We start from the raw sequence: 72089 nt of genomic DNA, 5'->3' as shown, positions 1-72089 counted from the left end.
CTGTGGAAGTGTAAAAAAACAGAGCATCATCATCCTTCTTTCTCTCCCTCACCCGTGCACCATTTTCCCTCTTTCTCTCTTTGGAATTTTGAAGCCAATTTGAAGGGACAAGCTAGGAGAGCAAAGGTGGGAGCTTAGAAACTTAGTTCAACCATAGCAGAGGGTTTAATCCCAAGTTTGAGGTAAGTTTCAGCCATGGAATCTCTGGTTTTACTCTGTTTTTGGTTTAAGTTTTAGTTTGTGATTTCTTGATGGATAGTTGGAATTAATGGAAGCTAGGTTGGTGTTTAACTTGGATATGATGAGGATTTGATATAGATGATGTTTGGGGGTTGGATTGAGTGTTTGAATGAGGTTTGGGACTGGTTTGAAAGTTTGGTTTCGAGGAAAAACGCAGGGGAAGAAAGGTTGTTGTTTGCTGTTTTGCGTAAAGGGACGCGGCATGGCTATGGTGAGCCGCGACCTATGTTGGTTTCTAGGGAGGTTTTGCCTCTGTCTGAGGGTGAGCCGCGGCATGGCTAGGGAGGCCGCGGCCCATAGAGGCATATTTGGCCAGAAATGGGTTTTTGACTTGGGGATACTAGCTTTAGGCCTCGAGGTCGATCCTACTACCTGGTTAAGTGTGGATTGATGTCCCGGAGGCTAGGTATTGGTTTGGGAACCTATGTTGATCATTTTTATTGATGGTATCCTATATTTGGTTATGACTAGGTGACCGCTAAAGGACTAAAAGTTGATCGTTCCCAAGGGTCATTCTTTTAATCATTCTAGCTCGAAGCTGAGGTAAGAAAACTACACCCTGTGTGTATGTGACATGCATGGCTATTCATGATGCATGTTGGTTGACTATTAAATGTGACATGCATGGCGATTATTGGTGCATGTTGGATTGTTAAATATAATGCGTATGATGCACGAGAAATATGTGATTAGGATATGCTTTATATACTGAGTATGATATTGTTCAGAGCTTGAGCCTCTGTGTTCGTGCATGGTCCTAATTGTACTTGCACTAGTTAAGTAAGCATGTTGAACACCTTGTATATGGTTATTGGATATGTGCTATATGTTTGGTGGCATGGCTTACTTGTGTATGGCACTGACTTATTAGTTAGATTCGGCAATGGTGTAGATCCATCTGTGAAGCTGTGATTTATTAGTCAAGTTCACAATGAGTTGAACACTGGTCGTGTTTTACTGACCTAAGAGTCAGAGACGGCATAGCGTCATGAATGTCGAGCCAAATGAATATTAGATCTAATCGATATCAGCGTTGAATGACTCATATGGGGTATTAACGCTGGACCGACCCTAAGGTCAATGAACTTATAAGCGCTTGTCTGGTCTAAGACCAGTTATTCAGAGCCAGGGCATATGGCCCTGGTGACTATTTGTCACATGGCTAAGGAACGCTGTTCCACAGTTATGACTCTAGAGACAGGAGGAAGGTTATGTTGGTGACTAATCACCATGCACCTATCCTGTTAAAGCTAGTGGGGTGCTTAGTTATTTGTTAAGCCCTGGTGATCCTTTCGTCACATGGCTAAAGGGTGTTGTTCCCATATTAGTGACTTGTGATATCTGTTAAGCCCTGGTGATCCTATCATCACATGGCCAAAGGGTGCTGTCCCCATATTTGTGACTTTTTGTGATAGTCACCTATTTGTTTGGACTGTTGGTCCTGAATAGTTAATACAATCACTGTTGATATTATATCATGTTATATTGTGTTTTCTTGCTGGGCTTCGGCTCACGGGTGCTATGTGGTGTAGGTAGAGGCAAAAGAAAGCTGGACCATCCTTAAGTTGGAGAGCTTAGGTGATGACGTGAACATATGCAGCTGCTCGTCCACCACGGCCGAGGTTTAAAGAGGAACTAGGGTTAAACCCTGTTTTGCTGCTTAGAACGGCCTGTTGTAAATATTTTCTTGTAGTAGACTCTAAAATTATAGTTTTGGGATCCCAACATATATATTAAATGTTCTAATGAAACGTTACATCTTAACCAAAAATTTTAATCCCTAAACCGCTAATCATACTTAGTTACACGATTTTGGCCAAATAACTCGATTAGCGAGTTTAGCACTGTTTACAAGGCACACCGTAACGGTCCCTAGAGTTGGGGCGTTACAACTTTGTATCAGAGCGAGCTAAGGTTTATGGTTCCTGAAGACAAGCTGGGCATGTACACTCATCACTGAAGATAGCTTCACTCATGAGATGGTAACTATTTCTGTAGTTATGTGCATAGTTGCTTAAATGGAATGTAAATGCTTTACCTGCACATTGTATTAGGGAGCATGAGATTCTGATAGAGCTTGGCTCTTGACTATATGATTATATGCTCCGTGAATATATATATGATTGTGATCATATGATTGCCTGCTCCATGAATATATAATTGTGATATTTGCATGCTGAGTTGGAGGCATGGTATGAGTAATGGAAGAGTAGGGATTATGAATAATGTATGAATGTCATGAGCATGTTTTTAGCACTACAAGGGGTTAATGATTGTGGTGTGGCAAGATTTATCCCGTGGGGGAAAGCCCTTGATATGCTTATTGTGATTAATGGGTCAAGTTATTGACTGCAGATTTAATCAGCAGGTTTATATTCAAGACAGATAATGAGGCCTAGTGGTGGTTATATAAGGGCTAGGAGTTACAGCCAGGGTATCAGTTCTTCATCTGCACCAATGAATTTTCAGCAGATGTTTACAGATTTGCAATTAAGGTTACAAAGGCAGGAGGAAGAGATCAGGTATTTGAAGCAACAACGGAGTCTGTTGGGGAGCACCTCTTCCTTTGCTATGCCAGGGGTGGCATCAGCTTTAGCTCAGCCTAGGGTTGAGAGTAAATGGGAATTCCTCTGTGGAAGATTCCTGAAGTTTTATCCTCCAGTCTTCGAGGGAGGCCTAGATCCATTCAGAGCTGAGCAATGGATGGGCATGATCAGTTCCATTCTTGATAGTATGGGACTGGTGGGTCACGATAGGGTGATCTGTGCTACATGTGTACTGCGGGATGATTCCCGGACGTGGTGGGAGGTAGTGTCCCAGACACAAGATATAGCTGTGATGGATTGGAAAGAATTCAGGCAGCTGTTCAATGAGAGGTATTATTGTGATGTGGCCAAGACCGTTAAGATGAATGAGCATCTGAGTCTTATTCAGGGTAACTCATCGGTGGCCGAGTATGTTACTAAATTTGATGGGTTAGCCAAGTTTGCCTTTGACATGGTACCCACAGATATAGCCCGGAAGGAAAAGTTTGTTCAGGGGTTGAATCCTGGAATAGCTCAGGAAATTAGAGTTGCCCCAGTGCATGAAGTCTTTACCTATGTTCAAGTGGTAGGGAAGGCTCTTGCTGTTGAGAGCGGGGACATCAGATTGGGCAGCAGAGTGCTGGAGAGCATGGAGCTCAGATAGTGGTACCTCCACTTATTGGAACAAGTAAAAAGGAAAGCTGGAAGACCCGTCCAATATGCACGCGGTGTAAGAGGCGTCATCTTGGAGTATGTTGAGCAAGGGCATGTTTCTCATGTAGGATGTTTGGACATCGTAAGAAGAATTGCCCAAGGCTAAGAGAGCTTGAGCAAAGGAGGATAGACAGCTCGATTCCAACTCGAGTGTTTATTCCAGAGCAGTCAGAGACCGAGACTAGTTCCTCGGGGGTGACAGGTCAGGTTTCTAGTTTTGATTTCTAAGATTATACTGATTGGTTTTGGTGCCATGTTGTCCTTTTGTTTGTTGCATATATGGAAGCATAAGGATGATACAATGATCACATGGTTATGTTGTTGTAAAATCTTTTATTGGCATTTTTGATAATAAAGACAAAATTAATTAAAAGGGTATTTTCGAAATTAATAGTTTCCTCTTTTGTAATATTTTGTGGTGAATTTCGAAAATGGGTAGTTTCTTGTTTTGGTGAAATATGTCTTTCTATATTCAGATTTTTATTTATGTGTTAAATAAAATAAATATATATATATTTTCTTATAAAAGATTATCTTTTTCTTGAAATGGAAATTATTAGTATTTATTTTATTTATTTGATTTGGTTGCCCAGAATTCGTGTACAGCTTGCAATCATAAAGGATATATTGTTTCCTTATTTATTTAAGGAAACTGAGTGGAAAAACTATCCAGGTTCAATGAATCTGTTTGAACGGATTGCCAGTCTGTTTGAACAGATTCTGACTTTCCTGTTTTGGAAGATTTTCCATTTATGGGCTGTTTGATTTCTGACTTGTTTTCCACGACCTTAAGGGATTCTAAACAGTATATAATCATCCTTAGGTCGTTGGTTTTTTATCATCTCTCTTGGGTATTATTTTCCAAATATTTTTCAAGTTTTAGAGAGACTTTTTATTATGTGAAGAACTTGAGTCCAGCAAGTTCTTAGTGGTTTATTACAGTGTACTTCTGTATTGTTTTCCTTTGTGTTAATTGTGCAGGTTGAACACACTTGGACATTGGTCATCAAGCTTCGGGAGAAGTCTTGTTCGTGAGTCACTTTTCGGGAGGAAAAGTGCAAGTGTTATGATTTGAAGGGAGTTCGAGATCTTAGCACTTCAGAAATTTGATTAGAAGTTTAGATTACAACAATTGCGACAAATTCAAGAGGGAGTCTTTATTTGTATAAGTCAATTTGGTTTTGTAATCATTTAGATATTCTTCTAATAAATTTCATTCTCTGGGCGTGGCCTCGTGGACTAGTAACAATCTGCAAAGATTGCTGATACCACGTAAAAATTCGTGTGTTCTTTACTTTATGTTCGTTTTTATCTTCTGGTCACAAACTGTTTAAACATATCTGGTATCTGTTTAAACATTTCTGTAACAGTTTAACAATTAATTATTTAATTTAAATAATTAAGTTGGTAATTATAAAAAATGGAATTTCAGTTGTGATGGAAGGCAATATGGTATTGGCAACTTAAGAGATAAGTTGGGTGATAACTCTACAAAATAGAGTTATTTTACCACTTTTTAGGTGCTAATTGTTGCTTAATTCTTGAGTTTTTAAGTAATTTATTAAGTTTTTAAGTAATTTTGAATTTATTAGTCTTATTTTGATTTTATATATTTTGATGTGTTTTTATAGTTATTTTGTTGTAAATGTTGTAGTTAATTAATTGAATTATTGTGTTTAGTTAGAAGTAAAAAAAAAATTGTATTTTATTGAAACTAAATGTTAAATTAAATTAAATTTTAATTAATATGATTTATTGGATAATTGAAAATATTTAATTTTGATTTAATTTATGTTTATTTTGTTAGGGATTTTGGTGTATTTTTGCTCTTGAAAAGCAATAATAATGAAGAAGGAAAATTGATATTTTTAAGGAAAAGAAATAAAGGAAATGGCATTTTTTTAAAATGCCATGATCAAGCCATGGGCCCAAGCCCAATTTCTCCTTCCCAGCAACTCCCCACGCTTCTCCCCAACGTGACCATGACCACTTCCTTGCCTCACAGCCGCCACGTGTCCAGCTACACTTCCACCTTCACGTGCACTTCCAAGCTGCCATTTCCCAGCTGCTCCACCATTCGGTCCAAAGCAGCCCAGCAGCCCAAATGCCAGACCACGCCCAACCTATTAACCAGGCCACTACCAGCCACTTTTTCCCATTTATTGAGCCCAACAAAATGCCAATGTTCCCTTGTCCCACAATTGCCAAAAATGCCAACTTTTTACCCTACTTTCTACATATCTTACCCTAAAACATCATTATTACACCCTATATTTTACCCCTATTTGCCATATTAGAATTAATTAAATTAATTTAATCAATTTAATTAATTTAAATTGATTATTTTAATCATCATTTTTGGCTATAAATAAGGGATTTGGGGTGTCCATTTTTGGGGGGAGGAGGTTACTATACCATAATTTCTACACATTCAAAACCTCTCAATTTTCTTCATCATCTTCTCCTTTTTGGTTATTTTCTATGTATTTTTAGAGGAAAAATTTGGGGGTTTCTCCTCCAAATTTTCCTATTTATGTTTGTAATTTTTAGTTTGTATTTGCTATTCTAGTTATGTGTTTCTAATCTTTTTAAGATTATTAAGGTGATAATGAAACAATATGTAACTAGATAGTATTTATTTTGTATGTTGATTTCCCATTTTGTGCAACAAAGTCTATGGATTTTTCTTCTTCATATATTTCTTTCATCTTAAATATCTTGTATTTTAGATTGTTAGAACATATTTACACTTTGTTCTTCATTAGTGCATAAACATAATATTCTTTGTGTAAGATGTGTCATTAAATTGTAAACATCCATGCTTAGAACAAAAATATTATGTTTTGCCTTATAAATAATGTTCATTGATTTATTTGTTATTTCATTAGATTGATTTACACTAAATGCTTTGAAATTATAATTTTGAAAAGTGAAGAAAAATCTTATCTTTTTAGAAGTAATTTGTGCTTAAAATTATAAATATATTTGGAAAATGATAGCTTGATTTATTTTAACTATCACTAAAACTTGGGAATCAATGTACTTATAAATATTATTGAACTTATATTTTGTGGATTCTAATCCTTAATAATCTTATTTAACTATCTTGATTTCTACTTTTAATTTATGTTATATATATTGTCTTTAATTTCTATATTATTATCTTTTATTTTATTTTTATTATACAAAAATCTCATCAATCTTTGGAACTAGGTTAGAATTTATTAATTTTGATTTAAAATAGTTTTATTTTCGATTTTAGACAACTCCTTTGGGTTCGATCTCGTGCTTACATGAACACTATATTCCATATACGATTTGTGCGCTTGCGAGTTATAAATATTTAAAACATACCCGTTTTGGGTCCATCATTGGGTTATGGAAATGACTCATCAGTGATTTTGATAAAGCTGGTTATGACGGGCTTTGGTTTGATCCAGGGTTTGGATTGGTTAAGTAATTAAAGAGCAATCTTGAATGGCAAGGAAAGTATAGTAATTCTTGGGCTTGAGAGCGGAAAGCCTTGTGTTAGTCGGTTTGGTACATGGTTCTTAATGTTTATGATACCTATAGTGAGAGCTAGAGTTTTGTGCAGGGAGATACATGGAACTCTTAGCTAGCGTGAGTGAGATCAGGACAGACTAGATTAGTCTGTGGGTTCTGAATGTGTTACCAGGTGGTCTGTCAGGGCTTCTTGTTATAAAAAAGACTAGAATGGTGATTGGATTAGTGCCAGAAATAGAATCAGATGTAAGCACTGTTTTGAGTGGCTCAGCGGAGTTATAGGAATTAAAGGGTTAGTTGCTGAGTAAGATGGAATTCTTTAAGGTTGATCTTGGATTTGGTTAGGACCAGTTGGAGATCAGAGAAAGGAAATTATATAAAGGATTGTGTTGGTATCAGATTAGAGCACTGCGAGTGCTGAATATGTCTTGAGAATTGGTTTAATGGTAAGTGTTTGTGAATCAAATGAGTAGGGCATTCAAAGGTTTATTTGAATGGGATTTGTAATCGTTTTGGACGATGGTATTGTGGTATTTTCTCTGTGGAGATGTGCCAAGGTTGGAGAGTGCCTTAGGGACAGGAGTGTCCATGGGTGGTAAAAATGTTTCAGGTGCCTTGGGAACGTATTTTGGGTCTCTTACGAACCAGGATCAGTTAGTGGATTGTTATGACATCCCAGTAATAGAGAAAAGTGATTGCCTATGCAACATGTTGATTAAAGAATCTGACCAGAACTGGAGTAGAGTTTCTAGTGGGCCAGGTGGCCAGTTTATTGTTTGAGATCATTATCTCAAGGAAGATAAAAATGAAAGATGGTTAAGTGAGCTATAGATGGGAAAAAAATTGAATGGAAAGCTTTAGCTGGACTAGCTAAGAGTTGTACAGTGACAGCTATGAATTTATGGTGGTAAAGAGATCGGATTTGGAATCCGATGGATATCGAGATTAATTGGGGGATTCTAGATGAATCTCATGCTATTCTTTTATTTGCTTCATTCAGGCATCGTGGAAAGGTAACAGGATATGAAAGCTTTATAGTGATGGCCTGAGATGAAGAGAGATGTAATGGGATGCGTGTAAAGTTCTTAACCTGTTAGCAGGTCAAGACAGAGAATCAGGAATCAGCAAGGCCATTACAGCCTTTGGGTGTTTCATAATGGGAATTAGTGAGCACTGTGATGAGTTTCGCGGTGGGATTCCCAGGTTGACGGATCAGCATGAGTTGGCATTGAGTCATTGGGGACTGGTGTTCCAAGTGAGTTTATTTTATCAACAAGGATAAGTAAATAGTACATTTGATCACTATTTAAATCTTTTTACGAAAAGGATAAAGCGCCTTCATGGAACTCAAGGTCTATCTTATTAGATGAAGACTTTATTGTGACTTCCAAGTTTTGGAAGGGTTGGAAGGCCATGAGAATAGAGATAAAATTCAGTACAGATTATTACTCTCAGACTGATGGTAAATCAAAGAGAGAGAGGGTTATTCAATTATTATTGGAGGAACATCTTATAAGATGAATGTGTTAATGTATATCTGAATCCTGAGGTGGTTCAGGGGATTAATGAGATTGCTGGAGATTGAAGCTTGGTTGCTCATTTCTCAAAATAAATGGAAAAGTTTTATTGAATAGAAAAGCAGGAATGTGGAATTCCAGGTAGGAGAATATATCTTCTTTAAAGTATCACCATGGGAAAAGGGTGAGGAATTAAGGCAAGCTAAGCCCTGGTTTATTTTGGCAGTTGGATCTTGATTAGGTCTGGATAGGTTGATGCTGGATCAGTTATATCTTAGCACTGGCAGTTGTATATAGTAAGTTATGTATTTCCATGCAGTGGTCATGGGTTAAAGGAATTTATGAATTGAGTTATGAGAATTTGAAGGTTAAGTATTCCGGTAATGAATAGCCAGTTCAGATTGTGATAGAAGTAATAAGGTTCTGCTGAACAGAATGTACCTTGGGTTAAGGTAATGCTATAGAGATGGTGAGGTCGAGGAAGCGACCCGGATAAATTGAAAATTTGTGTCAATTGTGCGGAATTCTTGTTCCGAGCAGTTTGAGTAAATTTCGAGGATGAAATTTCTGTAAGGAGGGGATAGTTGTAATGCTCCGAATTTCCTAATAAGGGTTAAGACCTTGATTAGGAGGCTGGGAGGGCCATAATTGAGTTACGATGCTATTTAATGAGCATATGCATGTTTATGTGAATTATATTATTATATGATGGTAAATGCATGCATATGGGTGTATTTATGAATATAGGGGTATTTTGGTAATTTGGCCACTATGGGCGTAATTGTGTATTTTGGGTGCATGTTTGTGATTAATTAATATAGCCACATTTTAAGGTGGATTGGTTCGAGCTATTCGGCATGAAACAATCATGAAATGTAAGTGTTCGGTCTAGTCATAACGGGTTTAAGTTCGGGGCTCGGGGTGAGTCTCGGTGTCATTTCGATGATTAGAACATTACCGGGAATTTGAGGGCATTAATTATAATTAACGTGATAAGCGGGAAAGGACGGTTTTACCCTCGGGAGACTTTAGAAGCCTTTATTTGACCTAGGGGCAAAATGGTCTTTTCACCCCTAAGATATATATCAGCCCTTTGAGTTTAGAAGGCTGTGGAAGTGTAAAAAAATAGAGCATCATCATCCTTCTTTCTCTCCCTCACCCGTGCACCATTTTCCCTCTTTCTCTCTTTGGAATTTTGAAGCCAATTTGAAGGGACAAGCTAGGAGATCAAAGGTGGGAGCTTAGAAACTTAGCTCAACCATTGAAGAGGGTTTAATCCCAAGTTTGAGGTAAGTTTCAGCCATGGAATCTCTGGTTTTACTCTGTTTTTGGTTTAAGTTTTAGTTTGTGATTTCTTGATGGATAGTTGGAATTAATGGAAGCTAGGTTGGTGTTTAACTTGGATTTTGATGAGGGTTTGATATAGATAATGTTTGGGGGTTGGATTGAGTGTTTGAATGAGGTTTGGGACTGGTTTGAAAGTTTGGTTTCGAGGAAAAACGCACGGGAAGAAAGGTTGTTGTTTGCTGTTTTGCGTAAAGGGTCGCGGCATGGCTATGGTGAGCAGCGGCCTATGTTGGTTTCTGGGGAGGTTTTGCCTCTGTCTGAGGGTGAGCCGCGACATGGCTAGGGAGGGCTGCAGCCCATAGAGGCATATTTGGCCAGAAATGGGTTTTTGACTTGGGGATACTAGCTTTAGGCCTCGGGGTCGATCCTACTACCCGGTTAAGTGTGGATTGATGTCTCAGATGCTAGATATTGGTTTGGGAACCTATGTTGATCATTTTTATTGATGGTATCCTATATTTGGTTATGACTAGGTGATCGCTAAAAGACTAAAAGTTGATCGTTCCCAAGGGTCATTCTTTTAATCATTCTAGCTCGAATCTGAGGTAAGAAAACTGCACCCTGTGTGTATGTGACATGCATGGCTATTCATGATGCATGTTGGTTGACTATTAAATGTTACATGCATGGCGATTATTGGTGCATGTTGGATTGTTAAATATAATGCATATGATGCACGAGAAATGTGTGATTAGGATATGCTTTATATACTGAGTATGATATCGTTCAGAGCTTGAGCCTCTGTGTTCGTGCATGGTCCTAATTGTACTTATACTAGTTAAGTAAGCATGCTGAACACCTTGTATATGGTTATTGGATATGTGCTATATGTTTGGTGGCATGGCTTACTTGTGTATGGCACTGACTTATTAGTTAGATTCGGCAATGGTGTAGATCCATCTGTGAAGCTGTGATTTATTAGTCAAGTTCACAATGAGTTGAACACTGGTCGTGTTTTACTGACCTAAGAGTCAGAGACGGCATAGCGTCATGAATGCCGAGCCAAATGAATATTAGATCTAATCGATATCAGCGTTGAATGACTCATATGGGGTATTAACGCTAGACCGACCCTAAGGTCGATGAACTTATAAGCGTTTGTCTGGTCTAAGACCAGTTATTCAGAGCCAGGGCATATGGCCCCGGTGACTGTTTGTCACATGGCTAGGGAACGCTGTTCCACAGTTATGACTCTAGAGACAGGAGGAAGGTTATGTTGTTGACTAATCACCATGCACCTATCCTGTTAAAGCTAGTGAGGTGCTCAGTTATTTGTTAAGCCCTGGTGATCCTTTCGTCACATGGCTAAAGGGTGTTGTTCCCATATTAGTGACTTGTGATATCTGTTAAGCCCTGGTGATCCTATCATCACATGGCCAAAGGGTGTTGTCCCCATATTTGTGACTTTTTGTGATAGTCACCTATTTGTTTGGACTGTTGGTCCTGAATAGTTAATACAATCACTGTTGATATTGTATCATGTTATTGTAACGCCCAGGTTACCCCAGAACAGTTACGATGAACAGTGAACCGAAAATTTGACTCGCTACCCGAGTCCTTTGGTTAAAAACGTGATCTAAGTGCTATTATCAAGTTAAGGTGAAAAACCAGTAAAAGGGAAAGGATACATTTCATTAAGTAAATAAACTGCTCATGAGCCTTTCAAAATGTTTACAAGTAGTTCGTAATACAAAAGAGTCGCTATTGTTTCAAATTTACAATCCCCGCCGGCCTAAGCAGCAAAAATAGGGTAAACCCCTAGTCCCTCTGAGAACTCCTTGACCGTGGCGGTCAAGCGGCCCTGTATGTACACAACATCGCCCAAGCTCTCCACTCAGGGTTGGGTGAGCTTCTCTTTCCCTTTACCTGCACCACAAAGCACCCATGAGCCAAGGCCCAGCAAGAAAACACAATAGAGCATGATATAATATCAACAACGATCATAATAACCATTCAGGACTATCAGTCCAAGCAAATAGGTGACAATAGCCAAAAGTCACAATAATGAGCATCGCTCCCTCTAGCCATGTGACGATAGGGTCACCAGGGCTTAACTGATAAGTGATTCTTTCATAAGTTTGATTAGGACAGGTGCATGGTGATTAGTCACCAACATAACCTTCCTCTCGACCCTAGAGTCGAAGCTATGGACAACGTCCCCTAGCCATGTGACAAACGGTCACCAGGGTCATATACCTTGGCTATAGTCATCTGGTCGTAGACCAGGCAAGCGCTTATAAGTTCTTCGACCTTAGGGTCGGTCCCGCATTAATTCCATAGAGCTATTCAATGTGTGATCATCGACTTTAGAGTTGGTCCCTGACTAGTCAGTGTCATAAACAGGTAATCAGCGTTCACTAGCATTTAATATGCAATCCACGTCCACATATATCAACCAACATGCTTCAATATCAAACCATGCATGTCATATACCTATACAGGGTGCAACTGTATTCATACACTGTTTTCTTACCTCTGGTTCGAGTGAGAATTATTATATGACGACCCCTGAGAACGATCGACCTTTAAATTCTTTGACGGTCACCTGGTCATAACCAAAATATAGGATTCATCAATAAAAATGATAACTGAGGGTTCCCAAACCAAGATCTAGCCTCCAGGACATCAAACATAACTCAACTAGGTACTAGGTTCAACCCCGAGGCCTAAGGTTTGAATCCCCAAGCTAAAAACATGTTTTTGGCTACATTTGCCCTGATGGGCCGCGGCTCACCCTCCTGACAGAGCCATTTTCACCTTTAAAGCTAACACAGGCCGCGGCACACCATAGACAGGCCGCGACTCATTTCGCAAACCAGCCAAGAAACCAGCACGCACCAGCCAACTCTCCCCTGCGTTTTCCCTTGGAACCAACCCTTCGAACCAACTCCAAACCTCCTCCAAACACTCAATTTAACCTCTAGACAACACCCATAGCTTACCCTCATCAAATCCCAATCAAACCAACACAAAAACTCCCTTTGATTCCCACTTTCCACATCAAAAACCATGAATTGAAAACTAAAAGGAAAACAGAGTAACACCTGAAACCAGTGACTAAAACTCACCTCAAATTTAGATTTGAACCTCCTTCAATGGTTGAACCAAGTCCACCAACCCAGCCTTTGAGTTTCCTAGCTTAAAACCCCACCTTGAGCTCAAGAACACCAAAGAGAAATATAGAGAAGGGTGATGTACGGGAAGGGAGAAGACAACCCCTGTTTTTGTTCTGTTTAATGTTTATCCTTCTACAACCAACTAAAGGGTAATATTAATCCCCTCAAATGACCAAAATACCCTTAAGCCACCTAAAGCCTCTAAAACCATTTCAAGGGTAAAATTGGTACTTTCCGCTTATCCCGTTAATCATAATTAACGCTTCCCAATTCCCGCTAATCTCAATATCCTCAAACACCAATAATTCATATCCCTTTACCCTAAAATCCCCGGTGATGCTATAATCATTAATATTACCCCGAGACTCACCCCGAGCCCCGAGCTCAAACCTGTTATGACCAAACCGATAAATGATGTTTAAAGATCGTCTCATGTCGAAATACTCGAACCAATCCACATTATAATGTGGTCTCACAATAAATGTCATTAACACGCAAACAAATATTCAATTATACCCTCATCGGGCCAAATTACCAAAATACCCCTGTAAACAAATGCGGACTCACATGCATGCATTTAACATCATATTATAATATAATTCTCATAAACATGCATAAACACATTTAATGGCATAATTAAACAGTTATGGCCCTCTCGGCCTACTAATCCAGCCATTAAACCATAACAGGGAATCCGGGGCATTACAGTTATATTGTGTTTTCTTGCTGGGCTTCGGCTCACGGGTGCTATGTGGTGCTGGTAAAGGCAAAAGAAAGCTGGACCATCCTTGAGTTGGAGAGCTTAGTTGATGACGTGTACATATGCAGCTGCTCGTTCGCCACGGCCGAGGTTTAAAGAGGAACTAGGGTTAAACCCTGTTTTGCCGCTTAGAACGGCCTGTTGTAAATATTTTCTTGTAGTAGACTCTGAAATTATAGTTTTGGGATCCCAACATATATATTAAACGTTCTAATGAAACGTTACATCTTAACCAAAAATTTTAATCCCTAAACCGCTAATCATACTTAGTTACACGATTTTGGCCAAATAACTTGATTAACGAGTTTAGCACTATTTACAAGGCACACCGTAATGGTCCTTGGAGTTGGGGCGTTACAATATATGTGATTATGCGGTATAAATGATTTATATGGTAATATGAATATTTATGCATGTTTATGTGTATTAAATATGCATGTGGGCCCGTTTTTGTAAATTAGGGCATATTTGTAATTTTTGACCCGTTGTGGTGTATTTGTATTATATATGCTTTATGGGTGAGACCACAATGTTATGAAGATACATTTGAGATGGGTGGTCTGAGGCGATCCTAGTGAGCGGGTTAGCAGAAAATGTCACAACGGGGTCAAATACCCAACTTGGGGAGAGCCTAGGGGTATTTCGGGAAACTTAGCATGTAGTCGGGATTTATCGGGTAACATGTAGTTATTTTGTGATTATTTGGTTATGTCGGGATTAATTGAGAATCTATAGTGCTATTTAAGGATTAGCGGTAGATGGGATACAAAGATGATTTTGCCCTTGGGGGCATTAAATAATAGGTTTTGATCAAGGGGCATTTTAGTCTTGTTGTCAAAAGGATGAACTTGGCCTTTGGCACTAGTATTCTATAGAAGCTAAGGGAACCAAGATAAGAACATAGCACCTCAACCTTTCTTCTCTCTCTCTTGTTGCTTTCTCTCCCTTGAATGGGGTTTGAATCACTTTGGAGGAGTTAGAGCTTGTGACTGAGGATTTGTGGCTGCTGTGAGTACCTACAGCTAAGGGATTCGAATTTTTCACTGAGGAATTCAGAGGTAAGATCTATTTTCGTAGCTTTTCTATGGTGTTTTTGAGGAGTTAAGAGTTTGGTTCTTAAGTGGAGAATTGTTGGTTTTAGAGTGTCTTAGAGGCTACAGGTTGTTAATTGTTGTTTATCTGAGTTGCCGGTATTGTTTTGATGATTGAAATAGGTTGAAATGTTGTTTTTAGAGGTTTTGGTTAGGGGGAAACACAGGAAAAGTTCTGGAAATTCTGGGTTTGTGGGGTCGCGTCGAGGCGCTGTTCTTGGAGTGTCGCGACCTGCATGAACTCAGAGGCCTAGGGGGTTTGCTTAACCACCTTAGCACCGCAACGCTGGGTAGTTTGCGCCGCGACGCGTGTCCAAGGAAATGCCTTAGGATTCTCTTTGACTTGTAGAGGCGCTGCGACTCAAATAGAGAATGTTGTCCAAATAGGGATTTTAACTCGGGAACTCAAACCTAAGGGCTTGGGAAGGATTCTGCTAACTGGTTTGGTAGAATTTGAGGTCTCAGAGGCTAGTATGCTGTTTCAAAGCTTTTAATTGGTTTAGGTCTTGATGATTATCGTTATTGCGTTGTGACTAGGTTATACTGCTAAGGCTGGGGCTTAGGGATCGTGCTCGGGATCGCCTTATACTTTCAGCTCGAGACTCGAGGTAAGAAAACTGCACCCTGGTTGTAACTGGGGCTTAAACTCCTGTAATTGGATATGACTGTGGTTATAAATATGATTATCCAGTTAGGCATGCTTGTATATGATGCATCTGATTGTGTGTTGTGCAATATATATGTGACTATATCCATTTTGAAAGCACGACCTAAGGGCGCCAGGGCCGAAAGTGCGGAACACAGCCCGGCCTAAGCGTGCCGGGGTCAGCCATAAGACCAGAGGACTCGATCTAAGGGCATCAGGCCTGAATGTCACTTAAATAAACATAAAATGAAAAATGAAAAAGTCGTCTTATTCAAAACCCCAATTATAACAAGAAGGAGTTGATCCGTATCATCTTGACTTGGTTCTGAATTTCTGTCGATTGCACTTCACTAACTGTATTGAATGTTGAGATTGGGTTATGTGTTTGATTGAGCATATTATTACAGCTAAGCTTATTGCTTATGTCATGTTGCTTATTGAATTTATCGATTTAAGTTTAATGTTTATATATTGTTGCTCATTTATATTTGTTGAGTTTTCTTGCTGAGCCTTGACTCACGGGTGCTATGTGGTGCAGGTAAGGGGAAGGGAATGCTGGACCAACCATGAGTTGGAGAGCTTCAAGGGCGGTGTGTACATATGCGGCCTACTCGACCGTTGCGACCTAGATAGCTTGGGAGGAACTAGGGTTGAATCTCGTTTTGCTGCTTAGGATGGCTAATTTGTATTTTATTTGTCTCTTATGAGTCTGTAACCACTTTTTGTTAGGAAAAAATTGTTTTGCCTCAATGGAAATGATTATAATATTACAACTCTATTCAATAATATAACAAGTAAATATAGATTGATTAAATAAGGTTACAACTCTATAACTGAAAATACAAATAAACTAAAGAAAGGAAGAAGATGATGAAGAAGAAGAGAATAGTGAGAATACAACTCTAAGCAAAAGATTACAAGTAAAATAAAGTGTTTAGACCAAATGAAAAGATTACAACTCTTAAACAAAATATACAAGTAAATAGAACAAGAGAATAAGAAGAAAAGCAATAGAATAAAAAGAAGAACAGAAACACAATCAAACTCTCACTTACACAACCTAAGTGAAGAGGATTGGAGATCACCAACTTGAACAAGGTTTAAAACCTTTGTCCAAAGGCTTATTTCCCCCTAACTCAAGCACTAAGGGATCTCTCTCAGATATTGGAAAAGCTTTATGGAATTATGAAGCCTCAAGGTGTTTCTAGCCAAGTGCTCTAGTGGATAGAAAAGTTGTCTCTTACAAGTGAGCAATAGGCTCTTATTTATAGAGTTTAGAGATACCCTTTGAATTTCAAATTCCACCAACCCCCATGGCTGTTACCAATGTTTAATTGGATTAATATGGAATTAAAAAAGAGATTTGGGAGTTATTTGGGTTTTTTGAGCTGTTCAACAAATATTGAAAAAACTGAAAATTGGTCAGTTTTTGGCTTGTGGCCGCGGCCACTGGTCTCTGTCCCACAGGCCGCGCCCACTGACCAATTTCAGCACAAAAAATTGTGCTGTTTTTCCAAACGGTTCCAAACCCTCCCAAATGATTTTGTAACTCCCAAAACACATTATTGGGGTTTAAATCATATCTCTAACAGCCATATCACATATGGCTTTATGAAATTCATCTCAATATTGTGTAACAACAATTTTACACAATAAAGGGTAATATTTGGAAGTTACAAATTTGTAACACCAAATATGTTACATTATTTGGATATATCTCATATATCTAAATATTGTAACTCTCTATTATATGTTACAATATGTGACACACTTTGTCACATTTATTTAATCTAAAACATTATATTATAATATAATATAATTTTACATTATATTATAAAATAATATAACATTCCCCCACAAGATTAAATAGTTAACTATTGTAACACTTATTTAATCAATCATTATATTTTGAAATATAACATATCCCCCACTTGATTAAATAAGAACTCTCTCTTATAGGAGTCATTGCATTAGTGCATAAAGTAAAGTGTTTTTCAACTTGAACTTTACTATAGTGTAATTATCACAAAATTTGTCGAAAATTAGGTTGCACTAGGCATTGAACCATCTTTTCATGATGACAAATCGGTGATAACACATACACCTTTGCGATGTTCACTTAAGACCTCTATGTCTCGCTTTGCACCGTTAATGGCCATGTGCACTTTCCATTCATGGACGTTCTTGAGAATACTCCCAATTCTCATGAGAGGCGGCACTACCCCTAGGTCCATATAGGTAGAATTCTTACAGTATTTTGTTACCAAAAATACTTGTCTTTACAAGACTGAATTCTATTAAAAAACCTTTCGGTTTTAACCCTCCACTTGGTAACACACAAGTACTCAATATCTCAGATGAGACTTGTTTTTAGTACAACTAATATTCACTTGATTGACTTGTTATTACCTATTGAACATAACACTAGTTGAATAACAAGTGTTAAGATAAGTTACCATCAATCGTGAATCTCTTTAGGGAGTTTAAGTCCCATCCCTCGAGATGATGCAGCCACTAAATACCTCGTTAGTGGCTTAGTGAAAGGATCCGCCAGATTTTCACTTGTTCTCACGTAGGATATTGAGATGACTCCTCTTTGAATCAATTCTCTTACATATCCATGTCTTAGACTAATGTGTCTAGACTTCCCATTATACACTCCGCTGTATGCTCTAGCCAATGTCGCTTGGCTATCACAATGTATCGATATAGTAGATACATTATCTTTGATTAGGGGAATCTCTATCAACAGATCCCTTAACCATTCGGCCTCTTTGCCGGTAGCAGCTAGAGCTCTGAACTCTGCTTCCATAGTGGAATGAGATATACAGGTTTGTTTCTTGGAACCCCAAGAAATTGCACCTCCACCAAGTGTAAATACCCAACCAGTTGCGGACAAGTTGTCCCCAAGATTGGATATCCAACTTGCATCTGTATATCCTTCTAAAATCGAAAGAAATTTGGAGTAGTGAAGGCTTAGTCCTTTGGTTTTCTTAAGATAACCTAGGACTCTTCCAATTGCCTTCCAGTGATCCACACTTGGATTACTTGTAAACCTACTAAGTTTACTTACCGCAAATGCTATATCAGGTCTAGTACACTGGGCAGCGTACATTAGACTCCCTATAGCACTAGCGTACTCCAATTGAGCCATCGCTCTTCCTTCATTCTTCTCTATTTTTACACTATGATCGAATGGAGTATTGGCATCTTTAACCTTGAGATGGTTAAATTTGTTCAATACTTTCTCAACGTAGTGGGCTTGCCCTAGCGCAAAACCCCCACTATGTTTCTTTACCTTGATATCGAGTATGGTATCAACTTTTCCAAGATCTTTCATCTTGAAGGTTGATGATAGAAACCTCTTCGTTTCATCTATCCCTTTCATGCTATTACTTAGAATAAGCATGTCATCCACATATAAGCAAACAATGATCACATATCCCTTACAAGTTTTGGAATACAAACACTTGTCTCCATTGTTATGTCTAAACCCATTAGACATGATGGCTTGATCAAATTTCTCATGCCATTGCTTAGGAGCTTGTTTCAATCCATATAAGGATTTTACAAGTCTACACACTTTATGTTCATATTTTGGTAGGACAAACCCTTCGGGTTGTTCCATATAGACCTCCTCATTGAGGTCACCATTAAGGAATGCCGTTTTGACATCCATTTGATGAACATACAAGTTGTGTATAGAAGCTAGAGCGAACAAAATTCTTATAGAAGTTGTTCTTGCAACAGGCGCATAGGTATCGAAATAATCGATACCCTCTTTTTGCCCAAACCCTTTAGCTACTAATCTAGCTTTAAAGGTTTGGATAGTGCCGTCAGTGTGATATTTTCTCCTAAATACCCACTTACACCCAATTGGATTAGACCCTGGTGGGAGGTCTACCAATTCCCAAGTGTTATTGGAAAGAATGGAATCCATCTCATCATTGATGGCTTATTTCCAAAATGCACTATCTCTCGGTTGCATAGCTTCTCTATAAGTCTTAGGATCATCCTCAACGAGAAGTACAATAGGTATTTTCCTAATGACTTCCTCTCTATTTCCTTCTACCATGTAGAATGAAATTCGTTGAGAATCTATCTCATCCACTACTAGACTTTTATGATTTTTAAGCCTTTGACTTCTTCTAGGTTCAAAGGGTTGCTTTACATCCTTTTGAGAATTCTCCTCTTGAGAATCAACTTTGAATGTAGAAGCTTGAGAATTGTTCTCATATAACATATTCTCCTTTAGAGATGTTGAAGCTTGAGAATTGTTGTCACATAACATGTTCTCAAAGAATTCAACTTCTCTAGATTCAATCACAATATTAGACTCTAAGTCTAATAGCCTATAAGCTTTACTGTTGTTGGCATAACCAACAAAAGCACACTTTATGGCTCTTGAACCTAACTTTGTTCTATTAGGTTCGGTTTTCTTGTAATATGCAAGATGTGGCGTGCTGCCCCTTTGGCACACCCACATGGGGCCATTTTGTAATGAGCATGCCTTGGTGCTTGATCATTAGTCAAGTCTTGCACCAAGCAACCTCAGGGGATAGGGTAGTGGCAGTTTTGTAATATTGCATATGTCTCCCAGACAAAAATCATATATGTTCCTGGGAAGACTTTATTTCCTTAGAAGGCTCCTTAGGGGGGAGGTGACCTGGTGACTTAGGGAAGCACCATGGCCATCAGCAGATAGGGGCCAAAGCTGTGTACTCCCTTGCCCTATTAAGGCTATATATTAATGAAATAACATTTATCCATACTTGCCCCTGTGTGCCTCCTTGTTGTTTATGTGTTGCTTGTTTGTTAGCTTCGTTGGGCCACTGCGTGCCATTTGCCTTGTTGTGTGCTTTGTGTTGTGTGGACGTTCCTAGGAATGACTTGCTTTGTGCTTGCTCATACTTCGTTATTGCCCGTTGCATGTCCGAGATGTGTATGTGGCTAACCGATGAGTTTGTTTGCCTGTAGGTGTGTGCTGTAGGCTGACTTGCTAGCTTGAAGAGTCTGCAAGTGCCGCACGTTCCGTCTAGTTGGAGTATCCAAATAGCCGGCCCGTGACACAAGACACCCCCACACTTTGAAGTACCCTATGTTGGGTTTTCTTCCTTTCCATAACTCATATGGAGATATCTCATTTTTCTTCATCAGTATTCGATTAAGAATGTGACAAGCGGTTAAAAGTGCTTCACTCCATAAGTTGAAGTTCAACTTAGAAAACACCAACATAGAATTTATCATCTCTAGATAAGTCCTATTTTTCCTTTCGGCAACACTATTGTGTTGTGGTGTATAAGGTGCAGTGCACTCATGAATTATACCATTTTCTTCACAAAATGTATTGAATTCTGTTGACGGTGAGAACTCGTCAACTAAGTTGAGTTGGAAAAATTATCAAATCATGATCACTAATCGGAAAGCTGTAAAAATTTGAACAATAACTCAAGAATAATGATAGAATAGTAATGGACAATTCAGTCTTTCATTCACACTTAAGCCTCTGCTACAGTAAAATTTCCAACCCCCTTTCAGGTGGTCTTAGAGTTCATTTTATAGTAAGCTCTGATGGCCTTAGGTACATAGTGGTCCAGGAGACCATGGGGTACATAAGTATTATGTCAGGGGTGTGGCTTCAGAGGTTGTGGTCGTACATCCAGCACAGGAGCTGGTGTCAGGAGAATGCCTCCACTACTTTTCTGTACCCATGTCTGATGAGTGGTGGCAGGCGTAGTGGCGCAGGAGGTAGTGGTGTCGGCTCTGACCTATGGCCGTAGACGTACGGACCATGACTCTTACCCCAGCAGTCTTACTGGCACTGGTATCCGTACTCAATACTAGGTCTTACAAGTATGTCCCATTCGACTCGTACTGGATATCCTAAGCATAGGGGTCTCAAGGTGTAAGGAATGGGACCCTTGGTGTGAGGTGGAGATCTTGGGTCCTTGGCATGAGATGCCTGAAGCCTCCCGAGGTCACTCACGAGTCTGGGCGATAGGCATGTGGCCCTGACAGACGTCTAAGGATGTGTGACGAGACGCCCTCCTTGCGACCCCCTTGATGGCGTGGCTCCCTAGCTGTTCAGGAGGCCCCTTTTCTCTTGTGAGGCCACGCGAGGACATACTTGGCGAGGCCCTTCTTGGCGAGGCCATGCTTGGCGTGGCCATACTTGGCGAGGCCCTTCTTGGCGAGGCCATGCGTGGCGAGGCCGTGCGAGGCCCTTCTTGGCGAGGCCATGCTTGGCGAGGCCCTTCTTGGCGACCATGCTTGGCGAGGCCATGCTTGGCGAGGTGGGGCCACTTGGTCACTTCGTCCTATAGCAAGGCGAGGGCTCACGGGGGCACTCGGGTGCGCGCACAAGGACGCGAGGCGGGGCCTCGCGTAGGCAGACGGGTGTGCGCATAAGGGCGCGAGACGGAGCTTCGCGTGGGCACTTGGATGCGGGTCACTGATGGCTGCGCGTCACGAGACCCTTGAGGCTTAGGCGGTACCCACGCAAGGCCAGGCCAGACCTTAGGTGAAAATTGAGCGTCTACAAATTCATTAGAGAAGTACTCTCCTCCTCTATCACTTCTTAGCACATTAATCTTTTTATTTAGTTGACTAAATAATCTCAAAGTCACTTAACCAACTTTTGTGCATTTTTCTAAGAGTCTTTTTGAGATTCTTTTGAAAACATCATTTTGACATCCATTGATTTTCTCGTCAAAATCAATTTGAAGATGTCAATTTTAAGCACTTAATTAAAGAAAAAAAAACCCTCAATGATTTATTTAAACACTTTGATTTCTAATGCTTTGGTTTAACATTATCTCCTCATTGAGATTAATTTAAAACATATCACCATCTTTAACAAGAATGAATAAAATTCTCTTCAACCTTATTCATTATTGGTATAAAGATTCAAAATTGCTTCTCCAATTTTGTAATGTCACCTCATTGAGACATTGAATATTTGAGAATTATTGTCACTAAATAATTATAAAATATTTTCTCTTTTAACCACACTTTAGACTCCAAGCCTATAGGTCAATATTTCATTCCATAATTTTGGATTCTCTTAATCCATTTTCTTGCAATAGCAAGACTCTTATCAAAAGATGTAACCCTTTTAGGTTCATCTTTTCTTATCTCATAAGTTGAGATGGTCAATACTTAAATGAGAAACTTTAATTTCTCAAATAGTTCTCTTTATTTACCAAATAAATGGTAATTCATCACATTGCAATAAAATATGATAAGACATATTTATATTATTATCACCTTAATAATCATATTATATGGCACACCATAATAATCATGATAATTCTCATGTATATATCAATATACTTTTATATATTAACATAATTATATCTCAAAGAAATTTTCACATAATTTGTCAACATATATCCATCATATTAGCATGCATTTTGAATCTCATAATTATATTGTAAGTATATCACAAATATCATACAATAATTCACATATCTATTGATTCACAAAATCAATATATAGGCATGTAAAAAAAAAACTACCTAATTATCATGCTTTATAAATTCTCAAAACATAATTTTCATGTCAAATGTATGTACTACTATCTCACTTATAGCATACACATAAGATTAACAATCACTAGATTATGTAGAGCTTCTCAAAAGTTCACTTCTAAGGATTTAACTTTCACAAATAGATGTGTAACCTATGTTACAATGTATCTCATATTATATTAATATGTTAACATTTACACAATTTATTCATATATCAACATTTGGAAAACATGCTAATACATGAAATAAAATTTCATCACTATTATATAAAATTTACACTTACCTTGTCTTACCACCAAGTTCAATTGAATCCATGAAACCTATTCCACCCCACTAGGTATTGGTTCATGATTTTGATTGTCTCCCCTTTCATTGACACAAAAAAGAGATAAGCTTTTGAATGTTAGGAAAAAATTGTTTTGCCTCAATGGAAATGATTATAATATTACAACTCTATGCAATAATATAACAAGTAAATATAGATTGATTAAATAAGGTTACAGATCTATAACTGAAAATACAAATAAACTAAAGAAAGGAAGAAGATGATGATGAAGAAGAGAATAGTGAGAATACAACTCTAAGCAAAAACTTACAAGTAAAATAAAGTGTTTAGACCAAATGAAAAGATTACAACTCTTAAACAAAATATACAAGTAAATAGAACAAGAGAATAAGAAGAAAAGCAATAGAATAAAAAGAAGAACAGAAACACAATCAAACTCTCACTTACACAACCTAAGTGAAGAGGATTGGAGATCACCAACTTGAACAAGGTTTAAAACCTTTGTCCAAAAGCTTATTTCCCCCTAACTCAAGCACTAAGGGATCTCTGTCAGATATTGGAAAAGCTTTCTGGAATTACAAGCCTCAAGGTGTTTCTAGCCAAGTGTCCTAGTGGATAGAAAAGTTGTGTCTTACAAGTGAGCAATAAGCTCCTATTTATAGAGTTTAGAGACACCCTTTGAATTTCAAATTCCACCAACCCCCATGGCTGTTACCAATGTTTAATTGGATTAATATGGAATTAAAAAAGAGATTTTGGAGTTATTTGGGTTTTTTGAGCCGTTCAACAAATATTGAAAAAACTGAAAATTGGTCAGTTTTTGGCCTGTGGCCGCGGCTAGAGACAATGATGGCCGCGGCCACTGGTCTCTGTCCCACAGGCCGCGGCCACTGAATGTTGGTGGCCGCGACCACTGACCAATTTCAGCACAAAAAATTGTGCTGTTTTTCCAAACGGTTCCAAACCCTCCCAAATGATTTTGTAACTCCCAAAATACATTATTGGGGTTAAAATCATATCTCTAACAGCCATATCACATATGGCTTTATGAAATTCATCTCAATATTGTGTAACAACAATTTTACACAATAAATGGTAATATTTGGAAGTTACAAATTTGTAACACCAAATATGTTACATTATTTGGATATATCTCATATATCTAAATATTGTAACTCTCTATTATATGTTATAATATGTGATACACTTTGTCACATTTATTTAATCTAAAACATTATATTATAATATAATATAATTTTACATTATATTATAAAATAATATAACACTTTTTGGGATCCCGTATATAAACTTAATATTTTTAATGAAAAAAAATTACTTCATTGACCAAAATTTTTAATACCAATATTGATTTAGTCTTTAATTACACATTTAAGTCTAAATGACTTGTTGAGCGATTTAAGTAATATTTTAAACACACTGCGTAATGGTCTTGGCTAACCAGAGCATTACAATATATCTAAGCAAATAATGAACTTAGAGAAAACTTGAAGAAGAAATGCTCTGAACAACAATGGAGAAAAGATGCTCGTATATTACTCAATAGCCTTAGTACACAGTGAATTTTCAAACCCCTTAGTTTGAGGGGTGGAGGTCTATTTATAGTTGGGCTCTAATGGCCCCTTATACATGGTGGTCCTAGGGGACAAGAACGTATGTAGGTACATTGTCAGGGTAATGGTGCAGGATGTAGTGGTGCAGAGGGTCATATTGCAGCCCTAGTATGTGGTCAGGGGTGCTTAGGTAGTGCCTCCACTCTTCGTACGGGTTCGTACCACCACTACGTGTTGGATATGGATGTCAGGGTCACGCCTCTATCCTCCTAAGGGTCGTACATCCCTTACCTGTATGCGTATCTTGTACTTGATTGTTGTTCTTACTTGTCCAAGATACGCCTTTGCTCTAAGTTTCGTTATATTTGACTAAGTGTTGGAGAACTTATGGATTCTTCAATGACGTAGCACGGGTCTCCTTAATGCAGCCCTCCTATTCCCCGTGTTGAGGCATTTGTTGGGAACCCTTGTGCTAAGCTTGTGACATTAGGGTCGGGAGGCTCGGGTGTGACAGTCAGAATCCCGTGATCTGCAGGGGGAAAGACCGGGTAAAAGCTGTACAATCTCACATCGCCTGGGGAAGGTCAAGTGTGATGATTCTAAGACTGTGTAGGTATGGGACTACACAATTGAAGATGACTTAAATAGATTGATGGGTACTACCTATGCCAACAAGATGTATCTTATTTTCGGTAGCCCATCACTTGAGAACTCCAAAGTTAAGCATGCTTGACCTAGAGTAGTCTCATGATGGGTGACCTCCTAGGAACTTTTCCCAGGAAGCGTGCGAGTGAGGACAAAGCACGCTGGAGAGACTCGTGTTGGTTTGTAGGGCCAGTTGCCATTCCAGGAAGCAGCCATAGTGACGTGGGGCTTTACATCGGGCGTTCTTTCTCGCATCAGGGGCGCACCTTGGCACTTAGGCGAGACCTTTGTCCTTTTGGGGCACGACGCATGTGGCTGCGGGAGCACGCCTTGGTGCCTGTGCAGGTCAGGCCTTGCCATGCGAGGCCCTTATCCCTTTGAGGTACACGACATGTGGTTGCGGGAGCATGCCTTGGCACCTGTGCAAGTCAGGCCTCGCTATGCGAAGCCCTTTTCCCTTCTAGGTACGCAACATGTGGCCGCAGGGGCGTACGCGGTGTCTGGGAAAGTTGGGCCTTGTATAGCGAGGTCCTTGTGCATCGGGACTAGGCGCGTGCGGATGATAGCGAGGCCCACACTTGGGGGGGCCTTGTGTCCCCGGTCTCATATGGCGAGGCCCTTGGGTGTCGCGAGGCCGAACTTTGCGGCTTGGTGTGGGATGCTTTACAGGATAATTTCCTATATTCATAAGTATCTTATTGGTATCGTAAGCAACAAAAATTTAACTTTTTATAACCTAGAATAACAAAAAAATTTGGGAAAAAAGATTTCCTAATTTTTTTTTTCAAATTTCGGTATATCATGCTAATGTGGCATGGTATGGTATTATTGTTCTTTGAATTTTATCATTTCTTCAATTTTATTAACTAATGTTACTTTCTTTTATGCTATTTTATTTTGGAGGTTGGCTAGATCTTGTAGATACATATTATTTAGTAGTAGTGTCGACTTTTACGATCACATTGAGTCTCGATCAGAAGTTATATCTAGTTTGTTATTGAGATTTAATAGGGTCTGCCTAATTTGTCATTTCATAGTTACCTCTTATAGAACAGAAAGACAAGTTTAGAATTAGTTTACATTTTGAAGGTATTTTTGTGTAAAGGGCTCCTGTTTATTCCATTTTTGCAGTATGTATGCTTCTTCTTGTTCTTTCTTCTGCATCAACACCATCATGAGACATGAGTGACTGCAGATCTATCACCTTTCTTTATCTTTTATTGAATCACTCAAATCCATTCTTTCAAAACCCTAATCCTTTCTGTATTGCTATTCTCTTCCATTGAAGCTCAACTCTCCACCAACGCACATCAATGGAGTATCAGCACCGTCATCATCATCCCCAGCAATGGCGTCCCCCTCCCACACCTCCTCCAATCCAGGGTAACACCACCATCTGCCCTACCTGCTCCTTCCCTCACTTTCCTTTTTGCTCTCCACCTCCTTTCCAGTTCCATCCCGATCACTCTCTCTGCAGGCCCGCTCTCGACCCCTATCGACCCCCACCTCCGATTAATGTTATGGGAAACCCTAATGCTCATGGTGGAGGATTCGGCCATCCGGGGCCTTACGGACAATTCGCGCCACAACACTCTGAGTACGCCGGGGTTGATGGTGATAGGAATCGTAAGAGGCTTAGGGTTGATGAGTTTGGTTCCGGGGACTTTAATCCGAATTCTCCGTTGGTCGATGAGCGGAGATTGAAGATGATTCGTGATCACGGCGGCGTATCGGGTGGATCACCTGTTCCAGGGTTTGGGCCCGGTGAGGATCGGAGGGTGCATGGTTTAGTGGAGGGTGGTCGAGCTGAGTGTTTTGGTAATGAACCTCCATATCCTTATACAAGTAATTCTAATCATAATTATCTCCAGCCACAACACCACCATGGTTATGGATTGCAGCATCAGAATGTGAATGAACCCAGAGGTTATTTCCCGCGCCCCGGTGGTGAAATGGGTCATTTGCAGGGTCCTCGATTTTTTGGTGGACAGCCTCCCCTGCCTCTTTCTCCACCTCCTCCTCCTCTTCCGATGGACCACCCTCCATTACCGGCGTCTTCAGAGTTGAGAGCCTATTCTTCGCACCCACAAAGACCCTCTTCTTTGTTTCCTGTTAGTTCATCAGCAATGTCAGCTTCATCTTGTCCACCAATTCCTGAAACCCAATCATTGCCACAATCTTATTTCCACAATAAGCCATTTTTGCATACTTCTTCTGGCTTTTCAACGCAGGTATGACTGCTTTATTTATTTCTTCTTCTTTAGTTACAAAAGAAGTTCACCTTGCAGTTCAGTTTTTTAAGTATGCAATTAATAGTGTTTGAATTTTCAAGGAATCACAAGCCAACCACGGGGCAATGCCAAAGCAGTTCCGGGGAGAGGACCGATCTTTTTTGCTGAAACCTTCATCTTCTAATAAGCCAGTTGTTGTTGATGCTTCTCAATTATTTAAGAAGCCACACCGAGCTACCCGCCCTGATCATTTTGTGATAATTCTTCGAGGACTTCCTGGTACCAATTTTATCTCTTTACTTGCTCATTCTTAATATCTTCGCTGGGGTTTGGATGGAGTTTTTTTTTTTAATAATCATATATCTATTTATATCACATATATTTAGTTCTTCACTGATTTGTTACTTCACCAGTTCGTTCTTAAGATCTTTGCTGGAGTTTTAGTTTTTTTTTTTACCAACTTCATGGATGTTTAGACTTTTTTTTCCTTTTCACAATCAGGCAGTGGTAAGAGCTACTTAGCCAAGATGTTGCGTGATGTAGAGGTTGAAAATGGTGGTGCTGCTCCACGAATTCATTCAATGGATGATTATTTCATGACTGAAGTTGAAAAGGTTCTATTGTTGTCATTGTTTTTAGTAGTCCTCTCTACTTTTCATGTTCATGCGGTTATAATGCTTGTTCAGAATATTTGAAATTTTGAATAGTTTTTTCTAAAATTGTAAAGGTTGAGGAGAGTGATGTTTCAAAATCTTCCGGCTCTGCCAGAGGAAAGAAGAAACCAGTCAAAAAGATAGTGATGGAGTATTGCTACGAACCTGAAATGGAAGCGGTAATTGTAATGCAAACTAAAAATGTCCAAAATATTAATATATTGGCTGTTTTATCTGCAAATAAGTTCTGGATGTCTGTAAGATTTTAGGTTTTTGATTTGAGATTTTGAAGGATAAATAGGTGCTTTTTTTTTATACAGTTTATTTTATATTTTACTTTTATCAAGTCCGTGCTATTTTGTCTTCCTCGCAGGCTTACCAATCTAGCATGTTGAAAGCATTTAAAAAGACTCTAGAAGAGGGAGTTTTCACCTTCATTATTGGTACGAGTTTCCATTTAGATATATTCATAATCATTTAAATGAAAATGTTCTCTTTTACCTTTTTTTTTTCCTCGTTTCTTTTTGCATTGTAGCCATTTGTAAATTGCGCATCATTGAGATCTTTTCCCTGATGGGATAACCTGCAATCTGTTTGTTTTTATTTTTGGTATTTGATTTGCTGATTTGATTGGTCTAATGATGTTGAGAGAGAGTGTGACTTCTGATGTCCAATATCTCACTTTTATGCTGGCGGTGGCTCTAACTGGGAGATGTTTTTCTCCTTGCAAAGATGGTTGCATACTTGAATCCCAAATCTGCCTGGATTATCGCTTAGGCTAGGAAACTAAAGTAGTTTGTTGTCCATTTAAAAACTTTCTTTTCTAATTGGAATAAAAGAAGATCCGGTAAATAAAGATTATTCTAGTTATGTTGGCTTGCCAGGGCTCAGTAAGATAAATGATCTAGTGTGATTATAAATTAAGTAGGGCAGTGCCCAAGCACTTTTATCTAACCACAGATGCAGTTTTGTTCGGCAATTGATCCTTTTCTTCCTGGTATTTGTGCTTCGTCTTCTTAGTGGATGACCGCAATCTGCGGGTAGCTGATTTTGCTCAGTTTTGGGCAATTGCAAAGGTATAAACTCAATTCTCTCTTCTTCCCAACCACTGCCATGCGTTCTGGAGTGCCAACTTAAATCTCTTTGAAATGCACATTCCTTTTTGTGTAAAATTTAGCCACCATGTCTTATCTCATGCAATGTGTTAAATGATTGTGCTTGTCAAAGCTAAAAACATTTTTAAAAAAAATTCTGATGGATGCTGTGAGAAACCCCTTATGAGAGCAGTCTTCAAAGGAAAAATGTACTGTTTGGCTTAAGTTTAATCAGTTATGAGACTGAATATGGTGCTTGTTTATGATTCAATTAGCTGCCATGACTCATCAGCTGACTTGTATTATAATTGTTGTCAGAATTTGAGAGGTTTGCTTTTTAATTTTAATTTTTGAAAGATCTTCCTGTTTTAGGTCATTTTAAGTTAGCATTTTTTGGTAGCTATTGAGTAACTTGATGGCTGAGCCGGATTTTTCTTAGTGCTGCATAATTTTTTTTTTTCTTTCTTGCTTACTGTAAGATTCTGTTTGGAATCATTTTGATTTATTATGGAGAATGATATGGATTGTTTTTATTGCTAAGTAATTGAAGACATTGTATATAATCACTGGTTACACTTGGGCTTGTCATGATTCCCACAGTGGTATTTGTTACTAACTTTCTGTGCTTACCATTTTTATAAGATAATGGTTTTTTTTTACTGATTTGCTTACAGGTGTTTGCTTTCACTAACAAACCGCATATCTTACTTGCTTCACTTCAATATCTTAATTCAATGTAATACTTAATTTAGTATTAATATTAATGATCATCTGTCGATCTGTGAATGTTGACAAATGGCGGACTTTTAAGAAAAGTGGATGCATATCTTTTATCTTTTTTTACCATCTGTTGCTCTATAGATCTGTTTCATTCAATTAGTCTCTTTTATGTATTGTGTGTGTATATATATATTTTTATGTTTTTTTCCTTAAGAAAAGAAAAAAAGTAGATCTTTATATCTTGCTGGGGTAGGTGTTTGGTTTAATTTTGAGATTGGTGGAGGAAGTTGGATATGTGAGGTTTCTGCCTTCGGGGAAAACTAACATTGCAAATACAATCTGCATTTCGATAAATGTTTGTGTACTTTCTTTAATAACAACTGTATATTGCTCTATTCTTTTTTATGCGGATACCCATGTTGTTTCTTTTGATGATGGTTATTCATCAGCCTAGTTAAATCTGGTTTCACCATCTTTTAGTTGCTTTGCTGATTTGTGTGACTTGCTTTTTATCAGAGTTCGGGTTATGAAGTATATGTATTAGAAGCATCTTATAAGGATCCAGCGGTGAGTGTATCCTCTTTGACTAAATTAAGAACAGTGCTGGATCAAAATATATATTTTTTTCAATGTTTTTGGTCTCTGGTGAATGATGAAAGACTTGTGGCTATTTTTTTTTCTGGGGGGTATGAATATAAAAAGGTGTTGGAGTAATATAGGATGAGTTTTTCACGTGTCCGAGATGTATTTTAATTTTGATGTACTATGACATTGGATAACCATCTAGTGAAAATTACCATAACTGTAGAGTAATATTGATATCTTTTATTTCAGGGCTGTGCAGCTAGAAATGTACATGGTTTTAGTCTTGATGACATACAGAAAATGTCTCAACAATGGGAAGAAGCTCCATCATTTCACTTACGACTGGATGTCAAGGTTTGTTAAATTTCACTTTGGCTGAATCTATTGGATCTTGAAGAAGACATTAATATTAGAAATATGAACGCAATATACAAAGAAATTTGAGCATTTCTTTTGAAAAGTGTTTTCTTGTGTGCTTGGGTTTTAATGTGTTATTTTTGCTGTTACAGTCACTTTTCAATGGAGATGATCTGAAAAAGAGTGGAATTCAAGAGGTAATCAAGAAGTGTTCATTTTTCTTCTGCTTGGGCTTCTAAAGCTTGATTGATCATGTTCTTTTATTGTGTTATGATTTAATATTATGTTTGACGCAAGCTAAAAATAGAAATGGCACATTTTCATGTTATCATAGATAGATACAAATGGTTCTGTCATGCAATCTCATTATGTATAACTTTGAGTTATTCATTGTTATCTTATTATTATTCATAGCAAAACAAGTAAGAAAAATAATCAAAATATATTACTTAGCTTAGCATATTTAAGATAATCTATTGTCCAACTTTTACAATTCATAGAACACTGGGAGTTAGGTTTTTTTGTTTTTACTAATTGATAATTTGATGTAATTATGGGTGTTATATCTGCTAGGTGGACATGGCCATGGATGATGAAGACACTGATGATTTTCCATCTGGATTGCAAGGACAAAATACTGACTCCATCGTAGCATCTTCTATTGGAGATGATGCACCTGATGGTATGCTTGAGTTTTGTGGGTTCCATATGACAGTTACATCCTTTAATTATGGAAGGATGATGTTATGATTATATTAATTTTCTTAAATGGTTTCTTGTGCGTCTTCTATTATATTTTTTCAGTGCAGTAATTATTGCACCATTACTGAAATTCATATATCTGTTATCTTTTTGGCTACACAAATAATTTATGGCATATTGTGCTTTAAAAGTTCAATGCAATGATTTTTTTTAACACATACTAATTATCTTTTCATAATTTTTTCGTAATTTCTTTTGAAATGGAGGAATACCAGTATTTGATTCTTTAGTTCTAAACTTTTTGAAATATCTTTTCCGTGTTTTTTAGTGCACTCTGTGATCTGAGTGTTCCTTATACATACTCTTTAATTTGAAAGCTGTATCTCACATTTTGATTGTTAGATTCTTCAAAAGATGGGAAGAGCTGCCCTGTTGAAGTAGAGAATGCAACTGAAGTGAAAGACCTAGGTAGGAGTAAATGGTCTAATGAATTAGATGAAGATGATACTGAACAAACTGAATCCATTAAGGGTAATTTAAATGCTCTGTCTGGTCTAATTCAAGCTTATGGTAAGGAAGCAAAATCTGTACGCTGGGGTGACCAGGTACGTATAACACTTTGCCAATGTTCGGGGACACTGGTATATGTTGCTCTCTTTCAATTTAATGGCATTTTATGTTGACCATGTTATGTCTAAAATCTAAATACTGGTTCTAGTGATGAGTGACTGAGTTCTTCATCTAAAGCATTAGTGATAACAGGAATTATGAATATTCACCTTAAGCTGATTTTTGAGATGCTTGGAATTGTTTCTGAAATTTGTCTCTTCAGTTTCTAAATGAATATTGATCATCTTAGATCTTTCTCTTTCAAGCTGTCATTGTCTCTTCCTCTTTCTCAACATGCAAGCACAAACCCAATCACAGACTTCAAATTCTGTTTTGTGATTAAATCTGTTAACCGCACTCTTCATTCCTGCAGGGTGGCTACACTGGGTTTTCAATAAGTGCAGCAAAGAAATCAAATACCCTGTCCTTGATAATTGGACCTGGAGCTGGATACAATTCGGTTAGTTGCTTCACCGTCAAAACAGTTCTTATTACTATTATTATTTGTACAGAACTATTTTATGTGATATATTGACGATGGTTCTTCTGTATGAGACTACTATGCGTAGTTTGCGAGGAAAATTCTTTGTTATATACATCTCAAATTGTAACAATAGCATTATTACGTTGAAATTCACTTTGAATGGCTTCTTTTCATTTGTATGACACCAGACTAGGCTTTATTATTTTTGAAATTACTCTCATATTCTCATATTCCCATTATTCTTTACTTGACTGTTGCAGAAATCCAATCCTTTATCTGAAGACTGCTTCAAGCCAAGAAAGAGTAATGGTGAACCAAAACAGCAGAGTGTCTTTCAAGAGCAACTTCGAGCTGAACATGAATCATTTAAAGCTGTTTTTTCTAGAAGGCAGCAGAGGAATGGACTTGATTTGGAGGAGGAGGCTTAGTTGTGGGAAGGTCCAAATTTGTTTCTTTCAAATGAAAATGTTGTTCGATATTTTTGTCTCCATTTTTTTTATACAGGTTGATGTAGCTGTTTGTAGTTGCGGATTAGCCCTTGAAACAAGCTGGTTCAATCCCTTACACTTGTATAATATCTCATTTTGTAGAAATAATAATAATAAAAACACTGATTTTTCTTCTTCTATGATCATCCATTATTAGCTCATGTCAACCACATTTCTTTTTCTTGAAATAATGGCAAGTTTAGTGGGGGTTGTGTGAAGTAGTTACATGAAACATTTGAAACGAAGCATATCTGAAAAAGTTGCCTATTCAAGTTGGAGAGTTTAATTAAGATTAATACTTTTAAGAGTGGATTATGTTTGTTCTATCCATGATATTCAATAAATTTCAATAATTGTTAATTTATAAATTTATATACTTGTTTGTTGTGTAATTGGTTTTTGAATTTAAAATAATACATTATTTTCCAACCTCTATTCCAATGGAGCACAAAAAAATTGAAACAAACTCACCTAGACAAGGAAAGGATCACTTGCCAAAATTAGAATTTTGGGATCAAACTACTAGCTTGGTGAAGCTTTTTAAAAAAAAAACCTAAAATCCTAAAATGTTTGAAATAAAAAAAAATGTAATTGTAAAACTTGATTGAAAATTATAAAAATAAAATAATTACAATTTTTTTATAAAAAAATATTTTTGTAATTTATATTTATTGGATATATTAAAATATTCTTTATTTTAGTAATTTTATACTAACAAAACAATTTAATTATAAAAATGATCACATTATATTATTATTTTTTCAACTCACAATACTTTAAAATTACAATTTACCAAATACACAATAACTTCAAACTTCAATTATAATTTACCAAGTACATAATAGTTTAATGTTTCAGCAAATTTTTTACCTAAAGCTAATTATTGTATAAGTTACACTATCAACCAGACTATTGAATTCTCTACTCCGAGTAATTGTAAAATTACTCTTTTTAGTTTTTTTTTTTTTGAAGTTTGGCTACAATTTCACTTCTTACATTTATAAATATAAGTTGAATTGGTTGCTGTAAAATAATTTTTTACAAATATTTTGTAAATAGAATGAAGGATAAAACAAATTCGAAATACTCTTAGTGCCTTGATTTTACTCCAATAATGGAGAATTGATTTCTATGTATTTAAGATAAGAAAATGGCACATTACCAAAAGTATTAATGACTAGGAAACGTGCTAGACAAGAAAATATACATATAACACATTATGCAAAATTCCCTTTAATAAACAAATACATTTAATTGCAAGATTACATTATTAAGAATAAAAGTAAATTATCTCTAAATTACATGTCTCATTTTTATCCCACAATTTAACAAATTATATATTTATTTGGTTCTGAAATAAGACGTGTAATTTTGATTTTTATTTCATTATTAGGGGTCATATTTATCTAAGTAATGATATGTACATCTAAGATGTACCCAAACATTACATCCAAAAACGTGATATTACCTTTTAAAATTATGGTCTCAATTATATAATCTTGCGTCGGTAGTGACTAGTAAACGTGACTGAAACAGAAAAAACTCCAACTCTTCCTTAAATACTAAACAATAATAATCAGTACACACATTATGTCATCGTTACATTTTTGTATAACACAAGAGTTTGTCTATCCTCTCTCTTTCTCTCTCCTATGGCCAGTTCTGTGGCTGTAGCAAGGCATTGCCTTGGTCGTTTCATGGACTCAGAATCAGCCAATTATGGCATATCTACCTTACAGATTTCTAGCAGGCCTTCCAATTATATTCGATTTCCTCATAGAGTAAGCCACTTTGCCAATATGGTCAACAGAAACTTGAGAAATTTCCAAGTTCATAAGTAGTACTTTACCAATATCATATATATATATATATATATAAGTTCTATATTATATACATGACAAGCATTCTTTTATTGATTGATAACAGAGGTATCAATTATGTGTTCTGTCCATGAATGGCTGCAAAGGAGACCCCCATTTCCCTCTTGGCACCAATGAAACACGTACTCTACCTTCAGTTCCTTCGCATGCAGTGGCTCTGGACAAGCTCAGCTCTGCCATTTCAGATTTGAAACACCACCCACCTCCTTTCTCCTCTGGAATTATACGTCTTCAGGTAAACAAGTATAAAGAAACACAGCCCAGAAGGGGTTTCACTTTCAGCGAGTCCGAGTTTTTTTTTAAAAAAATAAAAATAAAAAAGTGTTCTTTCTCTCTTATCTCTATAATGGCTTGTTAAGTCAAATGGAGCTTTTTGGTCCAATGGAATCACGCCACGTGGTTGGTTGACATTGAAGGGTGTGAAGATTGAATATTGGTTTACCACCGTCCTATTCCTTATCTTGCATTTGATTATTATACTGTAAGACTTATGTAATTCAGATGGGATTAGCTTAAAAAAATACCCAAGTTAGAATGGACTTAGAGAGACTGCTAGTGTTGAGGATAATATGGACTTAGAGAGCTGGGATTTTGGTGATTTTTATAAATTACATCAAAGAAAATGAGAGAAAGTACAAAAGTGAGAATTGGGTTTTAACTTTTATTTATTTGGAGACATATGCATGCAAATATGTAGCTGATATTTGCGGTACATGTTTGGTAATTGAAGGTGCCAATCCAGCAGCAAATCGATGCCATTGATTGGCTCCATGCCCAAGACAAGCTTCTTCCTCGATGTTTTTTCTCTGGTCGAAGCCGAAACGAAAGTTACAATCTTTTTATTGAAAATAGCAAAAGCAACGGAAATGGTTACAACTCTAATTTGGTCAGCGTTGCCGGAGTGGGCTCCGCTGTCTTTTTCAGACATCTTCATCCTTTTTCATATACCGACTGGAAATCCATAAAGAGGTACCTCATTACTATTATTAGTATATATTATCCAGAAATATATTATTAGAAACATGTACCTTCTTGAATGATTCATGTTATCTATGCTATCTACAATCTTACAGTTTGGATATTTTGGTATTTGGGTTTCTTGTAAACTGAGCTTTGATATTCATCCCAATTGGATAAAAACACTGCCCATATGCCAAATTTTCATCCTTCAAAAGAGTTTTCGTAGTTGCCAATAATTTAATAGAAGCCATTTTCATTTAGTCCCGCAATTAAAAATAAAAAAAGAACAAGATGGAAATCTTTTTCATGTGCATTTTGCATGACTTGAACAAAGAGTATTAGCAACCCATTGCAGAGTGAGAGGCACCCACACAAGAATATTGCCCTCAATGCGAGAGCTAAGTTCACTTGTCATGTACATCCTTTTCGTATGGTGATCGTCAACTAGTACAATTAGGCTCTACACATTTAACAAATCTCAAGTTTTTTTTAAGTTATGGTAGTCACTGACTACCACCAGTAAGAAGAGGGTCTTTCTCTGTCATACATTGGTATAGTTTTGAATTATAAAAGAATATTACCTTTAATTGTGCTTGGTTCATGACTTTGTGCAGCATATAATCTGTTAGTCTATGCCTGGCTACATGGCCTGTGTAATAACAGAGAACAAAGAAACTGCGAACGTTTTCATTTATATCACTTAAATTTTAGTTATCTGGGTCTGTGTTAGTAACAGAAAACCAAATCTAATATTTTGTTCATTTCTTGATTCAAGGTTTCTCTCTACAGAATGCCCTCTGATCCGTGCTTATGGGGCTATCCGTTTTGATGCGAGAACTAACATATCATCTGAATGGGAGCCTTTTGGTTCATTTTACTTTATGGTTCCTCAGGTAGAAAAATTATTTCTTTGGTGTACAGGCTTTAAGAAAGTAGTAATGTTTCTTGTTAGTATTTATAAAATGGCTAGATTAGATGCCAAATGACAGGTTGAGTTTGATGAGTTTGAAGATAAGTCGATACTTGCTACAACTGTTGCATGGGACGATGCTCTTTCGTGGCCATGGGTAAAGGCAATCAGTGAAATTCAAGCTAGGATATCTCAGGTTAAGATGTTTGGCTGAGTTGATTTTGTTGTTTTGTAAATCTTAGGCAGTTTTCCTTGTACCACTATTTTATGTGATTTCTGATGATGCAGGTCTCTTCAATTGTTATAAAGTTATCAAAAGAAGTTCCTAAGACATTTGTATTCAGTAGCAAACACACCCCAAGCAAGGAATATTGGGATCTTGCTGTTAACCGAGCTTTAAAGAAAATTAGTAGTGACTCAGCACTTACTAAGGTTATAATTAGTAAACCATGTACCAAACTTCCTTTAACTGTTGAACATTATTATTATTTGTGCTTTTCTTTTCTTTAAGTTTCAATTTCTTCACTTGAATGTTAATTATTGAATCTTGTTTTGGGAACTAAGGTTGTACTTGCCAGAAGCAGCAGAGTAGTGACTACTAGTGATGTTGATCCTGTAACATTATTAGCCTGCTTACAGGTGTTGTCTTCTTCTCTTGTATAACATTTAAACATCACTATATAATGTTCATTACGAGTTAAGACTTATTGTATCTGCGCTAAACATCTGCAGGTTGAAGGTAAAAATGCTTATCAGTTTTGTCTGCAGCCACCTAATGCACCAGCTTTTATTGGAAACACGGTAAGGGTCATTACAGATGTTTTAAGACTTTCATTCCCTCACTCTCATTTACAACTCAAATTGTGCAATTACAAAATCTTTGCATCAGAAAATGGTTGTGCAGGTTTTATATTTGATTGTGTTTTGTGTTTGTAAAGTGACAATCTATCCTGATAAGATTGAACACCAATAGAGGGATTCTAAATTAGTTCCACATTCCAACCTGAACATTTGGAAAACTTGAACATTACTTCACTCATGCTCTCCTTCTTAGCCTACTTATGACAAAGTTCTCTATCTTAATGATTTTACTATTTGACATTTGGCTTTCATTCTCCTTTGCTCTCATTAGTGTTCTTTAATTATAGTTTACCATCCATGATTCAAATATCATATTTCAGAGGGTAAAAAAAAGATAGATTAAAGATGTGTTTCCAGTGTTATTTTATAATTTTGTTTGTCTTGACTTAAGTGATTTTCCCAATAGCCAGAGCAACTATTTCGCAGAAAATGGCTAGGCGTTGAGAGCGACGCTCTGGCTGCAACTTGTGCCAGAGGTGATACAATTACTGAAGATCTTCAAATAGAACTTGACTTACTCTCCAGGTTTTCTTATTCTTTTAATCTTTGGTAGTTGTTTTATTAGTTCGCTAATATCATAATTTCAATTAATATTTATCTATTCAAGTTATATAATCTGAAAGCAATTTGGATGATGTACTCTGTCAATTTTTTCATTATGCAGTCCCAAATACCACCTTGAGTTTTCTATTGTGCGAGAAAGTATAAGACAAAAGCTGGAGGCAAGTTTACTTGGCCACCTTTGTGTCTGAAAGTTACTTATAGCAAGAGATATTTGTATAGTTGTTGACTTGAATATGCAATTAAAGTACTTCCTATAGTCTTTCTTTTTCCTTTTTTTTTTGTTCCTATTAAGGTATGGTCAAATTGTCTATTGTGGGGGTGGGGGGGTGGAAGAGGTCCAGTGCTGTGTAACTTTGAAAGTTTGCTTGACACTTGATAATCAAATTTATGTAATAGGCATTTTAAAATATATTTTCTTCTCTTGTACACATTGCCCTGTTTATGCAAGAAATTAGTATATACAAATAGACTTCAGCGGCTTTGTTTTATTTCAAAGAGAGTAACTCTACCATCATATACAATGTACATATGTGACTTTGATGATGTTATCAAAGCCTTTTGTTTTCTCCTCTTTACTAAAACCAGCAACCTTTAGATAGACAGACTTAAACATTACTTTGTATGTGACATTTCTAGTGATGGGCACCTAAGCTGGACCTTTGCATTTTTCAGAAATTTTATAACATTGTTTCAAACTTTCAATTATGTTTTGTAGGATGTTTGCTATTCTGTAATAGTTGAACCTAAGAAAGCAGTGAGAAAACTACCAAGAGTTCAACATTTATATGCCAAACTGGTTGGCAAGTTAAGAAGAGAGGATGATGAAGTAAGAAGTCAAATAATAATGTTCCTCCTAAATACATACAACTTGGATTTACAATATAGATTTTAAATCTGTACTTTACTTTACTGAAAAATATATCTTTGATGCACAGTATTGATTGTTAAATAACAATTGGTGACATGCAGAGTTCTGTTTCTTTTCAGTTTGGAATTCTATCTTCTCTTCACCCAACTCCAGCTGTGTGTGGATTTCCAACAGAGGATGCACGGCTTTTAATTGCTGAAACTGGTATTTGCATAGATCATTATATCTCTTTCTTGTATAAAGTAATAAAAGCTTTCCCTTTTGCCATTTCTTTTCGTAAGTTAATATTTTCATATCCAAGATACACAATTTTTTGAAGAGCTGTATAAAGCAATACCATATTGCTTGGGCACAAGTGTGTATCTTTGTTGTAGGCACAAATTTTCAATTGTCTCTATTTGTCTTCACTTATAATATTAATTGAATTTCGTGGATGTGCCTACATGTCCTTGATGTTCATGTAAAATTCTTAAAATGACCTTTTATGAGAGAAGGATGTGTTCCAAATACAGGTGACACTTATCACCCAATTGGACTAACTTTTACCACTGCACATATTGTTCAGAAGTATTTGACCGAGGAATGTATGCCGGCCCTGTTGGTTGGTTTGGAGGAGGAGAGAGTGAATTTGCAGTTGGCATCAGGTCAGCTTTAGTTGAAAAGGTAAACTTCAGAGCTTGAATCTTTGGAGAATTGGTATTGCGTATTGCAGTAAACTAGAAACGCTCCCTTTTGCCATGATGACCAAAAATCTTCAGCATTTATTTTTCTTTATGACCATGCTGTACACCTTCTGCTAACTACTCTAGATTCTAGGGTGTTGGTGCACTGATCTATGCTGGAACAGGCATTGTGGAAGGTAGTGATGCGTCACAAGAGTGGAAAGAGTTGGATCTTAAAGTTTCTCAGGTGATTGAACTTGTTACCTGTTTTATATGTATCCGTGTTTCAAGTTCAAAGTGCATGTTCATCGCAAGTATTGTAAGAACAGTGCTAAAAACCCACTTTATGTGTTTTTATCTGTGTTGCAGTACACCAAGTTGCTTAAACTTGAAGTTTCTCTAAGAGAAAAAGTTACTAGTTTAGAGGACCACTAGTTATGAAAGGTTAGTACTTCTTTACATTATTTATATCTGTAGCTAATACATAATAGGCATCACTTATCAGTTCTTATTTTGCAATTTGTGATCCATGGAATTCAATTTAAACCTAGGTCCAATGAGAAGGTAACTGAATCATGTATTTACCGCAACATTAATATTCTCTGGTCATAGAAAAAGGCTCTGCAGAATGTATTTTTAATTCTTAATAACTGAAGTAGCAAAAGTGAATTGCCTTTATGATTCTGTAATGCTTCCTGATATCACATGATTCAATGTAATAAGACATCTAAATGCTAGTAATGTACACATGTTTATTTCTTTTATTATTTTGTTTTCGAATTAGTGTGTGAAGAAGTGTTTTCCTTGGCAGCCCTGAATTAGCTGGTTATGGAGGAATGTTTAAAAATGGTCAGATTTTTGTGAAAAGGAGCTTTTACATACCATCTATAATCTGTCAGATTAGCTCTTGAAGAAATCTCATTTTCCTTTTGGATTGAATGTGACTCATCTTATGCTATTCTTCTTTTCAACAATAAAGAAGACATCCCTTGGTGTTAAGGAATCTACCCATTGTTCTTTCAGGATGTCAATCAAACAGAGTTTCCTAACTGTTCCGATGAAAAAGATCAATGTCTGATTACATGAGTTAGAAAGGGTGCTGTGCATGTATCAAAAGTTTCCAGTGCTGTGCATAAAATAAAAAATTCTGTAACTGATGTAGATAAACAAAATACACAAGAAAGCTTCCAGTGTATTGATTTTAAGAGGTTGCCTTTTAATATTCAACTCTTTGTTTTTCCTTTTGCATTGTATCAGTGTTATTGACATAAACACACAAGTCACAATTGTCAGTTTAACTTCCACAAACACTTCTACTGACTATCAAATTAATTGTCAAGCCCTTTTTCCACAAATATTTTCAGTTGGGAATAATTTGTGGTCACAAACTTAATGGAATCATCACTGGTTCAAAGAGTGGCTTTCCAGCAGTGACTGTTCAAATCTAGACAATATATTGTGTATTGATTTGTTATTACTAAGTCTACCTATTACAATAACAAAAGTGATGTACTAAACTAAGAAAGTATCCTAATTATTTAACACAACTTTCAACAACTCATCTCTGTTAATAATCAATATACATGAATAACTCTTATTTATTGGAATCCAGAGGCTGTTATTCATTTTTCCTTCTTGTTTCCGTTCTTTCCATCACTTAAGATCTCAGAAAGAAATGACTGGCCTAATATGTTGAGGGGCTTGTTTATTGCAGATTTTTGTTCCTGTATTGGATAGGCGTGCAGACAAAATTTCCAAGTATGCCATTCCTGCATCTGTTTTTATTGTGGTTGTGTTAAACTCCTACAGCATCTGTCATTGCTGAAGGTATTCTATGCTTTGATCATTACAAAATTTTGAAGGATTTTTTTTCCCTTTTTGTTATTTACATTTTCTCCCCTGTTTAACTGTAGATTCCTTATTCAAATTAACTTTAGTGATTCTACCCAATAATAATAATATTAATAAAAAAAACTTGAGCATTTTCTTTTATACCATAGAAAGCATTACTGTTATGATTCAAGGCAAAGATCCTGAGAGGTGGAGGCACTTAAAAAGAGTATGATACACAACAGTCGTGTGTGTATCGAAGTGTCCAGTAGCAAAATTTAGAGAAGCAGAGGCAAATTTAGGAAATAAGGGAGAAAATCTTTATTGAATATCAGAAAAAAAAAAAACAACAACAACCCAGGATATTGGAGAGACCTGGTTTCTCTCCCAAGAGCTATTGCTCAATTACATAAAAAATCAGACATGCCCTAACCTTTCTTTCTCATCCCATTTATTTCCCCAAACATAACAATGATCAAAATAGAAACAGCAAATAAATAAAATTACTAATTCCCATAAATAACCAATCCCAAATCTGCCCACTAATTACCAGCAGATCGCCTAGCATATGTGTAAAGTATTGGTGGTCTATCAGAGTACTGTTATGACCATTGGTTTCTGATACTACACATCATAGTACTTGATAGTTATTGATTTTTCTCACTGTTTGTGAACAAACTGATATGTATGTCTTAACTTCTAAAATTGACTAAGATGTGCTAATCTACTTCATGAAACACTTACAAGGGATAACTTGTTACTGGGCTTATAGATTTTTATGCAGAACAGATGCAATCAAATAAATATCTTGAAAATGTTGGGAATAGTTGGTTAATGAATTTTACATGTTCCTCTTTCATAGCTTTGTGTAGTAAAAGGAAAATATTTGGAGTGCTTCACTGTAAGCATTTTTTCTTCTTTGTATACTACGTAGCTCAGTCTGTTGCATAAACTTATATTTGGCAAATATTATGCTGGTGAGCTTTGGTTTGCAGTCTGTTATAAGTGTACTATTTCTTGAGTTACCATTCAACATAAATAATACATAGAAAAGTAGGTTGATAGGTTAAAAATCTAGAAAAAACATAAGTACTCTAGTAAACTCCAAAAATGTCATTAGAAGGTATAAGGTCATATGTGTCGTCAAGGATTTCAACGAAAATTTTAGTGTAACATCAACTAATACAATATAGAACTTAATATACAATTTTGTGAAAGCCTACTATTGTTTTGTTTACGTTCTGGTCGTCACTGCAAGAGCCTCCGTTTCTAACCACAGGGTTCGGTCTGAGCTTCACAGATCTATGTACAGTATTGTTATATGTATACATCCTAACATGGCATATTTTTAACACAGTTAAGAGCACCTGAAAAGCGAGTGAGCCTCGTCACAAATGTCCCAGGCTTTGCAGTGATCACGTCTTTCTTAGGCACTTTCTTAACTGTATTACCGGATTCAACAAAGAATGCTCCATTCATCAAGAGATCACCCTCCGACCTCCAATTCCATGTCTTCCACACACTCTCAGGTGCATAATCCCTCTTTGTCACCTAAAATCATCCCAAAATTAATAACGTTATTAAATTTATTATGCAGACTTACAATTTCTATGTTGGTAACAATGAACAGATAAATAATCTGGCCAATGAGTGATTATTTTCATGCATTTTTCTATATCTCAATAGGTCAATGTAATGCACAGTAAGTCCACCATAAGCAAAGTTACGAGCCATTATTGAATTTTTAGGCCTCTATTCTCTTTTAGCGAGTGATAATGGATTCGCACTTAAAATGAAAAGTTAGATGGAAATCAATTTTATCCTTAACACGGTTGTTCTAGTGCAATACCTCTTTGCAATTTATGTCTGGAGGAGCAATGAAACGGTTGCCCTGGCTTATGATGGTAGGATGTTGGCTACCGCCAATGGCATACATAAGCCAATGAGTGTAATCGTTGTTAACAACATGGATAAAACCCCATCTGCACCTGGGCATCCTCTGGACCAATCCCTGACCGAAATGGTTGAATGCCACAGTTACTTGCATGACTTGATCCTCCGAATACCCATCACTTGCACCAAACAACATCACCTGCATTTGCATCGTGCATATATTATTACTCTTGACAAGGAAAATAGAAGTGACCCTTTAAACTTCATCCCCTTAACTTAAAGTTGGCAAAAGTAAATAAGAAAGGCAGAGCCAATACTTCGACATGAAAGACCACGCAAGGGTAGGCTTTGACCAACACCCAAGTGAGTTTTTCTATAAAGAGAAACTTGAATTGACATATTTCTCTCAAAACCAAAGATAATAAACGCGGCGTGTGATCGTGTGTAGTCGTTTACTGATATTAGTACCTCATTATGATGAGTAAGGTGACAATTTGAGATGGTGACGGCCGTGGACGCCATGATCACATCGATGAGCCCGTCTTGACAATTGGACATCGAAATATGATCGATCCAAACCCGCGTAGATCCATAGATCGAGATCCCATCCCCATCGCTACGCGTCCTGAATCCGTAATGCTCCATCGAGTCCCTAATCAGCCCTCCATTCCCAGCCTTGATATCATGAATGTGCAAGCCATGAATGATCACATTTTCCACGAATTGAAGCGTGATTTGACCGCCATTACATATATGAACCTTAGCTCCACGGCCATCGATGGTCTTATGGCTACTGACGATGAGCTCCTCGGCGAGGCGAATGATCATGTCGTTGGCAAAGATGATCCAGAGTGGCTCCGGCTGGATGACGGCATAGCGGAGCGTTCCAGGCTTAGGGTTGACGAGGTCATTGTCAGAGGGGTCGGTGACGACGTAGATGTTGCCGTGCTTGCCGCCGGTGGTTCTACGGCCGAAACCTAGGGCACATTTGGCGAGCCTCTTCCGGTGCTTGAACCAGTTCTTGTCACATCTCCAACAACGGTCGATTGGGTTTGTGGCCATACATTCACTTTTTTGGCTTCCCAGGTTTCTTCTTCTGCTTGTTCTGTTACTGTCCACGTCACCCTCTATGTCCCTTTTTTAAAATAAAAAATAAACTGATTAATAAATTAATAACAATAATAATAAGCTACTCTATCACAACTCATATGAAAAAGTGAAAGTAAAATTAGATAGGAGAATTTGTTCCAAAAAAAAAAAACACAAAAGAGAGGATTTAAATATATATATATATATATATATGAATTCATTTAAAAACATAAAATGGATCAAATTTAAATTAAATTATTTTTAACTTTTTCTTTTAAAAAAATTATTAGTCATTTTGTTTTTCAAAATTTTTATGTTGGTTTTATTCTATGTTTTGTTTTTTTTCTCATCATTCTTAAAAAATGATATATAATTTAACCAATTAAGACAAAACAATTCACTACTATATGTTTTTATATAATATTTTTCATAATAATTATAATAAAAAGAATTTTGTCAAAAAAAAATTATAATAAAAAGAAAAAATATGATTTTTTTAAGAATTATTATCACTACCATAGTGCTCATATATAATTTTTTGGTTGTTAAAAATTTTCTGGAAACTATTATCATTATTGAATCATATCACTATTTAAAATTTAGGGAGCACAATTTAGTAGCAGTAATAGTTCGGAAGTATAATTATACAATGAAATAATAATTCAAGAGACACAATTCTATAATGACGATACTTTATGGGTATAGAAAAGTTACGTTTCATTTTCTTAGCACATCGTGTCAACTCTTTTAAACAATAGGAAGAAATTTTTTAACATAAAAACAAAATAGGTGGCATGATGTGATAGTAATAATAGTTGGGAGTAAATTTTCTATTTATTCTAATAAAAAATATGCATAATTAAAAAAATATGTCTTATTTATTTAGATTTTAAATATTTATGATGAGATACTTTCATAAAATTTTGGAATAATCAACATAATTTATTTGCCTAAATGCAACGTAAAAAAAATGTATTAGGGCAAAAGTGATTGACATGTATTTTTTTTTTTTATTGTTAATAAATAACTTACTACATGCAAGTTTTCAGAATAAGTTGCCTATGACTCGTAGTGTGACAAAGAAGAGGAAAATTAGAGAAAGTAATAGAAGAATCATTATATTATTATAATGTAAGAGTTAAATGTGGATGAAATTAATAATGTTAAGAGAAGAGAAAGTAATATACTTGTGAAGGTGATAATTAAAATCTTGAGTGACTTTCTCAGGATCGGGTTGGTAGGCCTTTTGGGCATTCTTTCTGGATTGATTAGCTCGTTGTTGCCATACCTCATCGAAATCTGCTATGTTAGCCCTTAAGCAATTTGGAAAGATTGCAACAAATACAATAATCAACAATTCAAACCTAAACGTTTCTACTGCTCTCTCTAATCTCATGATTGTACTCGAATATCCTTCCTTGTTTTTATTTTTGGTTAATAATTAATGCATGTACTTCTTAGGTGTTATTTATTAATTAATTAGGTTGAAAGTTCAAATAGATGAAATAATGAGAAGTAGAGAGGCAAGAGAGGGGAGCCATCAATTACTACCTGCCTTTCTCCATATTTTCATCATTATCTTTTCAATGTATATATATACATATATCTTTTTGTTTTTAATTGAACCAGATAAAACTTAAAAGTTATAATTATTTATTATTTTATTTCATTAAAATGAAGGCACAATATATAGATTTTTGTGTCTGTATGTGAGACTTAGTTGTGAAGTTTCATTTTAAATACTAATATTTTGGCCAGGTTAGATTTTATTGTATTTACTTTTATATGAGAAAATTGATTTGAGCTTCGAACTGTACTCTCGTCCAAGGAAGAGGGACTCAAATCTAAAAAGTGTTAATAAAATAGGATAGAATTGGATTGAATTTTGAATATTAAGTTGAAGAAAATAAAAACAAAGAGAAAAGAGAGTAAATTATTAACCAACAATACACTATATAGAGCTAACTTAAGGTGCAAATTATTATCTTATCAATAATGCATAATGTATATAAGATGAGAGTTGAGAGATTTGAAGTTTTAAAATTATCTAATTTTTTTTAATAAGATTAGTTTATCTTATAGTGGATAGATTAATTATTTTGATGTGTTCTTGAATTATATAATTAAATTGCATCATAAAATGAGTAAATACCATTTTGTATCGGCGTGAGGTTTCTCTCTAGCTGCTCCATGGCGAGACGTAAGAGAGTACACTAGAAGCCAGATTCAATCGACAAGGGCAAAGTTGACAAGGGTAGGGATGCGAGTGGACCTGGGGAAACGGGAGGAGAATCGATTGTAGCTGACGATGATGTTCCTTCAACTGAGATGGAGGACGTTTTCAAGGACTCGATGGCAGACTTCCCAGAGATTGGAGGGTCGGTGAAAGGGGATTTGAATAGGGATAGGGTGGGCGTTTCTCAGTCTGGTTTGACATGGAGTGAGCAAGAAGAAGTCCATAATGATTACATCAATCAAGCTAAGGATAAGTGGGCATCATTCAAAGATTTGTTGCCGAACCAAGGGGGTGCTCGTTTACAATTTGAGGAGCCATTAGTTCAGGATGGCCATCGGATTGCTCAGGTGGATTTAGAAGAAATCGCTGTTGAAACGTCTATTTGGAACTCAGCGGTAGTGTGTATGGTTTTAGGTGCTAACCCCCCGTTCGCAGTGTTTGAGGGTTTCATTAAGAGAATGTGGGGAAAACTGGGTATAGAGAGAATAGCGAGATTAAATGCAGGTCATACGTTGGTTAAATTCAGGGATGAAGTGACTAGAGACTTGGTGCTAGAAAATGGGGTTTTGCACTTTGATAGAAAACATGTCATTGTTAGGCCATGGACCACTGATTTAGATCATTTGAGGATGATTAAATCGGTTCCAGTAGGGGTGAGGCTGCCTGGTTTGGGGTTACAGTATTGGGGAACCAAATGTTTGAGTGCTTTAGTTAGTACTCTTGGCAAACCAATTCTTGTTGATAAGGTTACAAAGGATAGGTCTATGATGCAATTTGCAAGAGTTTTAGTTGATATTGACATAGCTGATGAGGTCCCGAAATCTATTCAGTTCTTGAATGAAAGAGGGCAATTAATGGAACAATTTGTTGAGTTTGAATGGCTGCCCACACAGTGTAAGATTTGCAGGGTGTTTGGTCATACTGAATCTTCGTGTAATAAGAAAAAAGAAGTTGTTTGGAGACCAAAAAATCAGGTAGTTAATGGAGCTAAATTGGATAACTCGATGGAAGAGGCTAAACTGAGCAAATTTGAGATGCATAAGGAGGCTAGCTCTTCAGTGCTGAGTACTGGAGTTGGGGTCAAGACTACCCTGAATGACAGTGCTCTAAAGGTTTCACAGGTTCAGCCAAACACAGAGGCTATTGTGGTTGATACTAACCAAATGTCCAAGGGTGATCAGGGGACTGTTGATCGAGGTTCAGCTAGCATGGTAGAGAAGGAAGGGGAATGGATTACTCCTAGGAAAGTTGGTGGGAAGAAATTGATGGCTCCTAAGGCTCAGAACAAGGTGAAAAATGCTTACACTGTCTTGCTAGACAAGAGTGGGGAGGGTGCGAATTTGGCTCTGAATGCAAACAAAAAATCTGATGGGGGAGTTCCAAATTCTTAGCTGGAATGTTCGTGGTTTGAATAAGAGGGAAAAACAGAGATCCCTTAGTGTTTTTTGTCGAATTAATAAAGTTGGTTTGGGTGCTTGTCTTGAGACCAAATTAAGGGGTGAGAAAGTGGAAGATATGATGAGCAGGTTTTTTGATGGTTTGAATTATTTTAAGGGTTCTCTTTGTGAGGGTAGAATCTTGCTGGTTTGGAGGAGTAGTACTCTATTCGTAGATATTATCCAAGAGAGTGATCAAAGTGTTCATACTCTTATTAAGGAAAAACATTCAAAGAGGGAGTACTGTGTGACATTTGCTTATGGGCGAAACACAGTTAATGAAAGATCTCAGATGTGGCATGATTTATCTTGCCTTAGTTTCCCTGTTGCTCCCTGGTTGTTGGCTGGAGACTTCAACTCTGTTTTTGAGTTTGATGACAGAAGAGGGGGTCGGCCAGTTACTTCTGCTGAGTTGATTGATGCTCAGAGATGGCAAGGTCAAGGATTAGCTGATGAACTTGGCTCAATTGGTTCTCAATTTACGTGGACTAATAACCAAACAGATGGTGCTAGGATTTATTCCAAGTTAGATCGGGTTTTTAAAAATGAAGAGTGGTTTGACCTCTTTCCTGCTTCAGTTGCTGTCAATCAGTGGGACATTCTGTCAGATCACTGCTATTGCATTATTAAGGTGTTTCAGGAGGTAATAACTGGGTTTAAACCTTTTAGGTTTTATAACATGTGGGTGGAACATAATAGATTTACGACTACTGTTTTGCAAAGTTGGAAAAAACCAGTAGCTGTTGGAGGTTTTGCTGGTATTTTGGTGAAGCTTAAGAGACTTAGCCATGTCTTAAGGCAGTTTAATAAGTCTGAATTTGGTGATGTTGAGCGTAACTTTCAGATGGCTAAAGAGTCGTATAACCATGCCCAAGTTCATCTCCAACAAGATCCTTTTTCTTCAGAGTTTCAGGCTGAGGAAAAACAGGCGTTTGAGTTTCTGGTTCAGTGTTCCAGGATTTATGATAGTTTCTTGAGGCAAAAAAGTAAAGTTAATTGGCTCAAGTATGGGGATGATAATACAGCGTATTTCCATGCTTGTCTAAAACAGAGGAAGGAAATTAATAGAATTACCTCGTTTGTTTCTGACAATGGACAGTTGGTTGAGAATTATGAGGAGGTTGTGGATCATTTTTTACATCATTTTAGAAGTGTTTTGGGCAGCCAAAGTAAGGCTTCGGGGTCTATTCACATGGATTGCTTTGTTCACGGTAATATCCTTTCTTTAGAGCATCAACTGGCTTTAGTTAAACCGTTTACTAAGAAGGATGTTAGAAATGCTATGTTTAGCATTGGAACTATAAAGAGTCCGGGACCGGATGGATATGGTTCGGGTTTCTTTAAAGCTTTGTGGAATGAGATTGGTGATGATATTTCAGCGGCTGTTTTGGGTTTCTTTCAGCAAGGTATTATTCCTAAAAATCTGAATAATGCGTTGTTGTCTTTGATTCCTAAAATTGCAAATCCAACTAAGGCGGTGGATTATAGGCCCATTTCTTGCTGCAATACATTATATAAATGTATTTCTAAGATGATGTGTGAGAGGCTGAAAGGGGTCCTTCCTCTTCTAGTTCATCAAAATCAAGGGGCGTTTATTAAGGATAGACTTTTAGCGCATAACATTCTTATTTTTCAGGATATCCTTAAGGGCTATAAGAGAAAACATATTTCCCCTAGATGTGTGATGAAAATTGATCTTAGCAAGGCTTATGACTCCATTGATTGGCACTGTTTAGAGGAGATTCTTACTGGTTTTTGTTTCCCGAAGCAGTTTATTAATTGGATTATGGTGTGTTTAAAAGATGCTTCTTATTCTATTTTGATGAATGGTAGAGTGCAGGGCTGTTTTACTGGTAGGAGGGGGCTGAAACAAGGGGATCCAATTTCCCTCTCTTATTTTTTTTACTTATGGAGTTCTTCACTAGGATGCTCATTCGAGCCACTCAAAACAGGGACTTTAAATTTCATCCTCGATGTAGGAGGTTGAATCTAGTGAGTCTTTGTTTTGCGGACGACCTAGTGATATTTTGCAAGGGAAATAGCACTTCAGTTCAGATTATACAGCAGTGTTTTAAAGATTTCAGTGAGGTTTCTGGTTTGACAGCTAACTTGAACAAATCTAGAGTGTATTTTGGGGGTTTAACAGAGTTAGAGACCAAGGATATTCTAAGGGATCTGCATTTTGCTGAAGGTGATTTCCCCTTAAAGTATCTTGGTGTTCCGCTGAGGCCTACAAAGTGGAGGGCTGGGGACTGCGCTACTATTATTCAAAAGATTCAGTTGAAGCTTCACCATTGGTCTAATCGGCATCTCTCATTTGCTAGAAAAGCTCAGCTCATTCACTCGGTTTTATTGGGAATTAGAGCATTTTGGATGAGTATTTTTCTCCTCCCTAAGAGTGTAATTAATGAGATTGATAGCTTGTGCAGGAGATTTCTGTGGGGGACCAGCAGAGGGAATGATAACAGAAGTAAACTTCACCTCACAGCTTGGGATCAAGTGTGCCTTCCTAAATGTTTGGGGGGTATTGGGTTTAGGGAAGGGGCCAAATGGAATATGGTTCTTCTTGCTAAGTATATTTGGGCTGTTTCTACTAAACAGGATATACTTTGGGTTAAATGGATTGATGCTGTTTATCTTAAAGGGCAATCTTTTTGGGAGTACAATCTTCAAACTGATGTGAGCTGGTATTGGCGTAAGCTAATCAAGATGAGGGCAATCATAAGCGGGGAGATGTTAGATAAAGCTGTAGTGAATAGCAAACTAAAAACCAGCAAGCTGTATTTTCAACTGGTTAATAAGGAAAAGGTTCCTTCGGCTTCTGTTATCTGGTGTAATTTGTCCTTGCCCAAACACAGGTTTATTCTTTGGCAAGCTTCCTTGAGGCATCTATTAACCAGGGACAACTTATTAAGGTGCCATATGCAGCTGACTTCTTATCTTTGTCCAATATGTGAAGTGCAGCAGGAGTGTCGTGAGCACTTATTTTTTCAGTGTCAGTTTGCTCAACAGGTGAGGAATGGTGTGGCTGGTTGGCTGGGCAGTGTGGTTTGGCCTGAGTGTTTTCATGAATGGATTAAATGGATGGAGGGGAAGCAGAAGGGAATTCAGCAGAAGGTTGTTGCTACTGGGTTAGCTGCCTCTGTTTATCTGGTTTGGTGGAACAGAAACTAGTGCTTGTTTAACTCCTTTTCTGTATCTGTTTGTAAGGCTGTTTCTCTGGTGCAAGATTGTGTAAGGGCTAGAGTTTCTATTTTGTCTAAGGCTAAGATGAACAGTTCTGAAATTGTCTTTCTTAAAAACCTGAATCTGATGTAAACTTCGGTTTGCTGGGCTCTTTTTGAGCTGGTTTTGTATTTGTTTTTGGGTGTTAATAATATTCTTTGTTCATCAAAAAAAAAAAAACCATTTTGGACCCAGTATTTTGCAAAAGTTACCGATCGTATCTCGTGTTTTGTTAAATAACAATTTAGACCCTGTGTTTTGCAAAATGGAACAAAATGATACCCTAAGCCCGATTTTGGTCAAACTTTTTTTAAATATGACCAAAATACCCCCATCTTTTAGTTTGACTTTGATATTAATTTGATTTAATGTATTTTTTATTTTTGAAATAAATAAAAAACATTAAAAAAAATAATAATAAAAAACTGAAATAAAACAAGTTACCCATAGAAAAATTAAAACAAGTTCACGACTTGTCATTTCGTCTTCCTCAAGCAAAGGAAGAAAAGTTGTTGGCCACCATTGTTGACGAATAAAAGCTTTTGATCAGAGAACTCTGTGCATTTCGCCTTGAAGGAATCGACCGCACAAGATTGAAGGCCACTCGAAAGGTATGCCCTTCCTCCGTCAAGCTACAATTTTTTTCGTGTATTTTTTTTTATCTTTCAAGCTACGGTTATGCATATTGATCATCCTTTGGTTTGTTTTCTTTGAAAATTTTGTTTCATTTCGTTTTCCTTGTATTTTCTTCTGTAGGTGTGGGAAAAATATTCTTTGGATGATTTTTTACTCTGTATTTAGGGTTTTGAGTATTTTGGAAAGTTATTGATGTTTTCTTGGTGTGCAATCTTCAAGTTTTGATTTTTGACAGTCTTGTACTAGAAATAAGACTTTGATTGTAAGGTTTGATTTTTTTTTTCCTGTTAGGGTTTTCTATTTGGTCACTGTTATATTGTTGTTGGTTGGTGTGGGTTCTAATGAAATTTTAAGTCATTGATGGAGTAATGTGTTTGTTTTTTGATAAAGAGGTGGACAATGTGTTATCATTATTTACAAATACTGAATGAGGGCAAGCACCTCAAACCTTTCAAGGTGGATTCAGAAACATACAACTTGATGGAGCTGCATAAGCACCTGTATCAGGATTTGGCTATTGATCTTCAACAATTGAGAGGAAATTCTATTTGTTTCCAGATTTTAGCTGAAATTGGAGGGGAGTTTATGTTAGATATTTCTAATGATAGAGATATGATGACTATGTTTAATATGAATACTACTACAAAAAAGGCTTTTTAGGACTCGCATTGTGAGCCTAAAAAAGTTTTGCCTCGCGAGTTCTCTATTTGAGAGCCTTAAAAACTTAGGTTGGACTCGCAACGAAGAATGTTTTTAAGGCACGCAATGCGAGTCCTAAAAAATCTCATTGAGTACCTTTAAGTAAGTTTTTAAGACTTACAATGCGTGTCCTAAAAGATTCCGTTGAGTGTCTTTAAATTAAGATTTTAGGACTCGTTTTGCATGCCCTTAAAAGTTTTTTTTTTTTTTTTTTTTAAATGCAGCTACAATTTTCACTTTGATTTAAAAAATATATCCCTTTGAGTGTCCAAAATGTATTAAAAGAAATTTGAAAAGAAAATACTAAAAAACGCCAATTTTTTTTTTAAAAGAAATTTAAATTTCTCAACATGTATTGTAAGCTAGCTAATATAACATCATTCATTTTTCTCTAACCAATTGTAAAAATAGCATCGCCCATTCTTCTTGAATTTCGTCAATTTCTTGAGTAGTATATGGTTTGTTAGAGGTGAACTGAAAAAACAAAGAAACAAAACTTTAATTAGAATTATATTAACGGTAATAAATTCAAAGCATATACAAAAATTATACTATATTAATATTATGTAGTTGTATATTCATTGTTACCTGTTTCGACAAGAAATGTTTGATATGAGGGGCATTGATAAGTACATTCTTCATCATCCTCATAACGTAATCTTCGTAGTCGATATTGTTTGGTTGTTTACGACACTATATAAAGATTGGTAATACATGGACAAATCTTAGTATTAAATATCTTAAACATATTTACATATACATAGACTCATATACAAATAGAAACATACCGTAGGTTGGAAATACATTACTCCCACTGGGCGTTTATTGATCTTTTTACGTGCTTTCATTCTTTCCGTGAAATACATCTCAAATGCATCATGGATGATCTCCTTGATGGCTGTCCTGTTATCTAATGGTGCATTGAGAGGATAGAGAAAACAACAATAATGTTAATTGGGATATAATAAAAATAGCATCCAATGCTCCCTGTTGAAAGCACAAGTATTACAAAAATTTTAACTTTAGATTCTATATTTTTGTATCAATGAAAAACATATTAATTAAACTTACCCGTGGTCTTAAGGCATTACTATCCAACCATGCTTTTTAGACGTGCAGTATAACATCCTATCGCATAAAGCTTGAGCACGACTATCTACACAAGTCACGGAAGTAGAAACCTTATTCAGATTCATAAACAACAACGATCATCTCTTTTCCTCGTCTAGTAATAGTGTTTGGTACAAAATCCTACCAAGAAATATCATTAATTAAAAAGAAAAGTTAAAAGAAAACTAAATAGTTGATGAAAGAAAATCATTACAATAAATATTATTAACTTCATATAGAGCATACCTCATGTAGAAGACAATGCATGATTGTCCAATCATCTTCTTTCTACAAAATTCAAGTAGTCATCCTGAAACAGAGCAAAGTATTCACAAGCATGGCCAAACACATCAAAGTCAATGGACACTTCAACGACATAATCATGTTTAGGCCAATCATTGACGATTTCATATACTTGTCTCAACTTAGGCGACAATGGAGATGGTTGTTGCACCTCTTGTGACAATGACGCCTTAGGTGCTCATTTTGGAACTAGTTTTTGTGTTTATGGTGCTAATGGTAAAGAAGTTTTTTTCCTAGCTTGCTTTCCTGATTTTTTTTCACGACCTCCTAATAAACCCATAACAAATCATTAATAATGGAATAAGTAAATAAAAATTTAATAGTCTTAAAAAAATTACATGTGTCGCTCCATTGAAGATGACTAGCGACTTGGGCCAACGTATCAAAGTCCCAATAGCTTGTCTTGTCTGAATGTATAAATCTCATTGGTAGGGATCGAGTTAACAAGTAGAGCATCAGGTTGGTCAGCAAACTCAATTGCACCACGATAGTTACTAGTAACTAGAATATATCCCCTACCAACGATGTTGGTGATAGACCCTAATGCAAATTTGAATTCAATCATTTTATCCTGCACATATTTAGATATGTATAAATATGTTATACAAGTTCAAGAATTTAGATTTTAAAAAGATAAAGTTATACCTGATTTGAGCCAGGAGTGGGGATAAACACAGGTGCCTCTTTTAGTTGTGGGGGTGGTTGTGCTAGAGGTTGATGCTGCGATTTCGGTGATGCCTAATGAGATGGTGTCACCTGATCTATGGGTGATCCATAGTTTGGCACTGACGCATGAGAAGATCCTCCAAAGCCACTATGTTTTCCTTTCATCTGTTCCATAAATTGTCGCATCATTTCCTCTTGCCTTTTCATCATTTCCTGTTGTTGTTTCATTGTTTCTTCTCGTTGATGGGAATTCTGCTTCCATCATTGCAAATCGAGTGTCAACTGAGGAAGACTCAAATTCTTTTCCCTTTTTCTTACTGGATAGTAGGGTTTTCCAGATGTGGCTAGGCGTTACAATGAGCCCAATACTCCTCACTCGCCCTTTACTCTCAGGGGTGCCTAATGCCATAGTAAGCACATTCTTAGATCCATCAGGTTCAAATTTTCCATCACTCGTGAGCTTACTATAGTGCTCCTGCAAACAAAATATGAAAATATAGTTATTGTCATTAAAAATAAGTAATCCAATCATATAAAAAGTAGTTCACTTACTATATTGCGAGCTACACTTGTTGCCTCGGTACCAATCGGCTCACCCTTTTTGTTAGAATGTCCCACCAACCACAATTGTGACCTGTCGATTTCAGACACCTCGAGTCCAAAATTTTGTTGTTGTAGCCTTTCCACTGCCAGCAAATACCCACCTCGTGACATATGATGGTCGTGTTTATTTTTTTTCGATGATCTTGATGTATTTTTCTTTTTTTCTTCCAATCATCAGTCATACGGGAAACACTGAACTCATCCCATTCTATTTTAGTGATCAACTGTGAGTAAACCTCTTGGCATTTTGAACGTCTTGATGGTCGGATTTGCATCAAGCTTATCGTGGATGCATACCTTAGTCAGATAGGATTTAAATGATCTCCATCGTTTTGCCACCCTTGACATACTTTTTCTTTTTGCTTTATAGTCTATGTCAAATGTAGCCTACAATTGAAAACAATACATATCATTAGTCTATATTAAAAATACAAACAACATATATTATAGTGATAGAGAAAATACCTTAATGATATCCCAAAAATTTTATTTGTCTGATTCTGGGACTTTATCCCAACTCGCGTGTGTGATTGAAGCACACCTCTTTATAGTTGATCTAATCATTGTTCCTAATTTTTATCTCGTTGTACCGATCGCTTGTCCATATTCGTTGAACTTGATCGGTACCTTAACACCTTCACTTCGCATCTTGGCTACGGCGGGCATGGTACATAGTCCTTTACCATATCCCACATCCTCTATAACATTATCATCATTCTCCTCCTGACCAACATCATCAAGTCCAGGAAGTGGACAATCATCATCAAAACCTCCTGGATCAGCCATGGAAATATCTGAAAAGGAAACGATTATTAATAATGTTAATAGACAATCATCAACATAATCGCAAAGTTAAATATAAAATGAACACATCCAACCTTTAGAAGAAGAAAAAAACAAGTCAACATTTATCAACTTATATGATCAACTCATACACCGTCACCATAAAAAAACGCAAAAAAATATCATCGTCATCTACAGCATCATCAATAGGGTATTCGATAAGATGTGGTTCAGGAATTGTGGCAGGTTGCTAAAGGAGTAGTAAGTCATGTACATTATTTTCTTTGTCTCTCCAATCTATCGGTTGAGTAGGAATCACGACTGACCATTGCTTGTCTGATGGATCATTCACATAAAAAACTAGTTTGGCTTGTGTTGTCATTATGAAACGATCATTTTTGTGCCCAATTCGTTTTAAATCAACTGATGTAAAGCCTAAATCATCAACCTTTACTCCCTTGTCACTTTTCGCCCAATCATATAAGAAGACTGACACTCTAGTTGTAATATAATCTAATTCCCAAATTTCTTGGATTACTCCATAAAATGTCATATCACACTCTATAGGATTTTTGTCCTTTGAACTAGAGATTTGCGCAGTTTTTGCTACAATACAAACTCCATTATTCTGTGTGGTTCTTACATTATCTCGTTCCAAAGTATTGAATTGAGTACCATTGACGATGTATGATGGGTACTTAAACACATTCACGACAAATCCACTTAACTATGTCCGACACATGACTTGATGTTTGGGTCACTTCAATTGCAACCTTTGTTAAAAACCAAAAATGAACTAAAAATTAATAACATGTCATGCAATGAAAACAAAAGATATAAAATTATTTACTTAAATCAATACCTTATTCTCTAACCAAGTACTAAACGTACGATAGTGTTCATCTTGGATACATTTTTGGTTCTTTGACTTAGATGGATATTTTTTCCGAATCCAAACGAAATGATCCCTTCATAAATGTATACAAAATTTGTAACACCCTGGATAGCCAGGACCGCTACACTGTGTACTTATAAAGGTGCAGGGCTTGCTAATCAAGTCATTTAGTCAAAACGTGTCACTAAACCATAAATGTGCTAGGGATAAAATGGTTTTGGTCTCAAAAGATACATTTCATATATTTAAACAGATTTACATATGGGATCCCAAAAAGGAACAGTGTTTAAAGGTTAGTTTACAAAATTTCCAAAATACAGACTACCATCAGCCACTCTAAGGCAAAACAGACATTTATAGCTTTTCTGTTCCTGTTATCCTCACAACCGTGGTGGCTGAGCAGCTGGTCATGTACATTCCACTCATAGAGCTCTCCAAGTCAGGGCTGATCAAGTTTGCCCTTGCCTTTACCTGCACCACGTAGCACCCGTGAGCCAAGGTCCAACAAGAAAACATAATATACATCACAACAATCATAGCAAGAGAATAATTCTTTAAGCATGATCAAACACTTAACATTCCACATTAATAGCATAGCGTGTTATCGGAATCAAAGATGCGACCAATAATTAATAACAGTCAAGTCACATAATAACTAGGGCCGACAACTTAGGCCGCACCCTCTTTTTACCCCCACTGACTCCGGCCCGCTTAAACCGAGCTCAGTGCATAATAAGCTGTCCTCAGCTACCAGTAACCGAGCCGCGCCCTGTGCGCAAGTGTAACCTTTCGCACTCTTAGGCCGTTGGTTTACTGTTTACATGGCATAATACCATCCTTTCAAAGCATACATATTAGGGAACCCTTAGTCCCATTACAAATACACAACCGGGTGCAGTTTTTTTACCTTTGGCTTCCAAGTGTACTAGCTACGAGCGATGTTCCTTGAGCGCGATCCGATCCCCGAGCCCTAGCTTAGCACCTAGTCACAAGCAAGATAAAGGATACTATCAACAATCTTAAAAGAGCTTCTAGACAAAGTTCTAGTCTTCGGAACATTGAACTTCACCAAACATGGTAAAAGATTCAATCCCGAGCACTCTAGGTTAAATTCCCAAGCCTAGAATCTCAAAATCCAAAAATCCCTTAAGGGCCGCAGCATTAGCCACCCATGCCGCGGCATGGCCCCTACCAGAGGCCTCCCATTGCCCAAAAACAGACACGGGCCGCGGCCCGCCCTTCTTCCTCAGCACACATCAGCTTCGAAGGGCCGCGGCTCACCAAGAACTATGCTGCGACCGACCCCTTCGAACCCAAAAAAACCTCCATTTTTAACTCTCAAACCTCATGCAAACTCATCCAAAACTACCCCAATTCCACAACTCAACTATCCAAAAACTTCCCACAAGATTCCAGCAACATAACCCAGCTGAAACCTAGACTAGAAACCCACCAAAAACCTATTTCAATCACTGAAACTTTCTAACTCAAGAACACAAAACCCAGCCATGGAAACACTATAACTCAGCCATTAAACCTTAAATTTGAGCTTACCTCAACTGCAGAACCAATCCTCCAAGAGCTTTCCGGGCTAACTTCCAAGGTTCTAGCCTCAATTTAATCTTCAAATCCAAAACCCAAAAACCACTTAGAACACACTCAAAATCACAGAATTTCAACCACAAAAAATGGGATTCAATGCTTACCTCAACCTTGATTAAGTTCCTTTGACAATCCTTGAGCTAATCCTCTAAATCCCAGCTTTAATCTTCAGAATTCCAGCCACAATCCTATGTTCTATGTTTTTCCTTTGAGAGAGAAAGAGAGGAAGAGGAAAGAGTCGGTTTATTTTATGTTCTACTATTTTCTGTAGCTCCTTAAGTCTATCCTTAGGCAATTAAGCTAATCCTAAAGCTCGAGGTGCCGGAAGCGTCCCCGAGGGCAAAATGGTAAAATTCCCCAATATTCCCTCCTAGACTTCCTAACCTCAAATATATCTCCAATTATTTATTTTCATAACCCGGTAATCTAAATAACCACCCTATACCTGAAATACCCCTTGACTTGTCCAAAGTCAAACATTAGGCCCCGTTGTGACTTTCCCGCTATCTAGCTCCCTAGGATCGCCTCAAGTCACCCACTACAGATTTACCCACATAATAATGTGGTTCTCACAAGTATAACATTTAACCACATGTATATACATATAATCATACAAGCATGCTTATCATGTAATCATGCATTAAATCAATAAATTCACACATAAACCAAGTATGCCCTCCTGGCACACTAATCAAAGCCCTTAAGCCATATTAGTGATTTTGGGTCGTTACAACTATCCCCTCCTATTGAGAATTTCGTCATCGAAATTTACCAGAATAGCTTGGGATACTGATCCCGCATCGCTGTCTGTAACGCCCTACTACCTTAGATCCGTTACTAAGTGAGTTTAAAAAGGTGCAATCACTCGCTAATCGAGGCTTTTAAAGCAAAAGTGTAATTAAGTCATAAACAAAGTAGAAATTTTAGAAATAACCCTATTTCATTGAAAATCATAAAAGTTTAACACTTGGGATCCCAAAATACAGTTTAGAAATATTTACAACATATAAATACAACCAAGTTGGCTAAACGACAAAATCTAAGTTTTATAACAACCATCTCCCAAAATCCACTAGTTGTGGCAGCCAAGCTGGACAAACATGTACACGCCGCCTCATGCTTGCTACACTCATGGTTGGTTGACTTTCACCTTGCCCTTACCTGCACCACAGAGCATCCGTGAGCCGAAGCCCAGCTAGAAAACCCACAAATAGATAACATATGAAAAGAAAATCAACACATAGCATATAAACAGGCCATCAATAGGCTAAACACATACGGCCAAGCCAACCCAAGCGCTTTACCATGCCCTGGGTTTGCGGTCCACACCATGAGGATATCCCAGGTATCCATAAGGGTCTCGCCCTGGCAGCTCGCACTCCACGTGCTCAATACTGCTCCCGGCCCCTTGCTGTACTCGTCCTTGCACTCAACGTGCCCAACGCCATTCCCGACCCTCTGCCGTTCCCGACCCCCGCCGACCTCGGCCTACACCGTTCCCGGCTCTTGCCAATCATTCACATAATTGCACTTATAGCATAATAAACATATACTGAACACTAACAAATTCAATCAAAGGGCTATGCCCTGCAATTCAAACATATTGGGCTCAGCCCTGCATACAAGCTCTATGGGAACAAGGGTTCTCTTACCTGAGTCCCGAGCTCTCCGAGCACCGCTATCCCGAGCATAGTCCTCTAACTTGAGCCTCGTCAAAACCCTAGTCACAACACATTAACAATATCCATCCATCAAGTTCTAATCCATTAAATAACTTTGAGCCATAACTCTAACCTCCGGGACCTTGAAATCTATCAATCCGGGTGATAAAATCCATCCCGAGCCTTAACCACTGAGTTCCCGAGCCTAATCACACTTAAAAGCTCAAACTGACACTAAGAGTCGCAGCCCTACCCACAAGCGCCGCAGCTAGCCTCGAAACAGAGGCTAGCACTTCCCTGCAACACACACAGGCCGCGGCGCGCATCACCAAGCGCCGCGCTGCGCCTCAAGCTTCTCGGCCTCCCATGGCCGTGGCATGCCCCTCCTAGGGCTGCGGCCCTCACCTCCAAACCCAGAATTTTTCATCTTTTCCTGCATATTCTTCAGACCAACTCATCCAATAATCAAGCTAACAATTCCAGATAATCAACACAAAGATTCTAGCCCAGTTTCAACATCATAACTTAGCAAAACCTGCTCCAAAACTCAACTAAAACACCTAAGAACAGATCAAATTCTACTCACATGCATGTCCTAAGAACATAGCTGAAATTCAAGCATAATTCCCATAGTTAGAGCTTACCCTTGCTGAGTTATGCCTCTGAACTGATTTCCCCAAATGCCCAGCTTTAGCTCCTTAACTCTAACAGCCCAAAATCCTCAATTCTTGACTAGTTCCACCAAAGCTTCTTGACTGTTTTTTCACTAACTTGCTTCCTTGAGTTGCCTTAGGTAAGAGAAGGTGAGAGAGTGTATAGAGTTAACTTCAACTGAGAGTGAGAGAAGAGTGTGTCGGTTTTTACAAGTCTCTAAATGATTCTTTCTTTTGTTTTATCTAACTTAATCTATGTGGTTACCTCAAGGCTCGGGGTACCAAAATGTCCCCGAGGGCAAAACGGTAAATTTCCCCAATATTCCCTCCTAGACATTCTATCCTCAAATATATCTTCAATTATTTATTTCCATAACCCGATAACCCCATAATACATCTAATACCCAAAATACCCCTCGACTCGCCCTGAGTCGAATCCGCTCCCCAGGACTGTCTCGGATCGCGCTATGCAGAAATATATATAACATGCATAACATATTTATCACATTTACCACAGTTATACCCCTATTATCCAAACGGGGCCCACATGCACATTTAACTCAACTAAACATACATCTTTATCACGTACTCACATAAATTCACATATTAACATATTAAATCATTTATTGCTCTCCAGGCACGCTAATCAAGGCCCTAAGTCCTATTAGCAAATTCGGGTCGTTACAACTATCCCCTCCTTACAGAAATTTCATCCTCGAAATTACCTGAACAACTCGGGGTACCGCTCCCTCATCTCTGACTCAAGTTCCCACGTCGCCTCCTCAACTTTGCTGTTCCTCCACAGCACTTTCACCAAGGCGATGGTCTTGCTCCGCAAGACTTTATCTTTTCGTTCAAGAATCTGAACCGGCTTCTCGTCATGAAAAAATCCTGATCAAGCTCCAGATTCTCATAACTTAGAACGTGCGTCGAATCTGACACATATTTCCGGAGCATGGATACATGGAAAACATTATGAACCCCTGATAAAGCTGGAGGCATCGCTAGCCTGTAAGCTACCTCTCCAACCCATTCCAGAACCTCGAAGGGGCCGACAAACCTAGGGCTCAACTTGCCCTGAACACCGAATTGTTTCACTCCCCTCAAAGGTGAAACCTTAAGAAACACATGATCACCAACCTGAAATTCCACGCCCCTGCGTTTCAGGTCTGAATAGCTCTTCTGACGACTCTGGGAGGCGAGCATTCGCGCTCTAATCTTCTCAATCGCCTCATTGGTCCGCTGAACCATCTCTGGACCCAGATATCTCCTCTCACCTGCCTCATCCCAATGAATAGGCGACCTACACTTTCTTCCATATAGCATTTCATACGGAACCACTCCGATGGTCGCCTGATAGCTGTTGTTATACGAGAACTTAATCAAAGGAAGATACTTACTCCATGATCCCCCAAAATCTAACACACAGGCTCGCAACATGTCCTCCAGTAACTGAATCGTCCTCTCAGACTGTCCATCTATCTGGGATGATAAGCGGTACTAAACCGTAACTGTGTGCCCATGGCCTTCTGCAGACTTTCCCAAAAATTGGAGGTGAAGGTGGGGTCTCTGTCGGATACTACCGACCTCGGAGCCCCATGAAGTCGAACAATCTCCTTCACATACAACTCTGCATACTGCTCCACAGTATAAGTCGTTCTAACAGGCAAAAAGTGGGCGGACTTGGTATACCTATCCACAATCACCCACACTGAGTCATGTTGTCCCACGGTCCTCGGCAAACCAACTGCGAAGTCCATGGTGATATCTTCCCACTTCCATTCTGGGATTCCCAGAGGCTACAGCAACCCCGCTGGCCTCTGATGTTCAGCCTTGACCTGCTGACATGTTAAGCACTTGGCCACATAATCCACCACATCCCTCTTCATGCCCGACCACCAATACAAAGCTCTCAAATCCTGGTACATCTTCGTCATACTTGGGTGCAAAGAATAAGGAGTGGTGTGTGATTCATCTAAGATCTCTCAGCGGATATCAGAATCCATCGGAACGCAGATCCGACCCTTGTACTTCAATAATCCCATCTCTGAGATAGAAAAATCCTTAGTCGCTCCGACTAAGACATCTCTATGTGACCTCTCAACTGAGAATCTTTCCCTTGCGCCTCCTTGATCCTCTCAAGGAGTGTAGACTGCAGAGTGATGTTGGCCAACTATCCAACCACCAACACTATACCTGCTCTGGTCATCTCCTCAGCTAGCTTATCAGATATCTGCCTTGAACTAAACAACTGTCCTGGGCCCTTCCGACTCAATGCATCAGCCACCACATTAGCCTTCCCAGGATGGTATAGGATATTGCAATCATAATCCTTAACCTATTCTAGCCGCCGCCTCTGGCGCATATTCAGGTCCTTCTGAGTAAAGAAATACTTTAGGCTCTTATGGTCGGTGTATATCTCACACTTCTCACCATAAAGATAATGCCTCCAAATCTTAAGTGCGAACACCACCGCTGCCAACTCCAGATCATGCGTGGGATACCTCTGCTCATATTCCTTCAACTGCCTCGATGCATAGGCTATCACCTTACCAGCTTGCATCAGCACGCACCCCAATCCTTGTCTGGATGCATCACAATAAACCACAAACTTTTCATTATCTGTCGGCAAACTTAACACTGGCGCGGTAATCAATCGCCGCTTCAACTCCTTGAAACTGTTTTCACATCTGTTCGTCCAGACATACCTTGTCTTCTTCTTTGTCAGCTCTGTCAATGGTGGAGCTATTCTGGAGAACCCTTCTACGAACCGCCGATAGTACCCTGCTAAGCCTAAGAAACTTCTCACTTCAGGAACATTGTTTGGTCTAGGCCAATCTCGGACTGCCTCAATCTTGCTGGGGTAAACCAGAATCCCCTCCTTACTAACAATATGACCCAGAAATGTAACTTTTGGTAACCAGAACTCACATTTACTGAACTTAGCATATAACTTATGCTCCCTCAACCACTGTAGAACCAACCGCAGATGCTGCTCGTGCTCTGTCACTGACTGAGAATATACCAAGATGTCGTCGATGAACACAATTACAAACTTATCCAGATAATCCTTGAAAACCCCATTCATCATGTCCATGAAGGCTGCTGGGGCATTAGTTAATCCAAAGAACATAACCAGGAATTCATAGTGTCCATACCTTGTTCAGAAAGCGGTCTTTGGTATGTCCTCCTCTTTAATCCTTAACTGATGGTAACCTGACCGGAGATCTATCTTGGAAAACACTGTTATTCCCTGTAACTGATCAAATAAGTCGTCAATCCTAGGCATTGGATACTTGTTCTTAATGGTTAACTTGTTTAGCTCCCTGCAATCGATACACATCCTAAGGGATCCATCCTTCTTCTTAACAAACAACACTGGAGCACCCCATGGCGAGAAACTCGGTCTAATGAACCCCAAATCAAGTAACTCCTACAACTGAATCTTCAACTCCTTTAACTCCGCTGGAGCCATTATATAAGGTGTCCTAGATACTGGCTCCGCTCCTGGTACCAACTCTATAACAAATTCAATCTCCCACTGCGGCGGCAACCTTGGAAAATCTGCTGGAAACAAATCCGGAAACTCACACACCAATCTGGTCTCCCCCGGTCCAACCGACACCACCCTAGAGGTATCCACAATGCTTGCTAGAAATCCCATGCAACCTTCCTGCATCAGGTCCCTAGCCTTCAATGCTGAAATCATTGGTACCCGCGATCCACTAACTGTCCCCACAAACACAAAGGGTACCTCCCCTTTTGGTTCAAAAGTCACCATTCTGCGCTTGCAATCAATCGTTGCCCCATACTTTGATAACCAATCCATCCCTAGAATCATATCAAAATCGTCCATCTCTAACTCAATCAGATCAATAGACAATTCCCTACCATCTATCTCTACTGGCAATGCTCTAATCCATTTCCTAGAGAGTACCAATTCTCCCGTTGGCAACAAAGTCTGAAATCCCCCAGCATACACACCACTAAGTCTACAAAGCTGATCTATCACTCTAGCAGATACAAATGAATGGGTAGCCCCTGAATCAAACAATGCAGTATACAAGGAAACAACACTAGAGATCTGACCTGTCACAGCTGAGGGACTAGCCTCCACCTCAGTCTGTGTCAAAGTAAATACCCTGGCAGGAGCAAGACTGTCACTCTGCTTCTGCTCCTCTTTCTTAACTTGAGGGCAATCCATCTTCAGATGACTGGCACTCCCACAAACAAAGTAGGCCCTGATCATACACTCACCCTGGTGTCGTCGCCTGCACCGCGGACACACTGGAAAGCTCCTCCAGTTGTCACTTCCACCCTGTCGGCCTGTAGAAGCACCCCGTGCCCTCCTATCAAAACTGGGAGGAACAAAGGATTCTGGGGCTTTCCTCTTCTGTTCACTCAAACCACCACCCCGATTGGATCCAACAAAAGGAGGCACTGTCCTCCTGGCATCGCGCCTAACAGCGCTTTCCTTCCAAATCTTATCTTCGGCCCTCTCATCTGTAAGGGCCTTGTCCACTACCTGGGCATAAGTAGTAGTCTCTGGATTCAAAGTAAAATTCACATCGCGGGCAATCATAATGTTCAACCCTCGCACAAACCTGTCCCTTCTTGCCGCATCAATCGACACTAAATCTGGCGCAAACTTCGCCAATATGTCAAACTTTATAGCATACTCTGTCACTGTCGATCGGTTCTGAGTCAAGTTGATAAACTCATCAACCTTCGCAGCTCGAACTACCACATTGTAATACTTCTCATTAAATAAGTTCTGAACTCTTCCCAGGTCATAACTGATACATCCCTTCTCTGAACCACCACGTCCCACCAGATGTGGGCATCCTCTCTAAACATGTAGCTAGCACAGGCTACCCTTTCATTTCCCTGAACCCTCATAAAATCTAGAATCGAGGAGATCATATTCATCCACTGCTCTGCCCGCAGTGGGTCTGGCCACCCTCGAAGGTGGGAGGATGCTGCTTCCTGAACCTCTCATACAGAGGTTCCCACTTGTTCTCCACAATAGACTAAATTGGCGCTGGCGCCACCATCTGCTGAACTGGCAGCCCAGTAACTTGAGGTGAGGCCCGTTGCCTCAACCGTCGCAGCTCTTCCTCTGTTCACTGCAATCTTGCTTCCATATCGGCAAACATCTCTTGCCAATTCTGTGGGGCAGGTGGAGGGTCCTGACCATGGTTGTCATCCTCGGCCCTACTGCCGCGGAGTCTAGCTGAATGTCGAGGCATCTCAACAAATATGCCTGCAACCAACGACGTCGCTCATCGGGCATGATAACAACATCCCAAAACCACCTCCCAAACACATTATCCATCCACAAATAGTAACTCATATAGCATATAACACACAACGGGCCATGCCCTGACATCATGCATATGTTAACTCATTCATCATGCTCTATATAAAACAAGCAGGAAAACAGGGCATTCAAGCACATATTTAAGCATATTAATCAATTATGCCAACCAACCCTGAGTTGAGCTTGTCTCTGACAGCGAGCATACATGTTCGGTCAATCTCCAGAACCAATAACCTTGGCTCGCTCTGATACCAAGTTGTAACGCCCTACTACCTTAGAGTCGTTACTAAGTGAGTTTAAAAAGGTGCAATCACTCGCTAATCGAGCCTTTTAAAGCAAAAGTGTAATTAAGTCATAAACAAAGTAGAAATTTTAGAAATAACCCTATTTCATTGAAAATCATAAAATTTTAACACCTGGGATCCCAAAATACAGTTTTGAAATATTTAAAACATATAAATACAACCAAGTCGGCTAAACGACAAAATCTAAGTTTTATAACAACCATCTCCCAAAATCCACTAGCTGTGGCAGCCAGGCTAGCCAAACATGTACACGCCGCCTCATGCTTGCTACACTCATGGTTGGTTGACTTTCACCTTGCCCTTACCTGCACCACAAAGCATCCGTGAGCCGAAGCCCAGCAAGAAAACCCACAAACAGATAACATATGAAAAGAAAATCAACACATAGCATATAAACAGGCCATCAATAGGCTAAACACATACGGCCAAGCCGACCTAGGCGCTTTACCAGGCCCTGGATTTGCGGTCCACACCGTGAGGATATCCCAGGAATCCTTTAGGGTCCCGCCCTGGAAGCTCGCACTCCACGTGCTCAATACAGCTCCCGGCCCCTTGCCGTACTCGGCCTTGCACTCCATCCGAGTGATAAAATCCATCCCGAGCCTAATCACACTTAAAAACTCAACCTGACACTAAGAGTCGCGACCCTACCCACAAGCGCCGCGGTTAGCCTCGAAACAGAGGCTAGCACTTCCTTTCAACACACACGGGCCGCAGCGCGCATCACCAAGCGCCGCGCCGCTCCTCAAGCTTCTCGGCCTCCCATGGCCGCGCGCGCACACAGGTCGCGGCATGCCCCTCCTAGGGTCGCGGCCCTCACCTCCAAACCAAGAATTTTTCATCTTTTCCTGCATATTCTTCAAACCAACTCATCCAATAATCAAGCTAACAATTCCAGATAATCAACACAAAGATTCTAGCCCAGTTTCAACATTAGAACCCAGCAAAACCTGCTCCAAAACTCAACTAAAACACCTAAGAACAGATCAAATTCTACTCACATGCATGTCCTAAGAACATAGCTGAAATTCAAGCATAATTCCCATAGTTAGAGCTTACCCTTGCTGAGTTATGCCTCTGAACTGATTTCCCCAAATGCCCAGCTTTAGCTCCTTAACTCTAACAGCCCAAAATCCTCAATTCTTGACTAGTTCCACCAAAGCTTCTTGACTGATTTTTCACTAACTTGCCTCCTTGAGTTGCCTTAGGTTAGAGAAGGTGAGAGAGGGTATATAGTTAACTTCAACTGAGAGTGAGAGAAGAGTGTGTCGGTTTCTACAAGTCTCTAAATGATTCTTTCTTTTGTTTTATCTATCTTAATCTATGTGGCTACCTCAAGGCTCGGGGTACCAAAATGTCCCCGAGGGAAAAACGGTAAATTTCCCCAATATTCCCCCCTAGACATTCTATCCTCAAATATATCTTCAATTATTTATTTCCATAACCCGATAACCCCATAATACATCTAATACCCAAAATACCCCTCGACTCGCCCTGAGTCGAATTCTTAACCCCGTTGTGACTTTCTGGCTAACTGCTCCCCAGGACTGTCTCGGATCGCGCTATGCAGAAATATATATCACATGCATAACATATTTATCACATTTACCACAGTTATCCCCCTATTATCCAAACGGGGCCCACATGCACATTTAGCTCAACTAAACATACATATTTATCACGTACTCACATAAATTCCCATATTAACATATTAAATCATTTATTGCCCTCCAGACACGCTAATCAAGGCCCTAAGCCCTATTAGCAAATTCGGGTCATTACACTGTCTCTAACTCCCAGGTATCTTCCTTGACCTTGCTATTTCTCCACAACACTTTCACTAACGGAATTGTCTTATTCCGTAAGACTTTGTCCTTCCGATCCAAAATCTGAACTTGTCGCTCTTCATAGGACAAGTCTGTCTGCAACTCTAAGTCCTCATACTTCAGCATATGTGTTGTATCTGAAACTTACTTCCGCAACATGGAGACATGGAATACATCATGAACTCCTGACAACGACGGTGGCAAATCCAACCTGTATGCCACCTGTCCAATCCTTTATAAAATCTCAAAAGGTCCAACAAACCGAGGGCTCAGCTTGCCCTTTACCCCAAATCTCCTCACCCCTCTCAGTGGTGAAACTCGCAGAAACACGTGGTCCCCAACCTGGAACTCCACGTCCCTACGCTTAGGATCAACGTAGCTTTTCTGTCTACTCTGCGAAGCGAGCATTCTGGCTCGAATCTTCTCAATAGCCTCATTGGTCTTCTGAACCATGTCTTGCCCCAAATACCTTCTCTCACCCATCTCATCCCAATGAATGGGTGATCTGCACTTCCTTCCATATAACATCTCGTAAGGAGCCACTCCAATCGTGGATTGGTAACTGTTATTATACGAGAATTCAATCAACGAAAGATGCTTACTCCAAGATCCCTCGAAGTCAATCACGCACGCCCTAAGCATGTCCTCCAATACCTAAATCGTCCTCTCAGACTGTCCGTCAGTCTGAGGATGAAAAGCTGTGCTAAACTTCAACTGAGTCCCCATGGCTCTCTACAGAGCTCCCCAAAACTTGGAGGTAAAGATAGGGTCTCGATCAGATGCAATAGAATTTGGAACCCCATGGAGACGAACTATCTCCCTCACATATAACTCTGCATACTATTCCACTGAGTACGTCGACTTCACTGGCAGAAAATGAGCTAACTTGGTGTATTTTTCCACTATCACCCACACTGAGTCACAAAGTCCCATTGTCCTGGGGTAGTGTAACGCCCTACATCCTTAGAGCCGTTACTAAGTGAGTTTAAAATTGTGCTTTCAACTCGTTAATCGAGGTTTTAGGTCAAACCGTGTAACTAAGCCACAATTAAAAAGAAAACATTGAAGAAAGTAGTTTTTCATAGCTAATCATAAAAGTTTTCACCTGGGATCCCAAAACATAGTTTAGAAAAAATTTACAACACAAAACTGATCAGAGTCGACTAAACGACAAAATCTAAGTTCATTTACAAGCATCTCCCAAAATCCCCTAGCTGTGGCAGCCAGGCTGGCCGGACATGTACACGCCGCCTCACGCCAGCTGTGCTCATGGTTGGTTGATCTTCTCTTTACCCTTACCTGCACCACAGAGCATCTGTGAGCCGAAGCCCAGCAAGAAAACCCATAACAGATAACATACGCAATACATAAATCGAACATATAAACAGGCCACCATTGGCTAAATACATACGGCCTAGCCGTCCCAGGCGTTTACCAAACCTTGGGTTCGCGGACCATGCCGTTAGGATATCTCAAGTATCCTGTTAGGGTCTCGCCCTGGCAACCTGCACCCCACGTGCTCAACGTCGCTCCCGGCGTCAAGCCGTTCTCGACCTTGCACTCATCGTGCTTGATGCCGTTCCCGGCCCCACGCCGTTCCCGGTCTACACCGTTCGCGGCTCTTGCCGATCACACATATAATATCAAACACGATATAGCAACAAGCATAGAATTCAAGCATAAACAGATAAAGAGCCATGCTCTGCAATTCTAGTATATAGGGCTCGGCCCTGCACACAAGCTCTATGGAAACAGGGGTTTCCTTACCTGAGTTCCGAGCTTCCTGAGCATCGATGCCCCGAGCACAGTCCGTTAATGTGAGCCTCGCCGAAAACCTAGACACAATACATTAACAACATCGTCCATCAAATTCTAACCCAATAAATAACCTCAAACCATAACCCTAACCTCCGGGGCTTTGAATTCTATCAATCCGGACGATAAAATCCATCCCGAGCCTTACCCTTTGAGTTCCCAAGTCTAAAATATCATTAAAATCTAAACCGGCACTAAGGGTCGCGGCCCCTCCCACTAGAGCCGCGGCTAGCCTCAAAACAGAGGCTAGCTCTCCACTGACCCCCACGCGGGCTGCGGTGCACCTTACAAGCGCCGCAGCACGCTTGAATTCTCTCAGCCTCCCATGGCAGCGCGCGCACGTGGGCCGCGGCGCACCCCTCCTAGGGCCGCGGCGCTATACAGCGAACCCAGATTTCTACACCAGTTTTCCATCCCTCCTTCAAGCCAATTCCTACCAAAACCAAGCTAACATTCCCAGCTAATAACACCATCATTCCAGCTTAATTTCAACACCAAAACCCAACAGAAATCTACTCCAAAATACAACTAGAACACCCAAAAACAGCCTAGATTCTACCCACATGCAAAGCTTGAAAACACAGCTGAAACTTGAACATAACTTCCATGGAAAACTTACCTCTTGCTGAATTCAAACCCCTGATGTTGAACCTTAATCCACAAGCCTTAAGCTTCTGAGTTAACACAGCTGAATCCCCTTGCTTATGCTAGCTTGCACCAAGAATTTCCTTTGAGTTTCCTCTTGAGTTTTACCTTAGAAAGTGAAAGAGAGAGGAAAGCTAAAGCTATCTTCAGTTCTAGGAAGGTATGGGTCGGTTTCTCAAGGTTTCTAAACAGTTCCTTTCTTTTATTTGTTTTATATAACTTAATTCTAAAGGTTACCTCAAGGCTCGGGGTACCAAAACGTCCTCGAGGGAAAAAATGGTAAATTCCCCAAATATTCCCGCCTAGGCATTCTATCCTCAAATATATCTCCAAATATTTATTTCTATGTCCCGGTAATCCCATAACTCAACTAATACTCGAATTACCCCTCGACTCGCCCTGAGTCCGAATCTCAACCTCGTTGTGTCTCTCTGGCTAACCGCTCCCCAGGACTGTCTCGGATCGTGCTGTACAGACATATCACACATATACAACATATATCTCATTTATCACATTTATGCCCCTAATATCCAGACGGGGCCCACATGCACATTTAACTCAATTAAACATGCATCATAATCATATATACACATAAATTCACATATAAGCATATTAAACCACTTATTGCCCTCCAGGCACACTAATCAAGGCCCTAAGCCTGATTAGCAAATTCGGGTCGTTACAGGTAGTCCTCCCACAAAATCCATCGTGATGTCCTCCCCCTTCCACTCTGGGATAC

At 38.4% G+C, this 72089-nt stretch overlaps 3 protein-coding genes across 19 annotated transcripts; 2 read left to right on the top strand and 1 right to left on the bottom strand.

The window, feature by feature from the left end:
* Positions 1-26507: 26507 nt before the first annotated feature.
* On the top strand, positions 26508-33554 carry LOC133830480 (uncharacterized). Of its 2 annotated transcripts, none has more exons than XM_062260462.1 (13): positions 26508-27722; positions 27824-28001; positions 28224-28336; positions 28450-28554; positions 28749-28818; positions 29396-29451; positions 30706-30756; positions 31024-31128; positions 31284-31328; positions 31705-31813; positions 32236-32301; positions 32816-32902; positions 33187-33554. In XM_062260462.1, exons 1-13 carry the CDS (start codon positions 26805-26807, stop codon positions 33204-33206), a joined length of 1923 nt encoding a protein of 640 aa, XP_062116446.1. In that variant the 5' UTR covers positions 26508-26804; the 3' UTR covers positions 33207-33554. The 2 variants fall into 2 exon arrangements, with proteins under 2 accessions (XP_062116446.1, XP_062116445.1); XM_062260461.1 differs by having other exon boundaries at positions 26514-27722; positions 32236-32438.
* Positions 33555-35008: 1454 nt separating this feature from the next.
* Positions 35009-52853, top strand: LOC133830475 (isochorismate synthase 2, chloroplastic). Of its 16 annotated transcripts, XR_009892062.1 has the most exons (20): positions 35009-35195; positions 35341-35529; positions 36025-36263; positions 37030-37147; positions 37244-37360; positions 37453-37596; positions 37729-37803; positions 37897-37965; positions 38432-38550; positions 38690-38747; positions 39305-39415; positions 39577-39661; positions 40023-40120; positions 40274-40366; positions 40489-40563; positions 40931-41327; positions 41834-41946; positions 43307-43478; positions 52379-52439; positions 52585-52853. XR_009892062.1 is itself a non-coding variant. In XM_062260460.1 (16 exons), the coding sequence occupies exons 1-15, from the start codon at positions 35067-35069 to the stop codon at positions 40552-40554; spliced, it is 1710 nt and encodes a 569-aa protein (XP_062116444.1). In that variant the 5' UTR covers positions 35009-35066; the 3' UTR covers positions 40555-40563; positions 40931-41363. The 16 variants fall into 16 exon arrangements, 1 of the variants encoding a protein (XP_062116444.1); XR_009892064.1 differs by lacking the exons at positions 52379-52439; positions 52585-52853 and adding an exon at positions 46159-46398; XR_009892070.1 differs by lacking the exons at positions 52379-52439; positions 52585-52853 and having other exon boundaries at positions 40931-40968; positions 41143-41327; positions 43307-43690.
* LOC133832216 (pectate lyase-like) lies at positions 43040-46327 on the bottom strand. The gene is made up of 4 exons (XM_062262590.1): positions 46119-46327; positions 44311-44977; positions 43799-44041; positions 43040-43500 (listed from the first exon to the last, which is right to left on the bottom strand). Exons 1-4 carry the CDS (start codon positions 46325-46327, stop codon positions 43282-43284), a joined length of 1338 nt encoding a protein of 445 aa, XP_062118574.1. The 3' UTR covers positions 43040-43281.
* Positions 52854-72089: the final 19236 nt, after the last annotated feature.

Source organism: Humulus lupulus, chromosome 4 (genome assembly GCF_963169125.1).
Source record: "Humulus lupulus chromosome 4, drHumLupu1.1, whole genome shotgun sequence".
Taxonomy (NCBI): Eukaryota; Viridiplantae; Streptophyta; class Magnoliopsida; order Rosales; family Cannabaceae; genus Humulus; species Humulus lupulus.
Note: the sequence above shows the minus strand (reverse complement) of the source record. Positions and strands in the feature narration are given on the sequence as shown.

Bases quoted from the DNA above. Each gene is read 5' to 3' on its own strand.
- LOC133830480 (XM_062260461.1), top strand. From the start codon at position 26,805: ATGGAGTATCAGCACCGTCATCATCATCCCCAGCAATGGCGTCCCCCT. The intron at 28,555-28,748 runs GTAATTGTAATG...TCTTCCTCGCAG, and splicing joins ACGAACCTGAAATGGAAGCG to GCTTACCAATCTAGCATGTT. The intron at 29,452-30,705 runs GTATAAACTCAA...GCTTTTTATCAG, and splicing joins AGTTTTGGGCAATTGCAAAG to AGTTCGGGTTATGAAGTATA.
- LOC133830475 (XM_062260460.1), top strand. From the start codon at position 35,067: ATGGCCAGTTCTGTGGCTGTAGCAAGGCATTGCCTTGGTCGTTTCATG. The intron at 37,597-37,728 runs GTTATAATTAGT...TTGGGAACTAAG, and splicing joins GTGACTCAGCACTTACTAAG to GTTGTACTTGCCAGAAGCAG. The intron at 40,367-40,488 runs GTGATTGAACTT...TCTGTGTTGCAG, and splicing joins TGGATCTTAAAGTTTCTCAG to TACACCAAGTTGCTTAAACT.
- LOC133832216 (XM_062262590.1), bottom strand. From the start codon at position 46,327: ATGAGATTAGAGAGAGCAGTAGAAACGTTTAGGTTTGAATTGTTGATT. The intron at 44,042-44,310 runs GTACTAATATCA...ATGCAAATGCAG, and splicing joins ACCTTACTCATCATAATGAG to GTGATGTTGTTTGGTGCAAG. The intron at 43,501-43,798 runs GTATTGCACTAG...GGATGATTTTAG, and splicing joins CAGACATAAATTGCAAAGAG to GTGACAAAGAGGGATTATGC.